The sequence below is a fragment of the Rhopalosiphum maidis genome, chromosome 1 (genome assembly GCF_003676215.2).
Source record: "Rhopalosiphum maidis isolate BTI-1 chromosome 1, ASM367621v3, whole genome shotgun sequence".
In the NCBI taxonomy this organism is placed as follows: Eukaryota; Metazoa; Arthropoda; class Insecta; order Hemiptera; family Aphididae; genus Rhopalosiphum; species Rhopalosiphum maidis.
Window position 1 is genome coordinate 15,606,503 of NC_040877.1, and position 72,089 is coordinate 15,678,591.

The 72,089-nt window shown below is 27.2% G+C and overlaps 3 protein-coding genes and 1 long non-coding RNA gene across 5 annotated transcripts; 3 read left to right on the forward strand and 1 right to left on the reverse strand.

The window, feature by feature from the left end:
- The first annotated feature begins 9,444 nt into the window (after positions 1-9,444).
- Positions 9,445-27,709, forward strand: LOC113550146 (sortilin-related receptor-like). Of its 2 annotated transcripts, XM_026951826.1 has the most exons (33): positions 9,445-10,125; positions 14,748-14,978; positions 15,040-15,201; positions 16,115-16,381; positions 16,462-16,727; positions 17,585-17,786; positions 17,854-18,319; positions 18,510-18,705; positions 18,838-19,041; positions 19,103-19,274; positions 19,338-19,576; positions 19,640-19,865; positions 19,932-20,084; positions 20,679-20,865; positions 21,235-21,341; positions 21,811-21,937; positions 22,159-22,311; positions 22,567-22,703; positions 22,783-22,935; positions 23,013-23,214; positions 23,302-23,529; positions 23,609-23,760; positions 23,982-24,264; positions 24,328-24,557; positions 25,351-25,612; positions 25,678-25,776; positions 25,841-26,005; positions 26,070-26,326; positions 26,404-26,678; positions 26,749-26,948; positions 27,022-27,231; positions 27,373-27,390; positions 27,493-27,709. In XM_026951826.1, exons 1-33 carry the CDS (start codon positions 9,907-9,909, stop codon positions 27,546-27,548), a joined length of 6,504 nt encoding a protein of 2,167 aa, XP_026807627.1. In that variant the 5' UTR covers positions 9,445-9,906; the 3' UTR covers positions 27,549-27,709. The 2 variants fall into 2 exon arrangements, with proteins under 2 accessions (XP_026807627.1, XP_026807637.1); XM_026951836.1 differs by lacking the exon at positions 27,373-27,390 and having other exon boundaries at positions 9,450-10,125.
- A 12,618-nt stretch (positions 27,710-40,327) lies between these two features.
- On the forward strand, positions 40,328-45,683 carry LOC113560941 (cell death-inducing p53-target protein 1 homolog). The gene is made up of 4 exons (XM_026967077.1): positions 40,328-40,457; positions 40,527-41,955; positions 42,610-42,730; positions 45,373-45,683. Exons 2-4 carry the CDS (start codon positions 41,802-41,804, stop codon positions 45,473-45,475), a joined length of 378 nt encoding a protein of 125 aa, XP_026822878.1. The 5' UTR covers positions 40,328-40,457; positions 40,527-41,801; the 3' UTR covers positions 45,476-45,683.
- Positions 45,684-46,116: 433 nt separating this feature from the next.
- LOC113559195 (cilia- and flagella-associated protein 58-like) lies at positions 46,117-54,811 on the reverse strand. Its single transcript, XM_026964854.1, has 16 exons — positions 54,758-54,811; positions 54,465-54,668; positions 54,240-54,385; positions 54,002-54,173; positions 53,748-53,924; positions 53,549-53,632; positions 53,189-53,450; positions 52,980-53,118; positions 52,719-52,914; positions 52,544-52,652; positions 52,297-52,475; positions 51,992-52,164; positions 48,666-48,828; positions 47,518-47,742; positions 47,337-47,447; positions 46,117-46,600 (listed from the first exon to the last, which is right to left on the reverse strand). The coding sequence occupies exons 1-16, from the start codon at positions 54,809-54,811 to the stop codon at positions 46,493-46,495; spliced, it is 2,502 nt and encodes an 833-aa protein (XP_026820655.1). The 3' UTR covers positions 46,117-46,492.
- A 2,591-nt stretch (positions 54,812-57,402) lies between these two features.
- Positions 57,403-57,997, forward strand: LOC113550131. Its single transcript, XR_003405000.1, has 3 exons — positions 57,403-57,512; positions 57,596-57,683; positions 57,762-57,997. It is a non-coding gene; the product is annotated as an uncharacterized LOC113550131 (long non-coding RNA).
- Positions 57,998-72,089: the final 14,092 nt, after the last annotated feature.

Sequence of the window (72,089 nt, forward strand, 5' to 3'; positions counted from 1 at the left end):
ATGAATAATTTATTATTGATAAAATAAAATAGGTCTAGCTATTTGAATATGTAATATGGATAAAAGCAGGCATCATTATCCAACAGAATTGCTTTTATTGTAAGAGTAATAACCAGTGCTTATTATTATATATATTTCTATATAAATAAATTATTGATGTATAACATTTAAATCGTAATTGAAACAATTAGAAAAAATCTGGTGATGTGTGACAAACAAAATCAATCAAAAAATTACATTAATTACAAAATTACAAAATTATATTACAAATAAATATATTAGCTACTTTAAAATATATAAATTTGCCATTTAATTTGGCCTTAAACTAAAACTAAGTTAAGAACCTGACATTATACTTTTTTAGTAGAAATAGTTAACTTGGTAAAATTTAAACGAACTATAAGCAGAAGAATTAGTCAAATCGGTTATTCAGTCAAATAGAAACTACCTATGCAAGTATTTTTAATGTTTAGTAAGAAAGATAAAATAAAAAAATGGTAAAATCACAATTCCTTGTTTAAGTTTTTTTTAAATAAAAATACATTAGTACAAGTTATATTGACCAAGTAAATTTTAATGGTTAGGTTAGCATAGACGTGCGCAGACCTTTATTGTATAGTAGCGTTGGTCAAGCCATTAGCCAATGATGATTAAGATACTTTATTAAACAAAAACAATTAAAGTGTTACATACTTTAATCTACTCAGTGGTCATCAGTGCATCATCAATTATTTAACGCGCAAATATAATCATTTGGTATTCATATAATAAAACCATTTTTTTTTTTCAAAATGTAATAAGAAATACTTACTAATTAACATAAGATAATAACCGTAAATCAACTTTCACAATTTGTTACGTTAATATATTTTTATATGACATTTATGTAGTTACATACATTTTTAAAATGTAATACAATTATATGACAGATCATAATCTCATTCTTCTTTCAATTGGAGTTAAAACTTTAAGCTGTTCTGTCATATCTTATTGACATTGATGTTGTAGGTTTGTAACTCAATAAATTTTTGATCGATGAACGTTATTATGAATCCATTTAACCATTTTCTTGCTTCATACTGCGTAGCTTTATTTGAATTATTTTGAGTGTTGGAAAAAATGTTTTTCAAGTACAGCTTGTAAAAGGAATATTAACATATGCTATTAAATATTAATTTAAATGCTTCAAAAAAATTAAAAACTATCTTTTTTATTACAAGATTTAGTAAACCATTTTATCCATTTTTCAATACTTGCTTTTCTATTAATTGGTAAATCAGCTGCATATTTCAGTAGGTAAATTTTTATTTTTAGTACCTACTTGGCGTATCAGATCAATTTAATCAAACGTGTTAATATGTCAATATCATCACTACTAATATGAAGATTTAATAACATATTTATACTTTTTATTACGTAAATGGTAAATTGTTTCAAAATAATCAAAAATAATTATACTGTTTAATATAGTATGATAAACATAAACTTATTAATTGTATTTTTTTCTTGTAATGTTGTGTGTGACTTGAGCTTTCTACTTTTGTAGAAATTCTGGAAACAAAAACATATACATTTTATGATAATTGTATAATCTTATACTATTTTAGTTTCTCATTGAATTGAGTGATGTTTTAAGCTTCAACGAGTTGTATTGCAGTTAACAAATTTGTAGTAGATGATTGTAAGCATAAGCATATATACAGGCTTTTAATATTAAATAAAGGATGGGATCAAACAGTTCCAAGGCAAATATTATTTCAATATTTTTCATATGAAATAAAACACCGAAACTCTTGGTTCTTACATTTGTTTGATAAGTAGATTTAGTAATTTAATTAATTGCAGTTAAAATAGATGAGTATTTAGTTTGTATAGCACTAAACCGCTTCAGAACATTATGCTCATTTGGTACCTAGTTGAAATGAATAACACATTTTTAAGCTTTACATTTATTTTATACAATAACTATCTTATCGCCGATGTGTCAATGCTATAGATAGTCATCTCTTCACTAAATCCTATACGTACCTATCAAATGAAATACGTGTCTTTCAGTAGCACAACTAGGGGGTGTAAAATGGTCTTAAACACCCCCTAGTTCAAATTGAGCACCCCTATAGTTTTCTATACCTAACTATTATTATTTTAGTGAAATATCATCAATTGGTAAACTGTTAACAGTTTTAGTACTCCACGTTTTAAAGGTCTATGGTGTCTTTTCGGCTTGATGTTATAACCGTTGAATTTTTTTAATAAAAATTAAAAAAATTATATTTTCAAAAACTGTAGTTTGACGCATACAATTATACCTTCAATAAAAGTGTATATTAATTGAATGTGTCCAAAATAATCAAATTTAAATATATTATCCTTGCTGATGGAGTTAACAAGAACTAATTTAAGAAATAATCATAGGACTGTACAGTTTACAAAATATAATTTTGAAATTTTTTCTTTATATTTATCCAGTACACCTTCAGTAGGTACTGCCTGATATATTATGTAATATATAATAGTAAGCTCATCATTGCGTCTTTTTTACAGGCTTACAGCTCATCAGTTTCTATCATAAATAATAATATATCAATTTTATTTTTCAAGACATTTAATTATTTCCATTGCAGTATCAGTGCTATTTTTAACATTCTAAAATTTCATGAAATAAAAATAAAAAATCGCAAACCTTGGTTCGTGTGATACTATTTCTATGATTGTAGGATCTAAAGTCACAACTCACAATGTATAACAATACAACTATAATACGGTAGGTACCACTTTCCTCTCACTGTGTATATGCCTTAACAGGTTAAGTATGGTTAATTATGATACAAAAAAGTCTAACATTGTACATTTTATACTTAATAAGTATATTTCAACAACTTGAAATTATAAAAGAATATGAATATTCATTGGAAGAGTTCAAACTTCCTAAAATTATATATACAATAAAGATCTTTTGTAATCTAATCTTGCATTTCAGCATAATTATACAATTTTTATGATCCGCGCATATTTTTCTATACTGACTATTGTAGCATTGATAAAGAATAGCTAGACTATATATTATACTATTGGTCTATTCTATACTTAATGTTATTAGCAACAACCTGCAATGTAAATAATGATAAATTATCTTAGTTTTAAATTACAAAGTACCTACTGTTTAGAATACGTCAACTTAGAATTTTAAAAGAGAGTTTATTTTTTCAATTTCTTCCTTAAACTATCAATCTTACGTTCAATCATTTTTATGATTATAGTATACTCACTTTAAGTGTTCTGCACGCACTTTATAACGATGCACGACATCAGCTTTTTAACATAACAGCTAATATAGGTGTAAAACATTTAAATATATTGTACAACAATAAATAGGATTTTTTTTTAAAAATCACACATAATTATTGATATAATAGATATGGTTAGTTAATATTTACAGTTTACATATTTATTAAAAGTCGAAATAGATATTTTAATATATTAGCCGACATCAAACATTTCAGACTATTTATTTATTTTATACGCTTAAATCCGATAATTTATTGTAGGTAATACAAATAATAATACAATCATGTAAGTATAATATATAATAACATAACCTAATTTATGTTTAAAAATCGCAGGAGAACTCGCTTAAAGGGGGGAGGGGTGTGAGTAATTGCGGCCCTACTATACATTAAGTATCGTGTAAATCTGTAATGTATATGTTAAATTTGAATTTAATATTAAACCATTGCATGCAATAATAATAAAATAAAATTGTATTTAACAATTTAACATACACAGTAAATTAAAAGTTTCAAGTCTCCGCGAATAATATTTTTAAATTAGGTACCTATAATAATATAACTAAAATAGTAAAATTGTTATTCTTTTTTTATTTTACTAAGTGTTTTCGAATTTGAATTTGAAATTTGAAATTTGAATCTCTATAAAATTATAAATAGTATTTAAATTAGATTACATTTTTCAATTATTTATAAATATTTATAAATTATGGAGAAGTTTTTCAATTTTCAAACTTTTCGGATCAAGTGAAAATTTTTCATAAAATCGTTTTAATTTATTCGATAAACAAAAACTTAAAAAAAAATTTTAATGCCAAATGTTTAGGCACAGAAAATATTATATAGGTACCGGAGCTATTGAATTGGCTCCCAAACTCAGGTAATCGTCAATTTTACGTATTTAATTGGCTCCCAAGATTTATGCATTGAGTTGGCTCCCTACACATTTATTTTATAAATACATTGGTTATCAAAATTGTTCAGAAATAAATGCATTACTATACATTAAAAATATAAAAGTTGAAAAAGTATGCGACTCTAATATTTTTAACGACACAGTTCCGGTTAGTCTTGAAATTATCTAATCGTTTATCCGATAACACATTAACGGTCACAATCTAAATACAATCTAAAGTGGTATAGTATAGTATTTCAGTGATATTAAATACAGCAATCGCTTTACTCACAGTTCGTTGCAATTTGTCGTAATTCGTACCTACATAGAATATAAAATTAATTCAGTAGAAAAAATGAGAAGTGAAAAGGGAGAATTAATTTTAATAGTCAATAAGTTTAAATTTAGTTACCATAAGCTTCTCCAAAATGCATTTAAAAGATTCAAATATACTAAAGAGGATGCAAAGCTTATTTGAGAATTTGTAACGGAGGAAATATTGTATGGGAATGGTCTAATCTTAACCATAACCACGATCCCGATGAAGAAAACAAACTTGAATGCCAAATTATTAGTAATGGACTGAAAAGAAAAGCTGTCGAAAGTATATGTGAACGCCCTTCCAAATTGTTTCATTCGTACTTAAGGGAATATTCAAAAAATTCAATTTCAACGCAAGATGTTAAATATATGTTATTTTATATGTTTAATATGCTCCAAGCTCGAAGTTTAGTACGTCCAACGTTACCCAAAAACAGACAAGAAGTGCACGATTTTTTACAAACCATGTATGTAAAAGCATATGATGAATAGAACAATTCAAAAATTGGCCCTTTCAACAGAGTATGAACAAAAAACAGTAATTGGTGAATATTTGACATATATATTTGGTCTACCATTTCTAGATCCGCAATCAGTCGGCGATTGCTTTTCATTCGAATTAGCTGAGATACAACCAAACATAGAAAAAGTTAGAAAATTTATGGACTACTTAGTTGAAAATTATATTGACAATAATTCTTTATTTCCACTTCTAATTTGGGCAGAAAAAAGCAGTAGTGTTAGTCGTATCTTTTCATAAAAAGTTTAATTCTCAATTTTATTCTACGCACCCAAATATTTTCAATTTCATTGATATATTGTATGGTATTCAAGCGGATACTGAAATTATTATGAGAAGCTTCAATATAGAAAAACCACACAAAAAAAAAATACAATTTATAGACAGTCAAATTTATAAATATGACAATGGTATAGTATCCAGATTTGAATATATAAAAATTTTTGCCTACTAAACAACAATGCAGTAAATATTTTTTTTTATGTATGTATTTTTATTTTTATTAACAATTTTGATGGACTATAAAGTGTAGTATTTGTATTTTAAATTATTTTAATGTATAGTTGAATTTATTTTAATTAAAGTCACGTATTTTTTGAATTTTTATATTTTGAGAACCACTTCTTGAAAATTATATTGGGAGCCAATTCAGTTTTCGATTAGGTACTTAACCTAATATTGGGAGCCAATTCAATGGTCCCCTATAGGACAGAATATAGGAGATTTCAAACAAATTTTAATTTATACTTACGAGCCAAGCATTAAAGACAAATAGTATTGAAAAAATTGTATTTTATTCAATACAAAGATGTATTTAATTAATATTAATAAAATATTAATTTTTAAAAACAACATTCTAAGTGGTCATCATCATTTTCAATGTCCAAATAAAATTGTTCATTGTGGCTAAGATATCTGTAGTTATGAAAATGTTGTCAAGAGTACATTGTACTGTGTTTTAAAAAAGGTTGAAAACCACTGTTCTATGCAGTCGGCTATCCGCTTATGAATCCTACTGTCAATATTTATGCCGTAAGCCCGTAAATTGTAATAATGGTAAAATTGTATTGATTCACAGGCCACGTGACCATAATTAGTGATTTCCTGAAAATGTAAAATGAACTTTAATCTAGCAACAAACTGGTTTATTTTATCTCTTCGGTGTATGAGCATAGAACATAATTCAACTTCTATAGCAATTTTTAATTCGTTAGAACCAGTGTCACGCTCTGTATAAACACTTGGTGAACCTATTAAGTATTTGCGGTTATTCGTTTTTAAACTACAACAAAAAAAAAAAAAAAATAAGAAAATTATTATTTTACGCGTGAGATGTAAACATTTTTAACTTCAGGTGCTCATCATATAAAATATTTGTGGAATTACGCTCAACTTTTCTTTTACGCATACAACGATTTTTCTTCCTAATTTTACAAGCTTAGGACTAATGACAAAAATACATATTACATTGTTGCCTCTTGAATTGTTTCATATTATGACATTAGTTCACTCAATACACTACTTACATTTTATTAATATATAAAAAACTATATACGCCTATTTACGTAGGTCCAGTTGCGCAACTTAATAATAAGGGGCCCATGTGAATATTTCCGGACCGTGGCCCTTACCTACTAATAAAAATTAAAAACATACCTTATTATAACTTTAAAAAATATTGTTTTTTTCACAAGTAATAGTTAATATAATTATTAGTTAAATTTATTTTTTTTATAAAATTAAACATAAAAATTAACTCTTCTTGCTTTTTAGTCATTAATGATTTTGTTTATATCCATTTCATTATTATCAGATAGTAATACAACAATTATTAAATTATATAGATAGATAGTTTTTTCTGTCTTATATCGTCAGACACATAATATTGTCACAAGTCATGACTTACACACTACACAGTACACACACCAACATAATTATTATTTATAATAATAAAAGAAGTTTCAAATTTTCAGTTATTTTCTATACGCTATACTCGCATTCTGGTACCTATATTGCTGTATTAGTGTATTGTATGTGTTACGATACACTTAAGAGGATGTCAGCGCATTGTTTGTTTTCTCTCTCTATCCTACGCGCAACATAGATAAAACGCATTTACACAGTCTAAGTAGAACTCGCTCAATTTTGGTTCTAGAGTAAATATGCCTATCATAAAATTAAATTTTGATAATATTTCTGAGTACAAGACGATGAGTTTTTTTCCATTATTCCCAATACAACGTTAATTATATCGTTAAAAAATAGCTATAAATTACAACATTTTTTATAACCTTTAAATTTTCAACATTTTAATTTTTAAACTCATCGTCTTGTACTCAGAAATATTATCAACATTTAATTTTATAATAGGTATATTTACTCTAAAACCAAAATTAAGTGAGTTCTACTCAGACTGTAAATGCGTTTTAACTATGTTGCGCGTGGGATAGAGAGAGAAAACAAACAATGCGCTGACATCCTCTTAACTGGTTTTCTACATAGGTAATCATAATTTAAAATATTCTCTAAATTCAAAAGAGTAAAGACATAATTATTTATTATATTAAAATAAATAATATAATATGTGTATATTACAGATTATGGTAGGAATATCGTACATGAAATTTTTAATCTAGGGGACCCTGTGAATTGCACACCCAACACTCCCGATAATTGCGCCACTGCGTAGGTCGTAGGTATATTTATTATAAAATACCCGGTTATTATATAATAGTTTATAGGATACCGGTTTTGAAAATGTCTTTATTTTATACATATTATTGGAAAAACTCAAATTTTTATTTAGTTATGTGTTAATATTTTTAAGTGTCTTAGAACATTGTTAAAAGGGCAACACCTATATGAATGGAGCGCAATCGCGTTGTATTTTCTAAAGGTAAAAGGGTCGCACTCATACTATTTTGTAGAGGGCAATTGTGTTGCGTTTTTTCACGTAAAAAAAATAAACAGGCGCAATCGTGTTACAGCTTCTGTTACTCGGTGGTAACTTACACTTAGTGTCAAATGAGTCACAACTCACAAATGTTTTTGAATTTTAACAATATAATTAACATTGAACATATTCTTTAGAAGTTTGAATGTCTATACAAAATAATTGGGTTTGCTCATTTTTTTAAGTTTTGGTTTTAGTATATAAACTAGTAATGAGAAACATATTATAATATGGTAATATATTTCCAATCCTTGGCTATAAAATTGAAGACTTTAAACATTTTTTACTACAAAATACTTGAAATTAGTAATTTGATTTTGACGAATTTTGTCAACATTTGTATTTTGTCTTTGAATGCATATTAAAAAAAAAAAATCTGTCTATGCATTTATGTGGGATCTTGTGTTAAATTTTAAAGCGACTTGACCGAGGAAAAGTATTTTTGTTGACATTAAAGAAAAAAAATAAAATATTCAATAATTTCAAATGTCTATAAATAGCTCATAAGAGCCGAAATATTTTGAAACTTTCTTATTCCATGTTCAAAAAACGGGTTTCTAAATAATTGACTCTTATGGCTCAATAACTTCAGCGTCCGTATTATTAAACCGCATATATTCATCTCTATATAACCTTATAGGAGTAGGTATTATGTATCTAGTCACTAATCCTAGAGTAATATTTCTATACGCAGCATACCGCACGTCTACAATTATGAATGATTATATAATAGTTTCCAGAAAGACTATCCGCCTGCTGTATAGAAAATCTATCAGTCGAAGGTTGCACAATAATATATTTTGTAACTTATGATCTGTATAAACACACGTTTAATATATACACATAAATCATAATATTATTATTGTTTATCATTATGGGCCAGGACGTAAGTGCGGTGAAGCCGTTTGACGGACGTCGGACAGTGACTGCGAGAGACGAGTAGACGACAGTGTTGCAGTCGTCATGGACGAAATCCTCGGCCGGGTCGGGGCAGCAGTCGTATCGCGCGTTGGTTCCATGACGACACGCGCGATCTTCCGCGTTCGGCGATAGCAGGGCGGCGGCGGCGGCGGCGGTAGCCGACGAATAGCCGCGGGCCCGCAAATCGCTCAGCAGCTGCAGACGAGACGTGCCGCGCACTACGCACCGGCGCAAACGCATCTACCACCGATCGCCCACCCGAGTGTTGCCGTTACTCGTTAGATACTCATACTGGTGATAGAGTGCGCGCGGGGTGCCCGTGCTGTGCGGGTATTGCGCACACTTGATTTTGGCGAAATGTTGTGCGTGCGTGTGTCGGATCGTCTTATCTGCTCTATAGTATAGAGCGACCTACGCGCATTGTAGTCTTATAATATTATATTGTATTACACTACAATTAATATTGTTGTTGTTAATGTATTGAAATAATAATATGTCAGCGTCTCCTCCGTGTTTATATTACTCGAACTAATATTATACCTATTATTATTATTATTATTATTACTAAACGCTGAGCGTTCATTATCACTTATCAGCGATAACAGTACGATCGAGTGCGAAACGCGACTGAATAATATTATGTATAGTAGTTGTTGTGGGACGGCGACCGTGACTGCGACCACTGCACGAAAACCGATTGTCCGTCAATAACTACAACTGTTGTATTCGTTTACCACCACTAAACCGTCCTCCGTATCAGAGACCGCTTCCGCCTGGTGGTGGTGGTAGTTCTAGTCATCCGCCGACGGACAGATAAACTCGCCGAGTGCAGCGGACTACGAGTTACGACAGTCCGTCGCCGACGTGCATCGCATCGTGTGTTCAAGTGTATTGTATACTCCGCCGTCCGTTCTGCGCCCTTGTCGCATTTGTCGTGTGATATTTGTGTTATTATTATGTGCCGTTTCAAAGTGTCCGCCGCCGTACAGACGACACAGTGAACAGCACCATGAAAACCATTTTGTTGTACGTTTGCGCGGCGCTGGCCGCAGCCGTGTCCGGCGTTTGGTCGCTGTCCGTGTACACCGACGACGACCGTACGCGCGTACCGCATCCGTTCGTCAATGATGTCTCCGACCGTGCCAGGGCTAAACGAGACATCTCGACTACGCCGTCGCTGCCGCCGTCAATACTACCCGGCGTTTCCGACGGAAACTTAACGTCCAAAGTGAGTGTTTGCTACTCTTCTGATATCGTTATTGGTACCTACTACCTGTTTATAGTAATAAACATACTTACGAACGGTGTAGTTGTAGTTGTGAACATTCATAGTACGGCCACACTTTCACAGAGAGATAAAGAAAATTGTATAAAATAATTTGCTCGTTTGAATTAGGATACCTAATGGGGTTCGCTAAGTAACTGGTATGGAACAGGTATAGGTAGAATATATACAGTAAACTTGTTTTGTGCTAAATGTTGTATCACTTATCAGTTAGCTTGAATTACTTAGCCTTAAATTCAAACTCTAATTTTCTTTACCTAAATGAAATTAAACAATTCCATGCGTTCAATAAAATAAATTTGTATTGTAGGTAAAACAATATGTATAATTTCAAATTATAATATTGGTTTTGATTTTTAATAATTTTTAGATTTATCATGTACCTAGGCTGTAAGGTTATAGATAAGATTCATATAATTATACAAGACACATCAATATTTTTTCTCCTTGATTACTATTTATTATATGTAATATGTTTTAAATTATAACAAACAATAGTTATGTTGTTATGTCTTTAATCTTGTTGTTATAGATTAATTTTCTTTTTCATAAGTGCCTATACTTTACTGAATATTTATTTAGACCTTAATATATGCATTTTGTAATTATCAGGTCAAGTAATTTATGCAAGCATAGATTAAAATTACTAAATCCGATTACCGACCTAATTGTCATAATGTATAACATTAATAGTATTAATGGTAGATACCTAATTATCCATATCTACCTAGCACCTAACCTATGTATAATTGATTATTAATGTTTTGTTTGATGAAATTATTTATGAATGTAACTTATACAAAAATCATTTGCTGTGGCTCCTTGTTTTTCAACCTTTTGGTGAGGAGATATACTAGAATTAGTTGGGATACATTTTTTGTATTCATGTTTGGGTGGTCATTTCAACTTATAAAATAAATAAATTAGGTACAAAAGAAAGTTACAAAGTACAGCTTATACATCCTTTAAATTATTGGGAAGTGTTTATTGTATGTTTGATTATAGCTAGATAGCTAGTAATAATATTGGTATTGGACTGTTATCACTTCGCTACGGAACTTAAAAATCTTATCATCCTGCTGAGCAAAAACAGTGTGATTAAGATCCTTGATCAATAAGCAAACACTTATTACATAAAATAATTATTTTTATTTAATTAAAAATATACTACAATGTACAATAAATAATATTATTAAATTGAAAACTTATATTCGGATATATCTGTTAAGAGGTTGTCAGTACAATATTTGTTTTTTTCTCTCTTAAAACCACTCTCAATAGATAATGAGATAAAACACATTCAGCGCATAAAGTTATTTTTTTTATAATTTTTGAGTACCTAATGTGTGAGTAATTACACTCATTATAAAAATGATGAAGAATAGCATTTTTGAGGGTTTGATATATTAGTTTTAGTTTGGATTATAATTTAAAATTTAAAATAAATTTTGTAAATTTAAAATGGATATTAATTAGTTTTAAAACAATATTTTAATAAATTAACATGTTATCTCTTTAAAAACGGGCTTAAAATTATTTTTTCTAAAAATTTTTTGAATAGTGAATTATATGTTACTCCTATTTATGTACTTAAACATAAAAGATGAAATAATTTGGCATGAATTTGTGTTGTCTTATGTTGCGGGTGGGCCAAAGAGAGTAATTAAATAATTCTCTTAAAATATAATTGTTACTAAAAGTACCTATAATATTATAATAAATAATATATATTTATAGTAAAATAAATAGAACTTCTAGTCGAGTTCCAAGTTATTTTGATTACCCAAATATTTCCAAGACTACCTTATATAATCATCCTTGTTATATTGACTACTTTGTGTAGAGAATCTGATAATAATAATAAAATCGTGAATCTATATAGTTGTATATTTACACCTCGTAATTTTTATCATCAATTTAATTTTGTTTTGTAACTTGTTATTAATTAACCATTTATTTTGTCAGTAAGTCGACAGTCGTTTATTAGGTATCTTTTTTCCATAGTAGTCGTCATCCATAACATTAAATAGCGCCTAGCCAGGAACAGATTGGCAGAATTTTTCGGCCCAGGAAAATTATTTAGACTGGCCCTCTATATTATAATATCTAATATTATACATATAAAGAAATATTACTATATTACTAGTGTTTTTTTAAGGAAATAGATGGTTCAAATCCCTCCCCCCATGTACAATTTTGTTTACTGACTTTTTTTTTATTAAAATCAAATTTGCACATAAATAATATAGCAAAACAATTTAATATGAGACTTCTTTATTAAGTAATGCACTTTTTTGTTTTAACTCAAAGAAAAACTATTTTTTTTTTCACTTAATTTTTCCTATAATTTTAACCTAAATATTTATATTTCAATAAATAAAATATTGAGATGAAAAAAACACAAGCAATTTTAGTATACAATGCATCAACGTCTCAACGAATGAATATGATAGAAAAATATTAATGTTATTATTATTTTTATTGTTGTTTTTTTTGTTAATTTATTATTCCTAAATAAAATATAGTTAACTTATAGTTCCTTTATCATAGCTTGATTTGTGGCTACAACATTGGTATTATATATAGGTATATTATACACGTATAATCATAGCCTTGATAAGAAGTCAGAAATTACGGACTAAGATATACTATTACTAATACTAGATATAGTATATCTTAGTCCGTGTCAGAAATTAAAATAATTATGTCAATTATGATAAAGATGTGATAAATTAGTAAATAATAAATATAAAAAAAAATTCATGATAATTAATGACAAAATTAAAAACCGTTTGCGGCCATAGCAGCCCTCAAGCTTACTGACCCACCGGGAAGTTTCCGGGTATCCCCCCCATGAGCCAATCCGGTCCTGTGTCTAGCTAAAAAATATGTTTTTCAAATTAAATATCAACAATATAATATGAATATCTTTATAGGTACTTTTTATTTAAGAATTTTGGTAGTCAAGATAACCCGGAAGTATCAAATATATTTGTTAAAATTTAATATATTGTATGATATTAAGAAATATGACCAGTGGCAGATAATAAACCAGTACTTACTGTAATATCTTAAGAGAATAAAAAAATGGGTATTGTTTTAGTTTTTAAATAATAGGTACAATACCTTCTTAATAATTGACAAGATAATTGATTATTTACCCAGTACCTATTATATATCTCTCATTTAACATAATACCTATCTTAACATTATTGGTACCTACATTTTTATTGTTAAATACTTTCTAAGTTTTTTCTTTTTTTACTTAATTTAAAATAGGTAAACCAAATTTTCTATTTAAAATTAAAAATATGTATCTACCAATAAACAATAAAATACCAAATATTTTTTATAATATACTCACATAAATTTATATACTATTATATGTTTAGTAATATCCACGCTTTCACTTGATAATAGTAACAAATTTAATAAAATATAAACAGTCAACAGTGTACTACTTATTTAGGTTAGGTACCTAATTGTATCTATTGTATAATACATTTTTTTATTATTAAGCAATAGGTCTTTTTAAATTATCAAAGATTCAAAGAATACCTACAGTCTTATTACAGTTTTGTGTAAATTATTCTGAAAGTATGTTTATTGTTCTTTAATATACTTTACATACCTAAGTAGTTTTTTTATAATAATTATCTATGCTAGAAGGTATTTAATATTTGAAATGCTTTGTTAGAAGGTTAAATGCATATTTATCCTTTTAAAAGTTTAATGAGCTTATTATTTTTTTACAATAGAAAATCTATAGTGAATTTATTTTAAATAAATAAAATAATTCATCTTAAGTAATTCCATTCATTTATGTCATATATTTCACGAATAGGAGCAAAATTTTATTTACAGTAGCTAAATATTGAAATATCATAACTTCTATGTAAATATACATTATTTGTGCATAGGATATATCAAACAAATTTAATAAATATATGTCAATATTAATCAAAAAGTTAATGTATTGCTTTTTAAATGTTTAAAAATCTAAAATTGAATCATAGATTTTTTTTTTAATTCGGGTTATCTATTTGATTAGTGTTTGAACAATAACACAAAATATTTAAATTAATCAAAAATAATTTAAATGTTTTAGGTCTTAAAGCAAATATGTTTTGCATTATGAATGACATATATTGACATAATTGTAAAAAGTTCCTCTTATAGTAACTAATGCCTAAAATTAATATAGGTATAATATATTTGTTCATTGTTTTTTTAGATACATAAGATAATTTAGATACCCATCATATAATTTTTACATGTATTACAATTATACTTCATTTATACAATTAAATGTAATCTCTGAAGTAACTATTTTAAAAACTTAATTAAAATTAAAAACAGTACATAATATATGTTAGTACTAGAATAAGTAGGTATTACTATTTTTAAATATTTGGAAGTGGTTTGTTTAAATTAAATTAATAATTAAGATTTTTTTTTTTGTTAATTCATGTGCACAGAAAAATTAATAGATACTAATATTTATTTACAATTATTTATTTTAAAATTAGATTCCTAATTAATAGTATGTAATATAATTTTTTCAGGTTTTTCATTTAAATGAAACTCGGCAACAATTGATGGTACACTGGGTTGGTGAAAACTCAAATGTTATCATATGTTTGGCTCGTGAAGGATATCCTTCTTCATCTGTATACATATCATATGATTATGGAGATACCTATCTTAATAAGACGGAAGAATTTAAAATTGATGCTACTAAAAATCTATATGCTTCTATTGACAAATTTTACATACATCCTGCCTTTAAAACACATGTAATTTATTATTATTTAATTAAGGCTTATATGTTTATTAACTATTTGTTTTCCCCTAAAGTGTGTATATACAGATGTAATAAACCGTAAAATATTCACAACAACTGATCATAGTAAAACTATCAAATCCATTCCACTGTCATTTGTGCCAAGCGAAGTGACTTATAAGCCTGATGAACCACTCGTGTTTATTGTCCATGACAAAGTTAACCCTACAAAACAAGTACGTACAATTTATACTTAAATACTATCATATTATTTATATTATTTTAAGGTCATATATTGTGATCGACACTCATATTTATTTTTATCATTGCCATGTTGTTAACTTTTTTTTAGTACTATTATAATTTTAAATAACGTTGGTCAGCATTTATGTAGGATGTTAGTGTAGGGTACCCATATCTATATTTTTCATTTCCTGTCCTTCAAATTGAATTGATTGTGGAGAAATTTATTAGAACATAACCGGATGTTTTAATATTTATATTATCAGGGACAGGAACATTTTAGTTTTTTCAATTCTGGTTTTGATTCTAGGACTTAATACTTATTTATATTTTTGTTTCATTTCAAATTTTGGGTTATAGAATTTAAAGGTTAGGGTTTTTTTTCTTATTCAGTTAACTGGTATAAGTGCATATAAATGCATTTGTCACCTCTTTTCATGGGAATCACAAATACACTCTCACTAACCTACTAGAATTAGATTAATGAGTGATAACCAACGAGGATGGAATTTATCTTACATAACTTTTAATGACTTACATTAAATAAAATTTAAAATCTATCTAAACACTTATAAGATGAAAAACGAGCCAATAAACCTAAAATAAATATTCATTTATTGGTATTAAATAAATTATTTGAACATAACTTTTAGGTAAAAGTTTAGGTAAATTAATTAGTTGTACAAATATAAGGTATTAAAAAAATTTCTAAGTACAATTTTGAAATTTTTAATATTTTATTTATAATTTTAAACTTAAGAGTATTAATTTAAAACAATGTGGATAATATTTAGTTTAATAATATGCAAAATATTATGTGCATATGTGTATACACAGAACTAATGCAGTAAAAAAAAAAAAAAAATGTTTGAATCACTTGACACTTTTGTTCCTTCATTTTTTTAGTTATGGATAACTCATGATTTTGGTGTCACTTGGACTTCACTTGAAGAGCGCGTTAAATCATACTTTTGGATTCCAACAAAATGGAATTTGTATACAAGTGGACATTCATTGGTTATACAACGTGAGGAATCAGCAACAACATCTACTGTAATTGCTGTTTCAGAAAATATCAACTCTGGCCAAAATAATTTAACTACTTTAGCTGTAAATGTATTACAATTAAAAGCAAGAGATGACTATATGTTTGTGACTGTACAACTTTCAAAGGTATTAATTTATAAATATTTATCTATATTAAATAATTTAAATTGTATTCAATACAATAATGCAAATTTTTTTTTTTTTAGAATAATTTAGATCTATTGGTTAGCTACAAAGGAGGAAATTTTGTTCGAACTCGATTTGACACTGAACTTGACAGACGTGATTATCATATTGCAGATATCACTGCTAATAGAATCATGGTTGCTGTTGCTCACACTCGTACTTTGTCAAACTTATATATATCTGATGTAATACAGTCTTCGAATGAAGATACAGTATCATTCAGTTTGTCACTTGAAAGAGTGGTTGCATATTTCCCTAATATTACATGGACAGAATCTTTAATTAGGTACTTATACTATTTTTGTACTTATTTAAAGTATTAAATAAGTGATTAGATAAAATTAAAATAAATCTAGTATCTCAAAGTTCTAACATAAACCTTAAAGAATTAACATTTTAAACTATAAGTTTATAAAATTCCTTTTTGTTTCGTATAAGTAGTTAACCTATCCTAACTTTTGCTTTGAATACTCCTCGTTTGCTACCATTTTCCTAACCACTTGCATTTATAGTTGATAATTTTTTCCTTAATGATACTTAATTTGAAAAACCTTATTTAGTAAATGTTATATTTTTTCCTATCTCTTAAAAACCTAATATTTTTGTTTGTTAATTGTATTAAAGAAATCATGGGATGCATATTAATATATAAAATTATTTTTAATAGTTATTTATTTTACACTTTTGTTATTTAGATTTTTTGTTATAGTTAATATTAGTAAGTATATGTTAAAATTAAAATATTTATTTTAATATTAAATAATATAAGATTAGACAAATACAAAAATTAAACATAAAGACATTAGGTCTTTTTATTATTGTTATTTATTAAATATTTTAATATTCAAGCAAGATATAAGTATGTAAAATATTACAATTTAAAAAACGATCAAATTGAAATATCAAAAAAAAAATTTAAAAAAATTAACACTTATAATAAATATGTTCATACATTTAAATTTGATATAATATTTGAATTCTCTCTAATTTTAAAACTAGCAAAACAATAATATGTTAGTAAAGCAAAAACAACACTTGTAGGTATTTTTAAAAAGTTATGTTTACTTAATAATTTATTTTAATATTTAGATAATCCTTAAGAAATAATGTCTCTTAGAATTAACTAATAATGTTATGTTTCAGTGATTTGTGGGCTGAACCATTTGCAGATATACACAAAGTAAAAGGCCTTCAAGGAATCTATATTGTTTCACAAATTTCTGCTTCAATGCCGACAGGAAGTGTGGACATAGGTCCAGAGCATATTGTAACTCTTATCAGTTTTGATTGGGGTTTTGATTGGCGGTTGCTAAATGTTACGCGATCATTTTCTCATTGTGAAAAGGTTTTATATATTTGATATATCATTTAATGTTTTATGATTTTGTATTAACTTCTTTCTTTCACTGCAGTCGGATAACTGTTCTTTACATCTTACTCAAATGTTTGCCCATGTGTACCCTGTCACTAGAACTCATACATTCATTTTATCATCAAAGTCTGCTCCTGGAATTATTATGGCTACTGGAGTAGTTGGTAAATCATTAAAGGGCAATCCTGGAGTATTTGTCAGTAGAGATGCTGGTCTCACATGGCGACAAGTATTAAAAGAAATGCATTTTTATAATATTGGTGATCATGGAGGCATTTTGATTGCTGTCCGGTACTACAAAGGTGAAAAAGAAGAAACCAGTCAAATTCTTTATTCAACTGATGAAGGAGAAACATGGCTTGAGAAAAATTTCACTAACAGTCAAATAAAAGTTTATGAGTTAATGACTGAACCCGGAGAAAACACTACTGTTTTTACTATGTTTGGCTCAGTTATGGAAAAACATGAGTGGTTAATAGTTAAAATTGATCTAAAGAACGCATTTTGTAAGTATTATTCTAGTATTAGTAATTAACAAATAGTAGTGAGATACATCTAGTTGTTATGATCTTATAATTAATATATATTTTAATTCTATTATTGTACAATTATAAAATAGTAAAATCAATATTTGACAGTTGTCGAATAACTGCTGCCCAATATTATAATTTATTAAATCCAAATTAATTTTTATAGCTTATAACTGCACCAAAAAGGATTACAAATTTTGGTCACCTACCACTTCCAAAGATCATTTAAAAACATCTTGTGTTCTTGGTCAGACACAAATATTTCAAAGAAGAGCGCCTAAAGCAAATTGTTACAATGGAATGAATTATGATCGACCAATTCAGACCATAACATGTGATTGTGATATTGAAGATTATACATGGTAAACATAATTTTTTTTTTTTTTTAAGTGTTAGTGTTAAGCAGTTTATAAATAATTTGTTGTAAATCATAGTAAATACTATTTAAAATCATCATTGTCATTGTCATTGAAATATTTATATTTATTTTTCAGTGATCATGGATTTTCATGGTTTTCAAATTCTAAACAATGCATTAGGAATAAAACAAGTAGCTTTGATCCTTATTTAATTCCATCGTTTTGCAAACCTGGTTTAATGTATAATCGTACAAAAGGCTATCGCTTAATACCTGGAGATATGTGTAAAAATGGACGTTCATTAGAATTCTTACCTCAAGAAGTTCCATGTCCATTTGAGTATGTGTGATTATATAAATATTTAAAATTATTTATTTGTTTATTATTTTTATTTTTTTAGGGAAAAGTCAGAATTTATTTTAGTTGCTCAAAAAGAGCGTATTCTTAGGTTGAGTGGTAATTTACCATATGAGGTATTACCTGTGCGTAAACTTGAAAATGTCATTGCTGTAGAGTTTGATGTGGAAAATAACTGTGTTTTTTGGGCTGATATTGTTACTGATACTATTGGGGTATAATAAATAATTAAATATATATTTTTTTATTCGTGTTACCCACTGTTAATTTTTTTTTAGCGACAATGTTTATCTGATGGTAAACAAGGTCCAGAAATTTTGGTGAATTCTGGTCTTAGTAGTGTTGAGGGAATGGCATATGATTGGATATCTAAACATCTTTATTTTGTCGATGGTGCGTTAGCTAAAATAGAAGTTATACGCACTAATACTAAAATTCCTGGACACATGCGCAAGACTGTACTAGGTCCTACTCATCTAAAGAAACCTCGTGGGTTGGCAGTTCACCCTAGACTAGGGTATGTATATTACTAACTTCATGTTAACATTGTTAACATATGCATTATAAAAAATGTTTTCAGTTATTTGTTTTGGACCGATTGGGCTGTTGGTGAGGCTAAAGTAGCAAGAGCTAATTTAGATGGATCTGATGTAAAAACATTAATTAGTAATGATTCTATTGAATGGCCAAATGGATTAGCTGTGGATTATATAGCTGAACGATTATATTGGGCAGATGCACGCCATGATTATATAGCTTCTTGTGATTTACATGGAAATAACATTAAAAAAGTTATAAAAAATGATGTAAGTATTGAAATTTATTTGTTAAATAAAAAATTCATTCAATACTTTTTATATTTTTAATTTTAGGAAAAAGTTTCTCATCCATTTGCTGTAGCTATTCTTAAAGATTGGATCTATTGGGATGATTGGAAACAAAATTCTATATTTATGTCAGATAAAGATCATGGTGCTAAAATACAAACAGTTGCTTCACATTTGCCAGGATTAATGGATTTAAAAGTATGTTTATATAAGATCCATTGGCGTGCGCAGACCAGAATTTCAGGGGTGCCTACAATATTTTTGGTCCCTTTTCTTAATTTGGACCCTTTTAACAAGACACGTACATATTTTAATAAATTATAATGCCTGAATAAACATTACTTAAATTATATCACATATTAATCAGTAGTATTATTAGTACCAACTTGTATTATATTTCATTAGATAGTTGGATCTAAAATCTATTATCAAGATAACTGCAATATATTTTATTTATTATTTTTACTTTTGTAGTCAATAACATCTAGCTGTTATAATCATAATAAGTTTTACCACGCAAATTTAAAATATTTTAAGTTGTATTATTTTTTTTTATCCCAAAACATAATTTTTTACAATATATTTTAGAAAAAATATCATTTTTATTTAAGCAACATTAGTTAAAATACGGACCCATATAGGACTTAAATTTTAGGGCCCCAATTACATATTGGGGGGTGTCCAGGCACACTTGGAACCCCCCGTGCGCACGCCTATGATAAGATCATGTAAATATGTATATATTACCTAATATATTTTATAATATTTTATTAATTTGATATTTAAATTTAGGTATTTTCTCATATGTCACAAATTGATAAGAATGCATGTTCAAATAATAACAAATGTTCACATTTTTGTTTTGGTTTACCGAATCAAATGTTTTCTTGTCAATGCCCAGATAATATGAGTAAATCTGATAATAGTTGTCTTTGTCCTGGTCTTAAAGAACCATTTTCCAATGGAACTTGTCCATCAGGTAAATACATTATTGTTTTAGTATTCTTTTCTAATTTATATATATATATATATATATATATGTATATATTAATATTATAAATTATTTTTAACTTTGATTTTATTGTTACTTATCTATTATAACTATTACTAATTGCCAGTATATGGTTTTTTTTCCATTAATAAAATAATGTTTTATTATATTATACCTATATTTTTATTATAATAGGTATTGAATAGATAGGTTAGTCTTAAAAATGTACTATAGTAAAATTAATATTTACAAATATATTATGATAAACACTTTCTATTATTGGCAATTAGTAAAATGAATAATAATTTATTTGGCAAGTGTTATAATATAATAAAAATTTATATATTTTTTTAATAGCTGGTCAAACTTGTTCAGCTGATTATTTCCAATGTGCTAATGGTAACTGCGTGCCTAGATATTGGCAATGTGATGGAGATAATGATTGTGGAGATAATTCAGATGAAGTAAGATTCTTCATTATAACTAATTACTTCTAGTTACTTCTCCTTAAATTATAATAACTACCCAAGTGTCAGGGGAGAGGCTGAGGGGGCTGCAGCTCCCTTTTCCCAAAATATTAAGAAAATTTAAAAATTATTTTAATTTTTAATGGTCTATGGAAATTGCAACAAAAATCTTAAATTGTATTTTACAAAAATTGATCAGCTCCCCCTCATTTTTTTTAAATAATAATAAATTTAGTAGGTATTTAAATTTATCTTACTAATACTAATATAATAATAATATTATGATAAATAATATATATATGTATATATTATATGATATAATAAATATATAAATTTCAAGTAAATATATAATTTTTTGATTAAAATATAGTAAATATGATTAATTCTGTTTATTATTTTTTTTCTGTAAAATATATTTACTCATCTATATTTATTATAGCTATTAATAAAAATTCAATATGTTTAGGTCAAGTGTACCAAAGTTTCATGTGGTCCAAATTCATTCCAATGTGATAATGGAAAGTGCATTCCATCATATTGGACCTGTGATTTTGATCCTGATTGTGAGGATAGTTCAGACGAAATAAATTGCAGTAAATATATTTTTATATTACTTTAAATTTGATTAATTTTCTTTTTTTTTTAAGTTAGTCAATTAAAAAAAAATATATATATATATGTATATATAATTAGTCTACTACTTTCAAGTCACAATTTGATCTTTCAAATACACAATTTTTATTATGAAAACTATTTTTATTAAATCTATAGAGTTTTTTCAGCTTTAATACTATGTTATATTGAACATTTTCAGAATATTCAAATTGTTCTGTTGGACAATTTCGTTGTAAGAATGGCCGATGCATTTCGATGCACTGGCGTTGTGATTTAGAAGACGATTGTCATGATGGATCAGATGAAGTTGATTGTTTAAATATTTCCAACAATTCTTCATCAACTTGTCCACGTAAGTATATACTATATTATACATTTAATTAATTTTGGATTTGTATGTACTAAAATAAGCTTAAAATAAGACACATTAATGGATTAAAAAACTTTGAAATATGGACCTAATAAACAATGTTTTGGTATTAACATCAAATTGAATACTTTCAAAAAATATGAAATGCATACAAATTCTGACTAATTATAATCAAGCCATTACCAAATGAAAAAAGGGCAAATGTAAAAATATTTAATGTATTTTCTTATCTTGTAGCAAGTAGTTTTCATTGTCCTGGTACTGCAAACACTTGCATTCCAGTCAAATGGCAATGTGACGGTGAAAAAGATTGCCCTGATGGTAAAGATGAACTTAATTGTGATATAGCAAACTGTGAATCTTGGCAATTTGAGGTTTGTACTAATTACAAGTATTCAATATAATAGGTTATGTTTATTTTAATTTTAATATTTCTACAATTTGTTTAATTAGTGTGCCAACAAGAAATGTATATTTGCATCTTGGAAATGTGACGGAGATGATGACTGTAATGATGGATTAAAGAGTGATGAGGTTAATTGTACGACTACAAATAGGACTTATCCTGTTGAACCAACTACTCCATCTTTACCATTTATCACCAATGTTAGTAAAAATATTTTAACTAAGTATTTTGTGTTTGTGTTACTAAGTTATTGCTATTTTATTTTCTAATTATTTAGGGCACCTGTAGTGAATGGTTATTCCGATGTAGTAATGGAAAATGCATTCCTTATTGGTGGAAATGTGATAATGTAATGGATTGTGAAGATGGTTCAGATGAAGAACAATGTGGAACTTTAATTCCTACAATTTCTAAAACAAACACCTCAATTGTAACTCCTAAAAATATGTGTCCTCAGCATTATTTCCAGTGCAACTCTGGTTTGTTTTTTTTTTTTTGTTTTTACTTATAAATAATATACTAATATAATATTCTGTTTAATATATAAATGATTTTTTTTGACATAGGTTTATGTATTGAAGACTCGTGGGTATGCGATGAAATTTTTGATTGTGATCAGGGTGAAGACGAAACTAACTGTAAAAACAACAATTTTGTGGGTCGTTGCAAAAATAATAGCAGGGAATTTAAATGCCGTATATCTGGGTCATGTATTAGTATTGAAAAAGTTTGTGACGGTACTCCACAATGTCCAGATGCTAGTGATGAAATGTTTTGTACCAACAATAACCAAAGTAATAGTGCTATCATTTATCAATAATAAAATTATTTAAGTATATCCATTTTCTAAAAAAAAAAACATAAATTATTTAGCTCCCGGAACACCAAGTTGTGGGGTTGGTCTATTCCCTTGTGATGGCAGCAGATGTATACCAGCATCCAAACGATGTAATCAACATAAGGATTGTTATGATGGTACTGATGAAGAGTATTGTGATACAATAAACAATACTTTAAGTATACAAGTGAGTATCAATATTTACTTAATTAAAGTTATTTTCTATTTAGTTACAATATTTAAAATAAGAAGCTGTTGATGTTCATCTTCCTTTATTTTTATTTCTGTATTTGCATTCAAGATAACTTTCTACTGTGATACTGTGTTTTGTTATCTTTTTTTTTTATTATTATTATTTTATATTAAGTCTGTATTAAGTTATTAAAAATTTTTACATTTTTCTTATAGGTGTCTTTAATGTTTATTGATGAACATGAAACGACTTCAAATTCTCTGTCTTTATATTGGGCAGCACCAAAAAATTTAAGTTTGGAATATTTACCTTCTATCAGTGAATCACGAATGCCAGAAACATCAGTTAATAAGACATGGGTGTCCGTGACTAATTATAAGTTTACATCACTCAAGCCATATACTGCATATAATATGACTGTATTTGTCCGTCAAAAAGATGTACCTAATGCTATCTACCCACCTGCTTTTTTCATACTGGCATCAACTGCAGAAGGCGGTATGTTTAAATTAATCATTTTAAATATAATTTGAAAATATAACTTTTGATTTAATTTTATAGTTCCAAGTGCTCCTCTGAATGTAATAGTTAAACAAGTAAATGCAGAAGAAGTATTAGTAACTTGGACTAGACCAGAAAATCCAGCTGGTCGCATTTCGTCTTACAATGTTTATGTTGAGCCACCTCATCCAGCTATGGTTTTGTCTGTTGAAGCTGATTATAATAACATTACACAATCATATCCTGTTCGATCATCATTATATCGTAGAAAAATTGAATATAGTTTTTGGGTATGCTTTGTTTTTAATAAAGGGGAATAGTAGCGACCACATTTTATATGAAAAAAGCCTCAAAACTAGGAATAATTTTCTAAAACCATTCTTAAAAGAATGCCACATTTGCATTGCATATTGTTTTTGTTTTATAAACATAAACCATTGCAAATGTTATACTCAGAATAATCCTCGGAATAATCTAGTTTAATCAGTAATTTTTAAAATTAGAACAAATTTACATATTATAATATTTGATTTTAAAGTAAGATTATTATCTAGGGTATCTCGTAGGCTTCTATTGATATTTTAATTTTAAGACAAGTTAATTATAATAATCATATAAAAATAACAGAGTAAAATAGTGATTATTGTGAATATATAATTTTCTATGTTGAAAATTTGTAAATTAGAGAAAACGCTTGTTGGTATGGTATCTTCTTAATGGATTTGACATATTATATTTTTTTCAGAAATAAATCATTCGGTAATGTAGCTATAAGTTTTTTCCATGTGAAATTAGTTTATTGTTATTCCTCATAATGTAGTTGTTACAAGAGCGCCATTCCCACATATGTTGTTTCCATCATAAAAACCTACTATACTGGGTGATTCTTGTATCAAACAATACTTATTATTTTTAAATCTATTAATATTTTTGGAAATATTATTTTACATAATTTCCAGTTAAAATAAATTTTTTTTTAATTTTTTTTTAATAAATTTGATATATTGTATATTTTCAAGACTGAAACAACATATTTAGGATTGGTTGCCTCTTAAATATTATTAACTTAAATATTTGGTCTAGGTTACTGCCAAGCTATCAGAATTTGAATCAGAACATTCTGCTGTAAAAAGGTTCCATTTCGAAGAGGATTCTTTAGTAGATGTTGATTTAAAACTAAATGTTACTGCGAGAACAGAAAATAGTATCACTATATCTTGGGAAAGTGTTGAACATGCAGATGGTTTTAATATTGTTTCTTCGGCACCAATTAAAGAAGGGCCATATCCCAATTCTATTCAATCATTTAATGTATCTAACAACAATAATGCATTAAAGTTTATAAGTTAGTATTATTCAATTTTTAAAAAAAATGTTATTTTTTGTTAATTTTATTATATTTATTTTCAGTTACTAAGCTGTCACCTGGTGTAACATACACAATAAATGTAATACCATACAATAAGCGTTATACTGGTATGAAATATACAATTGTAACAAAAACTGACGGTATGAATATTGAAACTGTTTAAACAATATTTAAACAAATGTTTTTAATCTATTATTTATTTAGGTCAACCATTACCATCTGTGACAAATATAACTGGTGCTTTGGTCAATATAAAAGATAAGAAAGAGTCAACAATTAGAGTACAATGGAATGCACCTAAACAGTTTGGAAAAACTAAATGGCTCTATGGGGTTTATTATGGTACAAATGTTAATGACCTTCTAAATGGTATGCTAATCCAGAAGCTTTATAATATCTATTTAAACATTAATATACATACAAATTTTTTTAGGTCCTAAGTATAATACTTCAGCAACCATAGCCATTCTCGTCAATATTGAATCTTGCACATCACTTATGATTGATGTTGGAGTCATTGGTCCCAATGGTATTGGACCATTATCTAAGAGACCATTTAACATTATAACTCCATTTGATCCAACTGTTCCACCTAAAGATATTAAAATTGAACAGCTTGAACACACAAATCAGCCAATGATTCTTATAAGTTGGAAAGCATCTTGTCACCCAGTTCAACAGTCTTATAAAGTAAGAACTTTTCAAATTATGTTTTAAAACCTTGTTTATTACAACTAAAATTAAAATATACAATTATTTTTTTCAAGGTAAGTATTTTGGAGTCCAACAAAAATAAAAATTTTGAAGCTACTGTTCCAAATGTATCTGACACCGAAGCTTCATTGCATTTTTCTGTTAACTATGGTGGAAATTACTTTATTCGTATCTCGACCATGACACCAAATGCTGTTCCATCATCATTGATTAATTATCGTGCTCCAGAATTGCCTTCTCCGCACCAGGTCAAGGTATTTAGCATGCCTGATGGTCATTATGAAATATATTGGCATAAACCTAATATAACTCTTCCACTTAAGCCATCGTGAGTATATAATGAGTATATAAATATACATTGATATAAACATTAATTAATATTAAACTTAATCTTCTAGGATGGTGCATTATTTGGTGCATATGTCTGAGGGCAGTGAATTAAATGTCACAACTGCCAAGACCTATCAAGCTGAAGATAGTCCATTTATTATCATTGATCCGCCAACAAGTAATAAATTGTCAGTGGCTGTTCAACTGGCAACAAATGAAGGTTATGTATCTAAAATGTCAGAAGTATTCTCATTTATACCTCAAAGTGGTTAGTAAAATATTCAAAACAAACTTTACATTTATAAATAATAAGATTAATATTATTATTATTAATATTTCAGTTGATAGTCAATCTTCAGAAGTGGTTGTTGTTGGTGTCAATACCGGGTGGATGTCTATGATTTTGGTATTATTAGTTATAGGATTATCTGCAGGCCTAACATATTTTGTTGTTCGACATCGAAATCTGCAAAATAGCTTTGTGCAATTTGCCAATAGTCGATATGATACACGGTCGGGATCAGCTACTTTTACTGGAGTTGATAGTCTTGGTTAGTAGTTTATTTTTATATTTTTTAATTTCTTATTAATTTATACTTATTTATGGCATAGTTATAAATTTATAATAATCTTATACAATTTTAATTTATAATTTTTTAATTGAATTGAATTATTTGTTCATGCTCTCATAGGTTTAGGAGTATTTAAAGGTATTCAATATAATAGAAAAATATTATATAGTATTGTACACACAATCATTTGATAGCTTGAATTTTTGTATTATTGAATATATTATTAATTAAATTTTTCAGATGATGAGCCAGCAGTTCAAGGCTTTTCAGATGACGAGCCACTAGTCATTACTTAACAATTATCAACTGATCGTTCCGTCATCTGTGATAAAGCGTAACCATTTATCTCAATCCAAGTGACATATTATTTATATTTATTAGAATTTAACATAGAAGTCAACTTCTTTATAATATTATATTTACCCTTAATTATAGTGTTGTAACTGTTTATTTTTTACTTGAAAATATGTTATTTTATCCCTTATTTTATACTTTTATTTTAATTTAATTTTTCTAAACTGTTTGCCTTTAGTTTAAATATATCATTTATGAGTGAACATATAAAGTTATATCCTATTGCCAAAATAGATGTGACCCATCTCAAGTGGCGTCAAAATGGAAAAAATAAATCCACCTATTATATTCTGTGCCATGAAAGATTGCAACTCCTTCACTCATCTTAAAAATGGAATTTTTCCCACTATGAAGTTGCTACTATATTCTATGAGACTGTTGATAGGCTATGAGCGGATTAAGTGTTTTGTTAATTATGGGGTGGTAGTCTCTCATGATGTGGAGTATTCATATAATACTAAAAAAAGTTCAAAATGTTTTTTTGAGAAATCTTATTTTGGTTTCACGAAAACTTAAAAATACAAATTGATAAAACAAATGTTCTTAATCTTCTAATGAATGGGTTTTGGCGTCACTGCCCTTCTTTCTGACTATCTGTAAAAATCGAAAATATTGAATTAAACGATAGATATTATGTTTAAAATACAATTGTTATAATTTCAATACAATATGTGGTATCAATAAATTATATCCTGAAAATAACTATATCAATAATCCATTTTGTTACCATACACATGTTGTAAATATAATATTAAAAACAATTGTTATTATTTGATTTGAAGTGACTTCTGAAATTCTTTAAAAATCTTTGCTAAATGACTGAATTTAATGTATTTATATTCAGTTGTTATAAGTAATATAATCAGTATATCATCGTTTTATTGTTTTATATTGAGTTTAAAAAATCAATTTTAAGATTTTAAATAGTAATTTACAAAAATTACAAACATTAGTATCCAACTTGAATAGACTTTCAATTAACACATAACATTTTATCATGAAAATTATAAAAATATAATCAAATCTCTTGTATATTATTTCCTAGTGAATGGATATTGTTATTTTAATTTAATTTTTTATAGTATTATAATAATCTCCCTTTTCATTTGAATAATTATTTGTGCTCAAATATATTTTAAATATATTTAATTAATGGCTAAGTAGATAATTAAAATAAGTTTAGTGGCATAGTATATCTAGATTTTATTCATAACTGCATAATATTAGTTAAAGCCATACAAGTATTGTAATGAGAAACTGCCCAATTTCTACTTATAATATTGTACGTACCAATTGTTTTTTTATTTATATATACATAATACAATAATATAAACACTTATACAATATCTAAAACAAGTATATAATTTGTTTATGACCTATGTCTTGTCAGCTGATATTACGAACAACTTTACATAATATATTTTAACATGATTTATTTATAAAGATATCTGTCTAATTTGTAATTAGTTTCACAGTTGTAAAAACCTGAAATATTCTGTTATTTATATAATATTTCATTAAAAGTTGTTTGCCTACCATAGATAATAAAGAATCTTTATTATTTATGATGTCTACTTAAATTAAATCAATTTTTTTTTTGATTTAGTCGTTTATTAAATACCAATCTACTTAATTTTTTATGATTTATGAGGTTTTTTTTACATTTGTTCTGTTTATATTATTGTTTGTGATAATTGATAATTCAAAAATAAATATAAACTTTTATTTTTGCTTAATGATTCAAAAATGATAGTTGTTGAACTCCATTCTAAAATAAAATGCATTGGGTAGAAATTCGGATAAATATTCTATGCATCGAACTTAAAATAGCAGTGTGCAAGCAAGAAGTAAAAATTCTAACCAAATGTGGCCATTACTCTTATTTTCTAATGAATCAAACAATTTTATTTTTGTTTTTAGAGAATCACTATAAATATCATAAAACATACTAACATGAATAAATATCATTCAATTTGTTATTAACCAATATCATATCAAATATATTATGTAAATCTATGTGTTCGATCCCTGCTTATAATTTTTAGAATAATAACTAATTAATATGCAGTTATGATCCATTGCTGTATCAACAAAATGTGCTGTTAATTTAAACTGCAGCTATTTATTATACTATGTGGTTTTAATTTTACTATTTAATTTATTATTGGGCAAATATTTGGTTGAGTATAATTGTAGTAGGTACCAAAGTTAGAAATACTGTAAATGTAATGTAATGTTTTTTTTTATTACTTATCATTTTAGTGAAGTTGTGAATAATTTTAAATACAATGTATTCATAATATAGGTTGTGAAAAATAAATTATCAAAATATATTTGTCTGATTAATGGAACTATAATATTATTATCGTGAATTTTTTTCTATAATTTTTTAAGTTATTGTTTAAAAGTTGAACGATATTGTACTACTTTTAGTGATTTTTTAAAATCACTTTAAAATACAAAAGTTATTGGCTCATTGACAGCCTTTTAGTTTTTGTTTTTATTATTGAAAAATATTATATTACTTATACACTTCTCCGGGAAAATGGACAAATGTCCAGTACATAAAACATATTTTTCATAGCCTATATCAAAACAAAATAAATGAATAAATATATAACTTTGTATACTAATCTATAAGTTTTCTACTACCTACCTTATATATTATTTTTTCTATCTATATATATATATTATTATTTTAAAACGCAACTAGCATATTTTACTGTTTAGACTCCATCATGTCTATTCAAACAAATTAATCATGCATATAATTATTGTTATTTTTATTATTATCATTATTATTATTTATTTTATTACATATATACATGCATTAATATAATATTATTGTCTTTCAGTTTGCATTATGACTGATTAAATTATAATTTAAGAAGTGTGTTTAGTTCAAACCTTTGAATATTATTATGCTTTCTGTTTACTATTATCGTATTTCTATTTAATATATAAGGTCAATGTATCCCGAATAATGTAATATTAGATTAAAGTGTTTGGTTGTTGTATGAAATTCAAAATACTATATATAATCCTATGTTTCTTTAGTAATTTATGTTTTTGTTTTTATTTTTTTACTTACCAAAATCTTAAAGTATAAAAATAAAAAACATAATTGTCCTAAAAAGATTGAATGGTTTTGGTTGAATTAAAATGCTATACAATTTAATGAGAAAAAAGAAAATTACTTTAAAAAAATTAGGCAACACAAGTAAATTATACATTTTGAAAAAACTTCTTTCTTCTATTTCAATGAAATCTGATACTTTTTTAGTTTTGAATGTAAAACTAAGTGTTATAGATCAAATTAGCTTTAAAAAAAAATGTAGTCAACTCAAATTGTGTGCTAATAGTGTTACCATTTAAAAAAATGCATATGTTTCCCATATGCGAGCTTCATAAATAATAGTGTAGGATTGCGGAGGAATATTGTACATTATCAAAGTATGTACTCCAAAATTAGAGTTACAAATATAAAACAAAAATCTATTCAACATTTGTTTCGGACGTCGTAATTAAATGCATAGGAATGTATGTCTGATGACGCCAATATAAAAACACGACCACCAGTGAATTCAATAAAATTATTAATTTCAATACGTTTATCACATTTAAAGACATAGGTACCTATTACAGTTGGTAAGATCAAGTTTAATAATCTAAACAGTTATTTGTTATCTTGCTGTTTTCAATTGAAATTACAAAAGTGTATTTAAATTAAGACCTTACATTAAATTTAAGATTGATAGCTAACTTTCGATCTAAAGTCACAGTAATTCAGATAGAACCTCACACTTGCATGCTCACGCGAACCGGGACACGATAAATGAATAGACGATATTATATGGACGATTTGAAAGTGCTGCAAATGTACGATCCCGCATTATTTGGAACAGCTAATCCAACTTTAGGAATTTTATTAATTTATTGCATAGATGATTCTCAATTCATTTTTTCTTCGTTTTATATTATAATGTACCCATACAGTATTGCAGCTTTAGTATTATATACCTACTTAAAACAAAATAATTTAATATCATATTATATAGTCGGAAGGTGCGTACCAATAAGCGTGTATGAGTGAGGCGGGGGGAAGTGAATGCTGTACATAATAAACTATCACGCGTTGTGTCAAAAACATTTTGTGTTCTTAAACAAGCGATCCGAGATAATGGAGTTCGATTCTGCTGCCAATGACATTTTGGCTTACTCGGCGCGGTGACCATTAATCCAAAATATTGAAAAGAACAATGCGATGAAATCAATGCATTTATACTACGTCGACGCTAACACAAAGCGTATATATATTATTATCGTCATCCAGTCATAATAAAAATAATAATGATTTATAAAACAGTGCGCACAGGTATCTGGTAAGTATAAACGTGTCACTGTAAATTTTTTTAATTGGTATTTTGCAAAATAGCTAGTGTTAAAAATAATACATTATCTGTGGGTACGAACATTTGTTTACGTGAATTACCCTGCATCGACTTAATTGCGTAAATATGGTTAAAAATATGAGTTAAAACTATAAATTAACACGTATTAATATAGTGACTATTATACTGATGAGGTTAATTTAGGAAATCTGTAGGGATAAGACCTTCCCTCATAATTTAGTCTACCTACCACTTATATGCTACCTTTCGGCTCGTTACATCGGCTATTTTCGATTACGGCCGGTGCAGATAACTGCAGATGCCTATTGCCTAGGTTAGATTTTATCCAACTTAGATGTAGGTATATATTAAATTGTATAATTTCAATTAGGTACTATATCATATTGCAATTGCGCCAAGATCAGTGATTACCATTATTCCCAACGTGGACGCGTGGTACCGCTTTTGTGTGGCCTTTTTTTAATTTTGATTATTTTGAAGCGGACATTGAGGTGCCAAGGAAGACAATTCTTATGTGACTTTAATTTTTATTTTTTATAATTTATTTTAATGAAATACATAGGTAATTGCGTGTCTGCGTACAATGAAAAATAATTTTAGTTAATATACCATAAATAATATATAAAACTATGTACAGGTATGCATAAAATGTACATAGGTATATACTATACGAATTTAGTATATAAAATAAAATTGTAGGGTTTTATTTTTATTTAATTAAGTTGCTGATTATAAAAATCAAGCTATAATCTTTTTAATTTATTGGTGGGTGGTGTGGTGTGAGATTTTTGATAACTTAAAAGAAGGGTGTTGAGTAAAAAAAAGTTATGAAACACTACACTACATTAACCGTAACAAAGGCAGACTTCAACTTAATAGATAAATATCAAGTTAATGTTTTACTTAAAATAATTTGTAGATTTTCTAATTAATTTAAGAACTTGATAGTTTAATTGAGTGTTAAAATAACCTAAGTTTTTCAATTGATTTAAAAACAATCCAACAAGTTAAAATTAAATTATTCTTTGTTTAAACGGTTTATATTTGTCTACATTAATCACCAAGGTTCCTACTGCATGTCTGTATATGTAGCTTAATACATACATTACAATGACATCTACTTGACATCAAGCTGTATGCACGTCTAGGTAGGTGGTACAGGTACACTCGAAATATATTGTACAACAATAACGGAATGATAGTTCTCCGGGTTTCGTGTTTTGTTGTTATGCGTTTTAACAATCTCAAGACTTGTGAACTTGAACAACAATTTATTATACTCGCAATACAAATGAAAATAATTGAATGGAAAACAAAGTTTTTGTGTAGACAAAGTATATTATATATAATAAGTACCTAGTTAATTAAACAACCAACCTATTAAAAAAATTTATATAATAGGTCTGAAAGATGTGAGGACAATTTGAATATTTTAGTACAATTTAAGTTAATTTATATAGATCTTTATATAATAATATTAGGTATCTACTATCATATCAATTTTTTTTTCTTTTTTAATGCGTTTTTAATGTTTAAATAAGTTTAATAAAATTAGTATATTGGTACGATGTACCTACCTATTATTAGTATTTACTGTACATGTTATAATATATACCTATAATTATTATAATGAATTAAACGTAAATATATTATATTTTATATTCTATAATTTTAATTATGAACACGAATGGTATTTCTTTAATAATATCTGTAGCACTAATCTAGTTAATAGTGTCTCTAATTGACAATTGCTACCTCAGTGCCGCCGTGGTGTCAGCAATATATTATAACAAATTAACAAATTATTATTTATTACAGTTCACTTATTTCAGTTATTTGTATCTATAGACTATAATTATTCATAGATAATAAAGGAATGGATCGCACATAAATGCTTATCACACAATAACTATTTAGTAGTAAACTTTTAAGAATAGTTACGAAGTCTATAATATTTTTATTAATTCAAAAACCCCACAATATTTGACTTTCTTAAATAAAAGGAAAAATCTGTGAATCTCTCCAAAAAAAAGACTACAGCCCCAAACGTACTTGATATACATAGGCTTGCCGCCTTGTCCTATCTATTGTTTCATTACTTATATAATATTATAATGGTTAATACTAAATAATAATATATGTTATACAATTTTATTTTATTTTACAGAAGAATTTTAAATAAAACTGTTAAAATACATTCCTAAATATATTAATATTGGATCAACGTTTTTGAATTTATCCTGAAAAAATTCAAATTTTTTTTTAAAAATCAGATATTTGATTATTCAATTATTTGGTTTGAGATTATGATAATATTATGTTACTGAACAATCGAAACGACATTATTTTATTCCGTCTAAAAGTTATAATGCTTTCAAGTTTTTAATTCAAATATAATTTAAAGTTCTGTAGTGTTGTATAGGTAATAGTTACCTATGTAAAATTTAAATACAAAACAACATTTTGCGTAAACTAACTAAAAACGTAACACACGTGTTAGTTGCAGTTATTTAGAGGTATAAATATTTTATTTACACCGAATCAACAAATATAAATGCCCTACATTGTCCAACAAGTCCGAGTTGAATTTGTTGGGAGGTTTTTGGAAAGTTGTGATAACTTTGCGCACTTCATAAAGTTTATTATGCTACAGAAAGTAAAAGTCAAAATATTATTATACATTTTCACTAGATTTATTTTGGTAAAATCATTGTCGTATTTCTGAATTTTCCAAAATTAAAAATTGATGAAAAATGAAATCATAAATAATGATTTTTGTAATTAAAAATAATAATAACGTAGATAATTATTACCATTCAATTTAGGTATGTAAATGCATTTAATCTAAATTTTTATTTTTTATCTAAATATCTTATTAGTAACTGTAAGCTTAAATCAATTTTTAACGATTACTAATTCTTTGAAAGAAACAATATTTATCATGTCGTTCCCTATTAATTAATGAAAGAATGATTATCCAATGTTATACTAATACTATTCTATATTATTATCTATCATTATTGTATGTACTATTATTTACTACTATTTATAAAATACATAATACCAATTATATAATATTGCTAATATTAACGCATTGATTTTTAATTATTATTAAGTTGAATAAAATATCAAATATTTTAATTTAAAATGCATAAAATATTAAAATTATACGTTTAAATAATATTATTATAATTTTTAGACTGATATATATTTAAATAAAAAGCTAAGTAGATATATGGAAACAGGCCACCGAATATTTCCTAATGGTCTAGAAGGTGGAGCAAGAAAATGTTATTTTAAAGCTAATGTTCAACATTTAATACATAGGTAATATTATTTGTCCACATACTACATTTAATAATACTCATCATAGAATTGGTAAGAGGATTTTTTTTAAATTATAAAATGATTAATAACTCATAAGATTAAATTGGATATTATTGAAAATAGAAACTAAAACATGATAATAATTAATAAAATGAATTTTAAGAATATGTTATTTGAAATTTGAATTACAATTTACAATATAGTATTTTTGAAGTATATAGGTAGTCGTATAGATACTAGTAAATTAGTAAGTATAGGTAATAACACTAATAAGTTATTATTATCCATTAATTGTTAAAAATCGTTGAATATGAGTTAGTATAACGAAAAAAAATATGCAAAAATCCTCAAAATATGCAAAAATATGCAAAATAAAATTTCATATTTGAATTCTCCGTACTATAAAACGTATTTGTATATCAGTCTGCTATGTTTTATATTAACTATGATGGATATGCAAATGCTATAAGTCCCGAACTCTGCTAATAACTAATAGTAGGTATACTATGTACATTTGATTAAATGAGAATAGCCTAGGTATTGTAAGAAAACGTAATTTTTACTACAAAATAATTTTGCAATTTTAAGTAGGATCATGGTTATTGGTTATTCATTTTTGAAATCAAAATCTAAAATTTAAGATTGCATAAATATTTATGTATTTCCCGATAATAAAGAAAAATACTTAGAAATTTTTATTTTTTGATCCCTCCCATCGGCCACCATAACCGGGAACACTTTTACCTCTATTACCGAAATTTACCAAAATTTATATAAATGAAATATTGTATTTTTACAGGGGTATTTTCGACGGGTAAGTTAACGATAATTACTTATAAGAAATGTCGAAACATATTTTTTTCTAAACTTACAAGAAATATTATTTCATTTATATATTTATTAGTCGATATATTTACTATTTATCGTTATAAGGAAGAACAACGATACCTATTATTAATAAACCAATTTTGAGAGAAATGAGCGAGTAACATTGAAATATACTTCAGTTTTAAGTGTTTGATAAGATCGACATATAGTAGCAAAAAGAAAATCGCTGCCATAATGAAAAAACTTCTTTGATACAATATGAAGAGAAGCCATTGACCTATTTAAATTGGTTTCGATACATATCATGCAATAATAATAATAATAATAATAACAATAACGATGATGATGATGATAAGACGTGTACACTATTACTGTGTTTTATACAATTGATTGTGATTTTTGGTCATACAACAAAATTGAATTGGAAAATTTGCAACACCACACGAAAACATAAAAACCATCACAGGAACTCTTTATTTTATTTTGTATTTAAATATGAATATATCTAGAGAATAGATAAATGTATAGCTATTATCAGTCTAGTAATAAACTAGGAAAAAAAACACGAATTTAAATTATGTAATTAAGTAGCACGAAGACGCTTAGCTATATAGGAATTAATGATACAAAATGAAAATTAAACCAAGAGAAACTGCGGAATCACTTATTTTCTTACGAGTTTGTGGCGAGAATTTCCACAAAAGCGAGGGGTATACAACAGTCATAAATGAACGAATGTAGTGATTTTTTATCACTGAAAAATTTAGAAAAACCCGTTTATAAAGTAGTACAACAGCTCTTCAGCCTTTTCTCAATTATTAATTTAATGCTAAGCAGGTCTTTGTAAAAGATCGAGTTATAGACATAATATAGATGGTAATTTTGTGGAGCTCGAGTATTCCGGTAAACTTGCATTTTTTACCTTACCGTCGCAATGTTGTAACCAGTATGTCCATATTCGATTTTGAAGCGTATTGCGGCGTATTTCAGTAAATTTTAATTAGAAAATTGTAAATTTATTTTTTTTCGATCGAAATGTTTTGGGTGCGCCGCAATGAGAGTGTTAATAGAGTTAATATTTTTGACGCTATACTATTATTCCCGGTAAATCTCTTGGCGATATCAAGACCTAAATATTTAACAGGATCGAGAGAAGGAATAGGTAAATTATTTGCGGTAATACTTGAATCTTTGCGGAGTGAATGTTGTATGGGTACGGTCGGATTTATGGTGGTTTAATATTTGATTCGGAATTTAGCGTATATGGTACATTTATTATAATCATAGACAGTAGATTTAAATGCGATTGTAAATTAGCAGTTGCAATTAATGGATCTCCACGACGTGCCTGTTAATAAGATGACTTTGTCATACACATAATCAGCTGTATTTTGTGCCGCGGTCTGTTTAGAGGCATAATATTATATGCATATTATTATGATGATCAGTATACGGTAAAGGATACACTCAAACACTCAATTCGCGTTTCCAATGCATTTTTTGTATTTTTTTTTTATTAGATACTAAGATATATTTTATGAAATTCAACGTTTCCTTATAATTACAACTAAACGATGTACATACATAATATATAACTACATTTTGATGGAACGTTAAAATATTTGTAATTCGATTTAAATTCGAGCTGTGCGTTTGTATAATATCTGCCCTTAAATTTGTAATTAATATAGTTTATTACCAGTATATTTACGTGAGCGGAGTTCAAAAAGTCCATCAAATAGGTAACCATTTTACCGTAGGTGTCGAGTGTGCCTCAACATTGAGTAGGTTACTGCAATGGGTATATTCGTATATTAAATTAGAATTTATCAGTTCAATGCAATCATAGTGTACGACGAAAATTAATTTTGAGCATAGACAATTTATCTTTTTAGTAACCTACCACAGTGATTTAAAATTACTTTATTCATAATTTTAAATTTAAAAATAATAACTTGATTTTTTTCCGATTGTTTTAAAATAGTATTGGTAAATTTCTACACTTGTTCACCAAGCAGAGTGCAATCAATTCGGTACGAGAAATCCCCATAGGCGGAGATCGGGGGAGGGGCTTACGGGGCTTATCCCCCCCCAAAAAATAATAAGTAATTTGAAGTTAAAGCCCCCTTAAAAATATTAAACAAACAATCCCATAATTTTTACAGTTTGTAGAATTTTTATCATTATTTTATATTCTTATATCCTACAATTATATAAATGTACCTAGTGTCCTAGTACATTACATACATACTATTTACCAATTTATTATTTACGGTAACATACCGAATAATTAAGACATTATCGGTGATATTGAAGATATTTAAAAAAATAGTTCACCTCAAGTATTTCCTAATCTTTATAAAGTGATACAAATTACTTGTTCTGCTACGTGCGAAAGAAGTTTTTCTGCTATGAGGAAAATAAAAACATGGCTAAGAACATTTATACATAAAAAAAAAAAATTTAATGAATTTTCAATATAATATATTGAAAGAGATAAGACTAAAGCTTTAAGTAATGAAGCTATTTTAAATACTCTTAACAAAAAATGTAATATAATAATAATAATAAATTAAGTTAAAAATGGTAATAGTATTTTATTAATTATTCTTTTTTTTGACGTTTGTAATTATTTAAGTTATCATGATAACGAGAACAATTTTTATGAGTGATTTAATGTAAAAATTAGATTGTTGGAGGTGTGGGGGCAACGCCCCAACGGGTCTGTTTGAGATCAAATATTTGAGCCCCCCTCAATATTTCACAGGATCTCCGCCTATGGAAATCCCCCTCAAAGAAGTTGACGATCGGAGAATTTTTGCTTGCTATAGAAAATTAAACTCCTTATCTCTTCAAGGGATATCAAAATATAATAATATAATAATTAATTAAATGCTTGAAAGTTACATATAAGTTACATTCCACATTGTCTGCGGTATCAGACTTTATCGCGACCCACTACAGTTGTTATTATCGTAGTGAGTGCCGATTCGCAGCCGCGCGTATGGTTAGGTAAGATAACCTATACGAGGCGTAGTAGTATTTCGACTTGCATTGATAAAGTTCGTATGTGACGTCGGCACGATGGGCTCGCGGTTTCGTCATTACGGCTCTTTAGTTTTAATTCGTGTTCGTGAATTCGTGACACACACGATTTCTAACTTGTAAACTCATAATGTGTATAATATGTATATGACTTACACAAAAGATTTATAAAATTCAATTACATAAACATCAACACCGACATATATATATATATATTATATTATAACGTATTATTTAACATATTAACAATATTTATAACAAACTACAAACGCGTGGAAATGTCAGAAAACAAAATGGTGCCAAAAACGAGGTGTAACCGTTGTGGTATAATATGTAAAAGCAACTGGTGGAGATCCAAGGTCCATCGTTTGAAAATACTGTAATATTAATAAATTGTATCGCTGAAATCAAACGTTTTTGAGGAGTAGAACGCGTATTGGTCTACGGGCGCCAATTAATAAGGTATATACCTATTAAATAGGTCGGTATATTCCATTTAATATGCTATTTTTCATCCATATTTCCTACCTACCTACGTCTACACCACGTTGGATTAACTACTATCGTATTCGCGTATTAATAGTTTTGTTTGCAAACTTTAAGCATTTAATTTAATAACCAATATTATTATGACCGGCGATTTGCATTTTACTATTTTTAAATTGTCTGGTTGTTTCCCGTCACAGATGACGGGAGCCTATATTACAACATCAATTGGATTTAGTGATTTATCTCATTTATTCAATAATGACGTTTAAATTCATCTAAGACACAGACAACGATTTCAATTCTGTACGAATTAAATTAATCGTTTACGCTCTAGAGATGTGTGATAAAATCATAGGTCATTGTAAGTTCATAATTATGAGTATTATCAGAATAATAATTTTTACATAAAAGTTCAATATTTTTTAAGACTTATTCTGCAATATTAAGCTAAAATTTCTTTGCTTTATTTATTTTTTTATAGGTAAGCAATTAATGTAATTTCTGTGAATATACATTATTTTGGAAATGTTATACTGTTTCTATTACGTTGAGTTATTATTTATTTTTCAGAAAAAAATTCTGAAAAAAATGTTTGATCAAATTTATCTTAAAGATTTATGAAATTTTGTTCAAAGTTTGAAAAAATTTAATAAAAATAAAACACAAACAATTTTTGGATCGTGTTCGCCGAGAAGCTTAACTATTTATATTATTTGTTGTGTGAACATAAATTATACATTTTTGGAAATGGTACAATTATTTAGTATTTACTTTAAATGTGTTTAATATACCTAGTTGTGTTTGACTATTTTTAAATAGGTACCTACCCATTATATCAAAAATACGTGAGATTCGCTGGCATAATATGTATATATCTAGCTACACCTATGTTAAAATCAATCTACGAAAACTTCGAAGAAAAACGAAATGAATTTTGAGTAGTTATTGAGTATAATTCTAAATCACATCGTTGGTCGTTGACAAATGTACGGAGTGTTACCCAAATCATATATCATATATTATATTTTATGAAAATACAAACAAATTTACCTTACTATTCAACGAACGGACACGAGACAATATAATTTTTTACTCATCTATCGACTATTACACAATAATATATAATGATGTACATTATTTTAAATTTAATTTCAGCACTAAATCAATATTTTTTACATTATATTATATACTGTATAGGTAATAATATACATATTTCTATATAGAACCCGTAAGGGAATGGATATCACTAACATTATTTAGTATTAAATAACCCGTCTACAGTGCAATCTATATCTAAATCGCTACAGACGGCCGGCAGTGAGCACGAGACGATCGGATTGTTTATTTTATCCGAAAAAATGTTCGCAGACAAAAACAGACATCATTAATTAAAAACTAGTGCGTATCGCTCGCTCGGATCAGGATTCAAAAGTACCAATATACTTACCTAATAAATTGTAAAAAAAAACTTCAACGACCGTGCCGAGTTTATCATGATGTTTACATTATATATCAGGTACCTTTATGTAGTACATTATATTATAGTTATCCTATCCAAGTATATTATTATTTATTATAACGTTTTTAATACTTTATGCTATTCTCTGTTCGATTTAAATATATAGGCAGCCGTAGATAATTATTAATCATTTTATAGTCTCGATGCTTAGTAAGGATTGAAATTTATGCTTGTTTAATACTCATACATATATGAGTACATGCGCCATTTTTTATTATTTGCTTACATATTATATGTTCAACGTAATTGTAATTTTTACCAACATATATATATATACAGTTAATTAGTTGTTTATCTTATCAGCTTATCTGTACGATTTGCGATTTGCACTAGTGTAAATTTGTGTTGTTTTTCGTAGTAAAATAACGATTTAAGACTCGAGTGTTTAGTGGCTCTTAAAAAATTAATCATGTTCACTTTAAAAGTTAAAGAATACATTATAGCAGGCGACTAATGAATTCGATCAGTCGTGTACAGAAAATTGTCTTATAATCATGATTGTTAAACGTTTAAGTATTTTACAGCATTTTGTATAATTTTAATTTTTTTGCCATAAAACACACGTAATACCGATCATGGATCCTAATAATTCAAAAACCGCACCAAGAACAAGCACTCCACCACCACCGTACGATGAAGGCCCAGGAATTTATCCAGCAAGTTGTGTATGCTCGAATGATTACACAGCGCAACATCAAAGTCTTACACCTGAATGCATAATAGAATCGAGTATGTATTTGATGGTTTTTAAAATTTAAATAACAACGAAAATCGATTAGAACATATTATATTGCTAATTATGTATAAGCAAATAATTTCAAATTTTGAAAAGAAATTAGGTTATCGTTGATAAATGAATAGCGAAGATTTAATTTTTTTTTTTTTTTAAATTGGTATGTAAATCTCAAAAACAGCTATATAGTAGCTGAAAGAATTGTTTAAAAAAAAGATTTTTATCATAGCATGTTTTTTATTTTAATAAAATTTATAACTTACAATAAATAACAACCTACAAAAACGTACAAGTTTGGAGTTTTTGACGGAAAAAGTAGACACCTCCTTTCTTTAAGTTTACATGTCGCAAATTTATGACCAGATCACTTCTACTTTATTGTATTTACTATTCACAGAATGTAAATATATAAACATATTTATGATTTTAATAGTAATAATAAATAAACAATGAATGATGATTTGGGTGCATTATAATATCTTGTAATTATAGTATAATAATTAAGCGACATAATAAAAACAGTTTCTATTTAGTCACGTTTGTACAATAATTATAATGCAACGAGGATTTCCAAAATAAATTTTTTTCGGTCGAATAAAAAAGTGATGGCTATAATAATAACAACAATATTGTGTGTGTATCATTTCTAGCTTTGGGTCCAATGCCAGTCCACATGTTTTGTCCGACGTGCCATAATTATATAATTACCGAAACCAATGAATTGCCGTCAAACGAAGCGTATTTATGTTGCATGCTAATATTTGTTGTAGGGTATGTATATATATATAATGATATACTAAAATACAATATATATTAATTCGTTTGTTTTAATGCCAGTCATTTTATAGTGATATTATACAATTCGTGTACCACCGTTCGGTATATCCTATATAATTATATTATTATATAAAAATAAATACTTTATATAATATACTCATTCAATAATTCTGTTCATAACAAAATTATTTTTATTTTTATTTATTGCTCAAAATTAGCATTGTGTTGCCATTTATGGAACACGTGGGTGGGCACCTACGATATGTTTCTGTAATAAAAATCTGCTAGTTGACCGACATTTTGAGTGTTCTTTAGAGATTTTATTCAGTGTTGTAGCTTTAATAATATTATGAATAATGATGCGTTGTGTACTTGTATGGTATAAGATTATTGCTATTGATGACTTTTGACTTTGTATAAGTACGGTTGTTGGTTGTTGAAGTTGTTTATTATTAAATATGATTGTAGTGCTTGTATTCAATTTGGTCAATCTGATTATATTATATGCATTACCTACTTGTCTGTGTGAAGATTGAACTTTTGTGAAATACGTGGAGGGTATTATCTACAAGTCATTATTTTGAGTTTGTTATTTTAATATTTTCGATCTATCCAGCATAGTTAGGTATTTAATTTCACTTTTAAAAACACGTTAAATTCTAAATTATACAATATTTTACTTAATTTTAAATAAATAGGTTTATAGAAAAATGCTACAAAATAAATTATTTTTAATTATAGTTTTATAATAGTGTTATGGTATATTATTTTTTATGTTTAAATTACCAGGTTAGGTTACACCAGAAATCCATTTTTTGTTTTATTACGTGTTTGGATATACAATATTCTAAGTCATGTTAAATCTAATTAACAATATTTTAATATAATATATTAAGAATTATATAATAAAAAAATCTTATGAATATATCTGATTAAAAGTGGACTTAAGTATCTTTAATCTTCTGTAGTTGTGTATACATATTAAACTTAATGTATTCTTTGTTTAGAATTAAGATTTTAATACTTTATGATAAGAGGGATCAGAAAAAAAGAATTAAACATAATAGGACTTAAAAGTTTTATTTGATCTGAGTATAATCTCACGTAAGTATAAAATAATAGACAAAAAAAAAAATTAAACTAAAGAACTAAAATGCAAATAAAGTTTTACTGAATATGTTTAGTGGTATTCAATTGTTGTCAAAATAGAATAATATGTAATATATTTATTGGTTCTTTGAAGTAGTTTTGGTTTTTGAAAAGACCGATAGAGCTATTTGTTTTACGATATTGTGTTTTTGTTTGTGTCTGTAAATATTGTAAATATATACTGTTAGTGTTTACAATATAAGTTTTATTATATAGTCTTAGAGCAACATATTTAAATTTCTCTGTTTATCTTTGCAAATTTTAAACTTTAATAGATCGATAGATTTTATACGCGGACTCGCGGTTGTCATACACTATCCATTATATATCAATTAAAATGTTGTGCAGTAGGTATATGATAATAATTAATAAGATATCTTGTAATTTTAAAAACATAAAATTGTTTTATAAAGGTTGGATTTGGTTTTATGATTAGAGTCATATTGCACACATCGAGATCAGAACCCAACAAATATAAAAATAAATAATATTGTTTTAACCTTTGGTATTTATATATGTTATGTGTAGCGGCTTGATTTGTTATTTATAGAACGAAAGGTTGTGAAAAATCTTACTAACCGATTGATGATTACTGTTTTCAAATTTGTATGTATTTTGATTGTACATTGTGAACATATTTATAAATTAATTTATCTTTTACATACTATTTGAGAGGATAATTCTAAAAAAGATAAAATATGTGCCCTCACTAAACCCGGAGTCAGGAAGCTAAGAAAAAAAAAATTAGAAATTGAAACCATTTCGAATAGAGCAATCATATAAACATGTCTGAAAGCTAAAAAGGTTAGAGTGGACTGGCCGTGCAATATAGTTGGCAAAGGATAAGCTAATACACAAGGTAAGCCCATCGAAGTAGACCAAAGGCAGTCTTCGTCAATGATGGCTTGATAGAGTGAACATACGTTTATATAGAACGGTTGGGAACGACGAGAATTGAAGATGTAAAAGATCGGAAATTTCGGAGAGATTTGATGATAATGGTTAGGTTAAAAGAAAAAAAAATGTCTTTTATACAGTAAGGTATAAGGTTAAGCTCGAAACTTACTCTATTTATTATCTATTATTAACTATAATACTGGACGTAAAAAAGTTACAATACATTAATATCATTGTACCTAATCTGGCACCGAACTATTGGTATATAGATCTGTGTGGTTCCATCAATTTAAAACATGTAAACCACAAATAAAATTGTTGTGTATCACCACCTTGTATACTTTTACACGAGAAAGTTAATTTTTGTTGAGGCGGTGGTCCCTTAGCGCCCTCGGCTATTTCTTATTTTACTTACATATAGTTTTAGAAACGTATCATTCGATTTAATTTCGACAAAATAGCGTAGACTTGATAAAGCAATACTTTTGTCACTACGATCGCCATTATAAATATAAATATATTTATTAATTATGTATTATAAACGAAATCAAATTTTTGAAATCTTACAACTTTAAAACTGTATATTTCAGGTGTACATTATGTTCGTGTCTACCGTTCTTCATGAAATCTTTTCAAAAAGTTGACCACAAGTGTCCGCAGTGTACGTCTTACATAGGAACGTATAAACCATGAAAATTACGATACATATAACACTCTTATATGAATTATGTTTAGCAAACAATTATTTAAAACGCATTGATAGTTTTCTAATTTTATTTCAAATTTCAAGTGTACATAATTATTTAGACGTAAAATAACAAGCAGCTTATGCTATTTGAATTAAATATGCTTAAAATTGAAAAAAAAATACTAATAATAAATAATTATAATAATTATTATGTGTAATAACATCCAATAGTATTAATTATACAAATAATTATATTAGTAAATAATCAAATTTGTATACATGTAATATTTATAATTTATATAAAATGTTTAATAAAAGAGTAAGTACACCATTGTTGTAACTATATATTTTGGAAATCAATTAAATACGTTAATAACAGATTGCATTTTTTAAAGGTAATATAGATACCTACACAATGTTACAGGCTTATAATAATATAATTGTATTAATCAACTTTTTAATTGCTTAAAGATTAAAACTCATAGTCTTACAAAACGTATAGTTCACAGAGTTTTTTAGTCACATATAGTTATCGAATTATCAATGCCGTTCAATAATATTTTATGTGACCCGCAAAGGCGTCCAAATCACAACTGATGCTATGAATGTTAATTGAATAAAAATTCAACTTCCTAATGCCCGAAGTTCCGTTGATGGATGGCCTCTTCAACAAGTCACCAATCATATCTCTCCATTGTACTTAACTTAAACTTGTGAATCTAATTTAGACTGTGTAATATAATAAGAAATGTTTAAGAAAAAATATTTCCTGGTATTATAATTCTAGAGTTTTAGTAAAATTAAGACTTTTCTTCCTTTTAATTCGTCATTTTGTTTTTGAATTTAATCAAAATATTCTAGTTAATTTCTTGTATTATTTTGGCAGAAGCGAAGTGTTGAGGAAAATACTACAAGTTTACAAAGTCTATAACATACTCAAATTTACTAATTTTTTAATTAAAAAAAAAACTTATAATATTATTGAAAAAAAAAAACTGAAATATATAAATAAAAAGTACTAATCATATTGTCATATCTAAGAGTTGGCTACAACTTATAGGAATTGAATCTGGTTTGGTTAATACTGTAGAGGTTCGGTTTTTAAGTTTGATTTTCGTCACAATTCGTTTCTGAAACATTAGCGAAAACAGTATGTATATAATATTACTTGTATAGAAAAACGTTTATATCATACACTGTAGTGTCTATATAAAAGTATAAATTTGACGTTATTTTTTAAAGAAAACTTCATAAATATAAACGTGATGTATAATTCAAGAGATATTTTATTATTCATCAAATAATAATATCTGTTATTTTATATTTTGAAATCTATCAACATGAAAATTGATGAAATTTGCTCGTGATAGGTAAACTTATTTTATACTTCATATTATTTATTTATTTATACGAGAAAAGCCAAGTGGATTGCTATCTTATTAAATACTTTACGATATAAAATAGTTTATAATGACTGAATTTTGACCGGTAGATCAACATTAAATTACAATTTATTAATAAATACTTTTTTTAACTATAATTTTATCAATAAAACACCCACATAGGCTTTTGTTTGAAAATCAAAAATATTAACTTTTTTCCATTGGTTAAATAAAAAAATATTTATTTATGAAAATAATTGATTTCCTGTGATAAAAAAATTAATAGTAAAAAGAGATCTACTATTTTACTAACTTCACTGATATTTGCTTGATTTACGTTTAAATTTACATATTATAACTGTCATGTTTTCATGAATGAAATTTTTTCTACAAAGGTGCCAAAAAAAAAAAAAAAAAACACAGATTGAAATTTAAGCCACAATACATATTGTTTTTAAATAAATAATGAATTAAAAATTATTACCAGTTCGTAATATTTATTTTTAAATTCGTTTAAGTCTTTTTTTGTTCTCTCCAATTCAAACATGCATTCTTTTGTTGTCTGTTGACTGATAATTAATTCGCCGGATAAGCTCTAAATACATTTGTTTAATGTAAAAATTAATTAAACCATAATTGAACCACATCACTTCAACCGATTTTACCCTCATTTTGTCGTCTTTTTTTAATAGAGTTCTTTTGATATCGTTCATTTCTTTGAAGACATCTCTGCCTGGTAGCTTAATGAATTCATCTTTTAGTTTTTCATACCTAGTCTGCAGCTCTTGGACTTGCAAATCCTTGTCGAATACCCTGGTGCATTGTTCGAGTAACCGTTTTTGAAGGATTTTCACTTTGGCAATCATCTCGTAAGCCGGCGGATCAGTGTTCTGGGCGATAATAACAGTGCACAATATTAATGTGTATTGTCAAAACTGAAATTATTTAACATTATTATACGGCGCGGCGTGGTGCCACGGGGATCTCAGCACACTATTTATGACAGATGACAATTATTTTGAACAGCTGCAAATATTATACGTTTTCCGAGAGTGGACTGCCGGCACGGGCGTTTTGTCACTCCGGTCACAACGGCATTATGACGAGTGCAATATCGTAATGTCGGGGTAGGTATATAATATTGTATAGCCGTTTATGGTTTTTTTTTTTTTTTATTTTTATTATTGATAACGTAACGGGGTATTGTCACAAACGGATTTACAATAAATCGATAACGTTAAATAAACACTTATTATATTACCTATACGAATTCACATATCGCTTTATCCCGCCGTCCTCTGTCGAGGGAACACGCGTGCGAGCTTGCTGCGCACAAATCGCAACACGTCTATTCTCGTTATCGAATTGTTATGAAAATAATTAACTTATAAATTAATAACAATTAACTGCAGTAGTCCAATATCATTCCGCCATAAGGTTTCCAAAGTGTAAAAAAGTATCGCACCATAAGGGTTACGTTATCCGCGGGTAAATGTAGTAGGTACCTAGTGGTGGCGGTAGTGGTGGTGGTTCATTTTTTTTTTTTTTTTAATTCGCCGTATCAAGACACGAATGGCTCACCCTCCACGCCCCGCGCGTTAATTAACCTCCCGTATAGTATAATGTAATTTTTTTTATTTTTTTTTTTACTACTAAAACCTTTTCTGTACATTTTTATATCATTGGCACAATAATATTATAAGAAGAAAATTCAAAAAAAAAAATCCCGACTATCGAAATGGCGGGTTGAGGAGACGGTCCACACGTCAATCATTTAAAAAAACACCACTGCAGGCGCGTTATAATATATTACTTTTAATATTCTCCATCGGTGTACGTTTGTAGGTTTGATTAACATGTCTTCTAAAGCTCGACATTTCAAACGTTCTCTGTTCAGTTTTTGCTCATATTTAAGTACTTCGCCTCTTATGTCATTTATTTCCGATAGGTTTTTCATCAACAAGTTTTTTTGAACACTAAAAAGCAATAGACACAACAACAATTTTAGGTACGTACGTATGTAGAGTATAGACGTTCATTTCTGTGTACCCGCGAATAATAATAATATACTATATAGTGTATATATTATAGTATTTACTATTCGTTTATGCGTACAGGAATTAATCAATATTTAATAAAATAATTTAACATATAGTATCATGTTTGGTGTTGTTCTGTATATATTATATTATATTATTATTATTACTACTAAGCGCATTATAGTGTAATACTGTAATAATATATTAAATTACTTGGGTTTAAATGTGTTATATTAATGTGTCTTATTAGCGTAATTAATTTTGTTGTACGCCCTACAATGAAAACACTGTACCTGTGGAAAATAATATTATGTAGTAGGTACTTATTATATAGGTAACTATAAGAATTTTATATATGAAGTTTCAACGACATTCATTTTTATGAAGTAATAAATCCAGTTTTATTACTTTAATAACTAATCAGTTAAGAATGTAAAAAAAAAAGTGGGCAAGTGGATATCGCTCTGCTGTATAGTAGAGACGGAGGGTAGGTCAATGGTCACTATAATGGATGTGTTAAATTTGAATGCAATGACAGGTATCAATGTATACAAAAAAACTTTGTATTAAATTTTAAAAATTTTTTTGATAGCCAAATTTTTTTTATCGGCATTTTAAGAAAAATAAAATTAAAAAGTCGAAAATTTTAATTATCTATATGTAGCTTAAAGAAGGTCAAAATATTTTTAAAATTTAATCGTAAATAGATAATCATAATATAAACATTTAGTGAAAATTTTAAGTATTTACAACGATTTGTTTTTGAGTTACAGTAAAATCAAAAAACCAATTTTGTCGAAAAGTGGTTATGCGTGAAAATTCCCGTTTTTCCGTTATTTTTTCAGGGTTTTTCCCGACGCTTTTGAAAACTACTGGAAAATTTTTACTTTTAACCCCCCAAAATACCAACTAGATGAATTTTACTTTTCAAAGAGGGGCTGAAGTCAAAAATCGAAGCATTATTACTACTCCAAAACGTGATGACAGACACAAAAATAATAAAAAAAAAAAACCCACATCATTGTAAAATCAATACATTCATCATTCCGTTCAGAATCTAAAAAACAATCGTTTTAAATTTTTTTGAATAAAATCTTTGGCGTGCTAAAAATTGATATATTATTCGGAGCATAATATACAATAAACATATTTAATTCGTTAAAAACGAGTTATTATGTTTCTAAAATTGTTTTTTCACTGATTTTTGTGATTATTTTTAATGTACTTTTTAAAACTGTTGAAAATCTCTGTTAAATTTTCAATTGATTGATGAGACTACATAGATTGATGTCAAAATCACGAACTATATTATATATATAAATAATAATAATAATAATGTATCAACTGCTCCACCACATCATAATATTATAATCTAGAAGTGTGAGAAGAAAACATACCGCAGTGATTGCTCACCACGTTCGACACTTAAGTAAGATTTTAATCGCAAATTAAGCCCACGAATTTATTGACAAATTATAATATTATGTACTTATTCTCATACTTAGTATAAAATCCCATAATCAGTGAAAGTCTGAAATTGGTAGTTTGAATATTTTTTTTTATTTACTTATAATACTAAAATAAATTGTTTTTATAACGAGTTCATATTTTTGTAAGGTTTCTGATCGAATTTATTCAAAAGTTTATTTTCTAAAAAGAAATATGCAATCAAAAACAGAAATATATTAATCGATTGGTCCATTACCGATTAGAACACAAGACAGCAGTTTAATTTAAGTAATAATTTAACTAATCTATGTTAGTATATATTTTTTTTAAAATTCAGTTCTTGTCAGCTGCGATAATAATTATGGAAGTTGCAATGTTTTTATACGTTTAACTGAGAAAAAATATTTTTTATCCTGTAGTTTTTTGTTTTAATAATTCGTTTATCAATTAATACTTCGTTAATAAATTGCAAATAACGGGCTATATAAATTATAAAAATAAATCCAAGTAAATAATGAAAATAGAAACTGAAAGTTTAAAAACAACTAAACAGTTATTGAATTTTAGGGTTAGGTAGATAATCCGTTTTATTAAAACTTTAAAGAAAAGTAATATTATTATAACTATATATTTTTATATATTTTTTATTTATATTTATCGGTAGCTGCGTGGGCCATTAGTTTGAAAGTATTATTATAGTATAGTACACAATGTATAATGTAGGCAGTACTTATTAATAAAATTAATTAATTTTATATTTAATAATTTATTGATGTGGTGCGATCAATTTTTTTTATAACCATTTTTACATTTGTATAATTATATTGCCTTATTTGTAAACTATATTATATAATATGTACAAAAATTAATCTAATTTTTTATCCATTTTTATTCTTTTTTTTCATATTATATCTCTAATAGACAACTATTGTGTCACGTATTTAATATTTAAATATCATAAATACGATTGAACTTAAAATAATGTACAATAAAATCAATCAATAAATTAAATACCGCACACACACAAAATTAGGAAAATCACTATAACCAGATATATTATAGTAAATAAACGTCATCAACTTCAAAAGAAACAAAATCAAACAGTTTAATTTAAGTTAAGCATACATAATAAATATATAACTGTATAAATAAGACTTTTAACATAATGGCCATAGTTTTCGATGCAATTTAGATAAATAATAAATAATTCTATAAAAAAATGATAATATTAGATTTTTCAATATACCTAATTATATGTGGTAGGTACTATAAGTAGATATGTATTTGATTATTTACATTTGATTTTAAGTAATAATCAAAATTATATAAGTTTAACGTTATGATAATTTGATAAAAATTATATATTCTAAAAAAAATCTTCATTTATAATATATTCACGGGGACGCGGTTCATGGTGTGTGTTAATATTATAATACCTTAAATATTTTACTTGTCTTGTTAACATTTATAATGTCACACTTTTATCATATATACTTTTATTGAAACTTTTATATGTACCTATTACATTTAAAAACCGTATAATTTATTTTGACATTTTGAACAGTTATGAAGCTTAACGTTAATTCACGGCATTGCAGCATTGATGTGTTCTAATTAAATATATATTCAATCGAATAATAAATACAATTACCTCAAACTCTTTACTTCCGATTTGAGCAATTTAATATCGTCAATCCTTTTATTATATTCCACTTCTCCCTTGCCTAATGTCGTTCTTAATATGTCATTAGCATCTTTTTGTTTTAATAGCTCCTCGTTGCGTTTATTCATTTGATTTATGAGTTTGTTTTTATCTTTGTTTCCCTGTGTAAAATTTAAGCTTTAACAACGAGAAAATGTATTATCAAAGTTAATGCATCAAAAACAATGTGCTTATTTATAATTTCAGTGAGTTTCTATCATCTGAGCCAAAAAAGAAAAAAAAATTTTACCCACTTCATCATTTTGTTTCTGAAGTTTTTCTATTTTTTTCTGCAATAATTTCAATGTCATTATCATTGACTTTTCGTCTTCATTTTTTTTCTTTAATAAATTTGACATTTCTTCCACTCGGGTCTCGTACTCATCGATTTCTTGTTGACATTTTTGAAGTTCCTTTTCAGTTTGTTTTAATACTGTGTGACAAGTTATCAAGGATTTAGTGAATACAGTTTAGTGTACTTGTGAGCCACCGTAGATTTACCTGTATCGTTTTTCGTCAATTGCATTTCTTTGTACGCGACGTATTCTTTTTGTTGTTCGAGTTGTTGTGAAATCATTTTTATTTTATCTTTTATCTCGTCTGTTTCATCCTGAAGATGAAACAAATTAACAATAAATTAATGCGTCATTTAAGAAAGTATTATGATGAAACAAACCTTAGCTTCAGCAAGATTTTTAGAAAACAGATTTCTTTCAGTTTTTATAGTGTGTAGGTCATGATCTTGTTCTTTAAATTTATCACTCCAATTACTTATTTCTTTTTTTAATTCTTGCACTTCCACTTCTTTGTGATTCATTGTCACTGAGTCTTCGTACATTTTTTGTTTTAATGTTATTATTTCTTGGTGTAACCTGTTTCGCAGGAGTATTTTATAAAATTAACATAATATTTATATTAAAAATATATAAATTATTACTTTTCCTTATTATTTTTCATTGTAATTATATCTTGGTTTAATTTATCAATATATTTTTGTGCGCTTCTAAACTCTTGTTCCAAAACCCGAAATGCTGATTCCTTTATATTCATTTTTTCGATATATGCAGTTATTTGTTCTATATATTTATATAAAAAAAAATCGTTACAGTAAAATAATACATCTGTATCGAATACTTTGTTATTTACCATTAACTTTAGTCATATTTTTTTCTAGTAACTTTTTTTCTCTTTCCGTTAATTCCAACATTTTTTTCAGTTTAAGATTATCTTCTTGTGATGTAATTAAACTTCGTTCCAAAGTAGCTACGTTATTTTCAGAATTTTTTTTTTCCTTAGAAATTTTGTCAACCTCCTCCATGACCTCTTGACGCTTTCTGACTGATGTTTCATGAGTAGCAATTAAACGTGTTAGTTCGGATTGAACTCTTAATAATTCATTTTCTTGGTACTAATGTTAATTGAAAACGTTAAAATGTATAAATTAGGTATACAGTTATAGGAAATTATTAAACGTGGATTATTAGATTAATGACAATATTAACATACGTTTATTTTATCTTGAAGTATATTTATTTCTTTGACGCTATCTGCCCTAAGTTCAGTTTTAATTTTTAATTCTCTAGTTAATTTCTTTATTTGTTTATCGAACGACGTATTTTTTGTGTTTAAATTGTTATTTGCAATCTAAAAACGAAATTAATACCTAATGTATAATTAATGAAAATCACTTTTTATTTTAGATTACTTTTAAGTCTTTTAATGTCTCGTTAAGTTTTTCTATATTGGATTCTGCCTTTCTGAAATTGTTCTTAGTGATACTAAGTTCGGTTTTTATTTTTTCCAATTGATCGTGGTTGGTTTTTATGAGGTCCTCTAATTTTTCCTTTGTTTTTATTTCTTTCACTAGATTGTTACTTTGAGCCTTAAAAATAATATAGAAAATAATTAATGGCGAACCACAATTAACGCGGATATATTATACTGTTTACGGCCACTTACAGCTAAATCGGCTTCGAGATCTCTGACATTATATTCGGCACTGTCTAGTTCTTTTTTCAATGATTCACAAAGATTATTTAGACGTTTGTTCTCTATATCTATTCTAGCCAGTTCTCGTTTTGTTCTTGTCAACTCTAATTGACTCGTATCACCTTGACCCATAGAAGAAAATCTGTACGAATTCATAATATAAATATGCGTTATTATTACGTGAAAAACACGCGCAAATCAAACTTACAAGCTTTCTTCTTCCATTTGTTTAGTTTTCGACTCTAGTTCAGTTTTTAAGGTCTTTATTTGTGCTAATAAATTATCGTTGGACTCTTGAATTATTTGTTCCCGGAGGTTGGAAGCGTCTAACATACGATGCGCAGAGTTCAATTCCTACAAAAATATAAAGTGTCTAATGATTATAAACTAATTACACAAGAATTTGTGTATTGCAAAAAAATGTAATTTTAACTTCTTTTAGTTTTTCCACTGTGTTTTGTTCCGATAAAATAGACTGTTTGATTTCTGGCATTAGTTGCCTGTAATTGTCCATCACGCGCGTTAACGATTTTTTCTCCTCTATACATTTTACAGATTCCTCGCCGAGTTTCCGAATAACCGCCCACAGATGAGTGAGCGCTTCTGTGAGAGGCGGATCCTTAGCAAATTCAATAGCCTAAAATATACATTAAATTATAGTTATTTTTTTAAGGTTGAATTTAAAAAAAAAAAAAAATAATTAATTAAAATATAAATTATACTTACATGTTTATATTCTAATTCGGGTTTCTTAGAATCGTCGATTTTCATTGCACACATATCTTACGAATGAGCTACAATATCGGCGGAAAAAGCTTATTCCAAGACTTTTCGAAGTAGTCAAGGTTACGTGCTATGTTGGCTTGATCGAATATTTTAAAAAGTTTTGAGTCTACTTCTTTACCTCAGTTTTAAATAGTATTAAGCTGAAATGGAAAATATTGTGTTATAATTTTTAAACATCGAAACTTTTGTAATGAATATTTTTTTTAAATTTGGTACTCGGTAGTAGAAGATAAAATTATATATAAGATAACTTATTGAATTAATATTTGCAATAAAGCTGAGTACGACTGGAGGAGCTCAATGACAATAAAAAATCTATTAATTTTTCAAGAAAAAGATTTTTTTATTAAAGAAATTTTAAAATAGGACAAATAAACACTCTTCATAACACCATACAAATACGTTGTTTACTTATAAAATGTGTTATCTCGAGTTAAAATGCGAGTATTAGATATATACGCCAAAAGCACTAAAGAAAAATATACAAGTTCAAATTACCAATTATAAAACTACGTCTGACTTGATTGGGCAATTGATATAATTCAGTATTGATAAAAATTGAATGTTTAAACTTTATAACAGAACTATATTATTACTTAAAAATATAAAATCAATATATACATAAATATATTTAAAAGCGATCTAGTTATGTACTTTTGAAATTTTATTGGTTATAAGTAATTAATATTAATTATATTTAAGGGGTAAATTACATAAAATATTTAATATATCGTGTACAGCTTTTGAAACTTTAGTGTAATTCTAGATTTTGTAATTGCGTTTCTACTTCCGCCAATAGAAACTTTTCTGTATTTCCTAATATGCTTTTCCGCCAAGACTGATAAAACTTAATTTATCTTTCCTCGATTGTTAAATATTCAAATTTTAAAATAAAAATCAACATAATATTATGTTTTAAATAATTAATTATGCACGCGTGTTTAAATTGAATATTTCGAAAATTATAATATGACTATAATCAGGAAAAATAATATTAATTAAGAATTAAGATTGACTTAGATAAGAATAATATTTTTACTGGTATTATCGTTATAAGTCGAAAAAAAAATATTTAAATTAGGCTAAATATTTAAAACATAATATTATGTATATAATATATTATATTATTATCACGGATTAAGTGGTCGCCGCGTCACGCGATTGATCTGCCGGCATTGTAGGTGGTGTTGGTCGCCTCGAAAAGATAAATGATTCTAATTGCATAAATCAATCAATTCAAAATTGAATTTAATATAAAATATAAAAATATAGTACAATTCATATCTTATTAATTATAGTCATACATAAATAAGGATAATGGTTATTTTTAATATATACAAGATATGAATTCGATTATTTTAATTATTATTAAACGTATTCAGATGAGTTAAAAATGCAATAAAACATACTCAAAGGATTAGAAAAAATAACCATGGACCATGAAATTTAAAAACCACAAATCAAGTAGGATTTGTGTTAGATAGAAAAACATTGATAATAAATAATAACGAATAAATAGTACTCACCCATAATTTTCGAAGAAAATCAAATATTTTTCCTTTATATATATAAATATTATATATAGTTGTCATATGTATACATAAATAAAAGCAACTTTATATAATCTATATAATATAAAATATAAATGAATGTGTTTGTAGCTTATATACTCAAAATGTCTCGACGGGTTTTAACGAAAATTTCAAATTTTGTTTAGAGATATCAGAAAAGTTTGGTGAGTACAGTGAATCACGTTCTGAAATGTAGCAAGTTCTATTTAGAATTTTACAATCCACCACAAGCGGATAGCCTATTTTAGTAGAATTAGTTTATAAAGTAAGGTATACCAACGTCGATTTTCTCGTGAACTAAGATAAACTAAAACAGAGATACACCAATATAGTACTGTATGTATATTATTAATTTATTTTTTGTATTTTAATAAACATATTGTTTATTTTATATAATTGTTTAAATTATAATTTTTATAATTTATAATAGATCATAATAATTGATTAACAAATTATTACTTCAATATCTATTAAACTCCTATTTTTTTTTGTTTTGTTTTAAGAATAATAAATAAATCACATTGTTTGATTTTATTGTCATTATAAATAAACATATTTTATATCATTTTTCGTTTAACAGTTAGCGAGTCAATGTGATAAATACTAAGTATCAAAAATGTGTATCGTTCTTGAATTTGTTCCCGTGTCATAATAATATACATGATAGTCAATAGATGTATCTTACAGTATCATTTATATTTTACGAAAGTATATTTCAGATAAATTGGTGGCAAGATATCAAAATATATTCGTTCAAGACTTTTTACCAATAATTTTGGTAATTTTATGGTACATTTTAATGAAATCAAGATAAATAACACAATTTTGAACAAATATTTAAAACACTAATAGCTAATTGTTTTATAATATAATGAACAGATGATAATTATTTTATTAATCACGTTTGAATTTCCAATATTATCATAATTATTCAATAATATGTAATTATATTATATAAATAAATAAACTTGACAGATTGCCAAATTTTCAGGCAGTGACCGTTATTAGCATTTACATAATGAAAATCATGAAAATCAAATTCAAAATTGAAACGATCAATAATTTATATAATGTGCAGGATACAGACATCGATCACGCAGAAAATAAATTGATTTTAATAGAAAGTAACTCTAAATTTGTATACATTAATCAACTTATAAAAATGCATATACGAAACATGCGCCTCACGAGTTCCTAATTTGTCTAGGACACGGAAAATCCATAACACAAATACGGTGCCCTTAAAACATGCGTTAACATTTTAGAAAGTAATGTACACAGAATACGCGTCTTAAGTGTGTAGTGGTAGTATACTTAAAATCGAAATAAATATTATTTTTATTAAACATATTTTTGTGTGTTTGTGTTTGCAGGAAATGCGATTAAAAACACGCTGTACATATTGTCGCGAAGTTCTCTACAGACGTCGAGGATAATCAGTTATGCTTCTGGTCCACCGCGAAAGTAAGCAGAAAATTCTGCTGATCACCTAATGGTCCCGAACGCTCCATCTGTGCAAAACTGCTACTAATTGCGTTGAAAAAAGAAAACTGTCATGCCAGGCATGCCGCCGTATACACATTAGTTAGTAGATACTGGAGCTTGTGGCCTCAAGCCCTCTGGTAAGATGAAAACGAAAACCAGAAAAATATTTAACATGTTAATGTCTATAGTAAAAGTTACGTATTACCTATATAAATAATTATTAAACTTTTTCAAAACATTGACATTGAGATAATTGCATAAATACGAACGAACATAATAATTATGTTCATTCGAGTTTAAAAAAAAGACAACTCTTTACAAAACATGCCATTGTTGCGTAAGACACTCGTGGTACCGTTAATGATATTAGAAGCCTATTATCGATTCGAAACTTAAGCCACATGTATGTTTTGTATACGCAATAAACTCGGTGTTATATTTGAATACAACTTGACCTAACTATAAGAGGAGGCGTGATAATAATATGCGAATCTTACCGTACGCCGAATTTCGAAAGCTCCGTTTATAATAACGTATTATTAGGGCCAATTGACGTAGTGGAGAACTGAAATCATATATGTGTGATACGTAAAATCGCTGTAGTAGTAATTAAATAATAAAGCGATAACGGTAGATCTGTCAGTCATTAAAAAAAAAAAATTGTCTTAAAAAATCGACTAACGGTAAAAAAAAAAAAATAACGTTTCAAACGTAAAATTTGAAATAAAAATATAAAATATTTGCAATATGAAATTTGTCGATTTCTTCCATAAAAATCATTGCATATATTATATCATGACTTGTATACAATTTGAGGTACACTATATAGCAGGGGCGGCCAAACTTTTTTTGGCCGCGATCTACTAAAAATATACTTCACCTTTGAGGATCGACTGCCATAAAATAGTTTATTTTTATTATTAAGTATGTATGATTATTAAGAAACAAACTTTGTGCGTAGTCTGAGAATAAATTCTAACACGATCGACCGTTTGCTGTACAGGTACATGATTTGTGTAAAATAATAAATAGCGAGGGGTACCAGCATAGATGCGCGGAACTGCGTCAGTGCACCAGCCAGGGCACCCGCTTATTGGCGCAACCATTGAAATCGTACATTTTTAAAAACTACAAGCAATTTTCCTCGTGCCCGCACAGTCAAAATAAATATATTTAAAATATTTAATTATAAGAAACAGCCGGCGGGAAAAATTCGGAATTCGCGGGATTTACCCTCTTCTGCTGTTATACGTAATACGACGTGCATTATATTTTGCGCTACACATAAACGTCATCGGGCGAAGGAAAAACGCACAATTAATAAACACGACGCTCAAAAGGGTCCGATCAGATCGTCCGTTCTTGGCCGCGGCGGAAACAAAACGAAACGGACGTTTCAGATGTATCGATCGCTTCATGTCTGTGTGTGTGTACATGATAGTAAGTTGTTCGGTATATTTGTACGATAAAAAAACGACACGCGGGGTCGGTTATCTTCGATACACTTGAAATATAAACAAACGAAAACTGTGCGCATCACTATGCCTACCGTACTCGACGACGGTAATGACGGCGAGACGGACATGTAGGCATAAATATAACGTATATACGTATATATATATGTGTGTGTGTGTGTGTGTGATAATAATGATATGCACAATGTGCGGATTGATAATGATATTTGTAAATTTATACATTCATCATACGCATCGCTCATGGTTTACTCAAGAGTCAAGACACATAATATACACACGTCCGAGGTTATAATATATTATTATTATTATTATATATTTACTTATGTTAATGCGTGTTTATCTGTGTGTGTGTGTGTTTTTGTTTATCGTGCAACGTGAAATGCGTACGATTCTCTCCCCCCCCCCCCGAAATGTACGTTTTCATTTCACGCGTGACATGATAAAAATCTCCAAGTTAGGTATGAGATGATTATTCAGTTTAAACGTGCATCGTGCGAGCGGTTATTATTATTATTATTCATTCGCGAGAACGCAGCGAAAACACTAATAATAATAATGATCAATAATATTTTTGATTAGCCGGTATAGTCGGCGGCGGCGGTAGTGCGTGTCATGTCTTGAACACGTGCGCGCGGAAAAACTCGGGAAAACTTATACTTTCCAGATCGATATTTCGCGTATACGATTTAATATACGTATAGGTACATCGGCGATTTCCATTACCGCGCACGAGACGTGCAGCTCGTAAGATTCCATCGAATTCTCGCAGCGTCGCGTCACCGCGCCTTTTATATTTTTTAACAAAACACTCGTAAATAAGAATACAGGTGGATATTTCTGTTCGATATTTATAATAAATACTCGTAAATCGAGATTTTTTTTTTTGTTCGACTCGTATTTTAATAATTTCTTTTTTCGTTTAAACTATAGTTGACAATAATATATTATGTTATAATCAATTAACGCAATCATCCCATTTAAGGGCACTGGTTTTTTTTTTATTTATGTTAAAACCGAATCTCGTTCTGCATACCTAACATATTCTAACAAATGTTTGCGTTATAATTTTTTTTTTTAATTACTATTCTGGCGGCAATCATAACGATGTTCTATCGATACTTAATATTAAAAACTGCGTATTTCAATGAGATTTGTATGATACGAACACGTGCGGCGGTATACAATATGAATATTGTTGCACCCATACCGGTCGTTTCAATTCGTTTGGTTTATAATTCGTCTTGTTTTGTGTTGTACTCGGAAATCTAATACCAAAACGTTAGTTCAAGTTCGTTTAACATTGCACTGTCGTTCGATTTTCGTGATTTTCGATTTTCACCAGCAACTACACTAACTGTAGAGAAACTGTAAAAACAGAAAAGTGGCATTATAAATTTACGCGGAAGAGCGTGAAATCAAAATATAATATCGTTTGTTTGTTTTTTTTTTACTTAAAGGCTATTTTTTACTACCTACTTCCAATCTCTTCAAGTGTGATGGTTTTATATCTAATCATCATTCGAGTGAAAATAAATGCTGGTGAGAATCAATGGCTACACGTTTTACCCAAATAATCTTTGTTTTATTTTGACAATACGTTTTTTTTTTTTTTTTTGAAACACTTACTGAAATCAATTTTCCAGACAGGCTAGTAAAATATTTTATATAACTATTCTCACGTTAATTTCTTAGCTCTTAAACAATTTGATTTTTTCTTATTTGAATTTAATGTTTAAAATATATATATATATATATATATTTGCATGTACTTACACCTCATGAAGTTATTTTGTAGTACAAATTCGTTAAATGTATGATTGCAATTGATTTGTCAATTTCACGATTGAAGTCTGTTATAATCATTCGTATGAAATATTTAAAAACAACTTGTGTTGAAGTTTTTTTGACATTGTAAAAAACGAAAAGAGACTGTGTTACGTGTCTGTCACATAAATACATAATAACGCCACAGTACTTAACTCGTATAAGCTTTTATGAACCTATACATATAGTAATCTAATGTTGAACATAATTTAAAGCCATTACTTTTTTTTTCCTTTGGGTGTTTCTAAAATTCAGTCACGTTAGAAACAAATTGGATACAAACACAAATACACTGGCCAACTTAATGAGATAGTTTTTTTCTCAAAGCTTTGTGTTTATTTCATAATAAATTATATATTTGTAATACGTTTTACCATGATTTTATTTTGATGTTGGCTAGTTCGATGAAAACACGATCGAGGCGTTGATTGTTTTATTTGAGTTTGTTTTAAAATTGATGTACAACTAATTGAATACAACTGAGCCACATAATAGGTAAAATGCGATTAAGGAAAATCAATATTGTTGAAATGTGTCCGGTCGTATCTTTACGTGGTATTTTGGACACCACTCGAAAATTTAATACAATAATATGGTATTTGAAGTTAAAAACAATTTATTCTATCGTTGTGCCGTTTATTATAAATTGTAATAATATGCATACAAAATAATACTCATTTGTTATTCACTGATTAAATTTATCGTTTTCCTATTTTAGCAGGGAATTCACAACAAGTTCCGTGATTACGTACTACATAGTAAAAATCCAATTACATTAACTGGAATATTGTAATATACAGCATATAATAATATTATATGTCAACGGGTGGAAATAATATGGTTTTGACGTTAAGCCTACTCAAGATTTACACTAATGTCATTTTATATTCTAATTACCGATCTGGTGGTAAAAATTATGAATACACGTGTAAAATGTACGTACATAATACGCAATAAGTGTACTACGATTGTTTGGTGACAAGCAGCTAATTAATTTACTAATTTACTGTACGGGAAAAAAAATATACCACTTGACTAAGCACCTATTCGGTTGGGTGATTTTTTTATCAGTAAACATTCATTATTTCAAAGAATATTTACGTTTATCAAAGTATTTATTTTAAATTATTTGAAATCACATTCAAATTCTATTTTTTTTTTTATCGATATTGTTGTAACTCAGAAATAATTAACTTGACATAATCGAAATCTCCACCAATTATTTATATCGATCAAATTTAATTTTCTAAATATTTTAACTCTTATTGAGCTATTTATTGACATTTTGACTTTCAATTATTTCTACTATAAATGTATAATGCAAGATTTTTCAGATAAGTTCAAGTAAATTTTTCAAGTACTCTATATCTATATGTATATACCTTGAATATCAACCTTATAGTCACGTTGTTATGGTGGTTCTATCAACCTGGATGTATGTATGTAGTTTCGATTCTCCAGTCAATAACAATTCACTGTTGCTACGTTCTTCTGTTATATCATCGAAGTTCATTATTGTACATCTATAGCATACTATATGGTTTGGTTGGTGAATATTCTTAAAAATAAACTTAGATGTATTTATATTTTACTTTTTTTTAACCAGTGATGGGCAATGGGCATATTGTACAGAATCAATAACAACCACCGGAACACAATCGTTCCGAAATACGACTTTATGAGATAAATGTCTGCTGTTTTTACACATGCATTTGTTATCGTCAGACTCAAATAATGTGACACGTGACATCGTTTATTTCAAACAACAGACGAATTTGTCACTGTTAAGTCTTCAATTTCAGATATCGGTTTTGTGTCTCTTATTTGAAGAAAATTGTAGATATTCCGATGTATTTATTATATTATTATCTAGTGTATACAAATACCTAATATATAATTTATTCCTTTTAATACAGTTGCAGCGGTATATTACTAAAGCAACGGTAGGTATATAAATTGTTGAGATAAATTTAGATTTGCGTGTGGTGGTTAACCTAACTCAGTAACCTAACCTAAGATGGAGAGATTGTTTTGATATTTTTTGATTTTCAAAAAATTTTGATCGTAAGAAAATCGAGTGTAGAAATAATTTCAATTAATATTATCGCATATTTGGGTTATTACATATTGTGCAATGTAGTGTAATAGGTATGAAAACAGATAAATAAGTTTTCAATAAAGACACAATAAATAAATAACTGACATTTTAGGCAGCACAATAATATTTTGTAAAATTTAATAGTCTTGGAAATGTTGACAACCAAGTAATATTTTTTATTTTACAAATAAAATAAATAAATAATACTGAATGATTTTAATTAAAAGCTAATAAAAAAGTAAATTAAGTATCGAAAAATACAAAGTGAAGAGGGTAATGGATATTTATCATAATAATAATATAAGTTTAAGAACACAATAGAAGGTAAAATTCCAAAATACTTGTTCAAATAGTTTTCTCGGAAGATTGAAAAAGGTACTTACCTGCTTACTGTGTGCATCGATGTCTAGGGTCAATAAAAGTAAATTTTCTAAATAGATTCCCGAGTTAATAAATAGTTAATGACGTTTATTTTGAGTATTCAGAGGTTTGTTTGATTTAGGGTATGATAATGACGTCAGTTTAGTGTACTTAGCTCAGATGTATGCTATAAATTTACTTTACTTCTTCAAACTAACAATACTGCTATGGAATGATCCTTGTATAAAATAAGATAAAAAAAGTACAAAAATATAGGTAATTTAAATACTATTTAATTAAATACTTTTGTATTCTTTAACAACTATAAATAATATTGATTTGTACTTGATATAACATTTTAGATTTTAAGAATATTGACTTTACAATGATATGCATTATTTTAATTTATTGTTATCATTTTTTTACTTGTGTTTGTAAAAAAATTTTTGAGAAGTAATAATGCTTTGATTTTTAAAACGGAAGTGGTTTCTGGTACAAAATTAGAACAAGTTGATACATAGGGGGGGGGAAGATTAAGAGTAAAAATTCATAAGAGTAGATTTTATAGTTGAAAAATACAAAAACAAAATAAAGGAAAACTGGGATATTTACGACAAAATGGATTTTTTTTTTTTTTTTTGGTACAACTCAGAAACGAATAATCGAAGATACTTGAAATTTTCACCAAATGTCTAAATTGATATTTTAATTATACGATGAAATTTAAAAAATATTTTAACTGTTTTTAAATTATTTATAGGCATTACAACTTTTCGATTTATTATTTTTTTTCTTAAGATTGTTGATAAAAAATAATTTGCTCAGTTAACATTTTAGAAAATATAATACAATATATCACATAAGTTATTCTTATATATGTATACAAATATTAAAAATACATAGCCACATTTTTTTTTTTGTACGCATTTGAATTTAAAATATTGATAAAACTCGTAAAGATTATAGTTAATTGCACTATTTTTTAGTTAACATTTCATGAAAATTTATGTTTTTTTATTAAAGTTTTTGAAAATTTAATACAAAATTCTTCATAAGTAGTTGATACTGAAACCATACAATCTAATAAATATATAAAAGCAATTCTATTTTATAGGCATTTAAGTTCAAATTTTGACGAAATGACTTATTTAAATGATAAGTAACGATGTTAATTATTTTGTTATAATTTAAAAACATTGTATGTGAGAATTTTAAATTTTTAAATTTCTTAGATTTGTAAATCAGAATCTCGATAATTTAAAAAATTACATATTATAATTATTTAGGTTTATATTATAGCATGAACGCCATGAACCTACTCAATAATAATATTATATAATATATTGAGGAAATAATGTTATCCTTCTTTCGTTAAAGTTTTAAAGTTTAATCTACTTTGATGAAACTTATTATGTCTAACATTTAATGATAAACGATAATTAATTAACGTAATTTGTTTAAACGATATATTGTAATACCATATCTGCAATAGCATATGAAAGCTTAGTAAATATTTTTCATTAAAACCAATAAACTAAACATTAATACTTTTGTGTTTGTCTTCTCGAGCAGTTAATCCCAAATGATAATTTTCTTATAGTAAATTAATGTTGATAATATTATATATTGTATTATAATATCATGTATCTAGATTACATTTATTTCACTATTCACTAATAATTAATCAAGTTTATCGAGCTAATATGACACGTCAACTGGTGTGTATTAAGTATTTTTTTTATCATGAAAATTGAGTTCATCAAGGGCCAAGGGGACTGTTGTACGTTTGAGTATATTTCTACAAAATGATAAAATGTTTATATTTATTAAAAATGTGATTCGAATATTGTTTATAAAAGCAGCATAAAAAGAGACGTACCGACATTTTTAATATTTGGTTTTTGCAAATATTGATATTGGTTTTTTTAAATTTTATTTTATAATATCCATATAATTATCATACAACCGAATTGACGTTATTTTTCTCGACAAATATTAATTGTATATACCTTTTAATTTTTTGTAACTTTTGAGAATAAATTATAAAATTCAGCACACGTTGACGGAAACTAAACTAAGGTCTTTTCGCTATGAGTTATGTGTATACGGTGAATATAATACGTTGATACATTTGTAGAGGTTAGAGGATATGCCAGATTTATATTATATTATAATAGTAAAATCATACTTCAACGGCGAAGAAAAGGAGAAATCGACTAATACACACTGACGTCATTGGACCATAAAGGATCTTCATTAACCCAACTACAAATCACGTTTCGTGAACATTGGATCGTGCTAATGTTCTATTGTGGAATTTCATTTTCGGTTGACTCTGCTAAACACGTGCAAACTTCAAGGCGTCTTATTATAATTTATCAGATTTCCAAAATAGCAAAATATTGAATTGCGTGTACACGAGAGGCACGTGTCTGAATATGCATCGAAGGTCTTGTTATTATTTTCCCTAGGTGGCTTTTAACGTTGTAAATAAATAACGTTTGAAAAAAAAAAGGTGCGACAATAAAAATATATTACATTATAAATATACTAAGAGAGAGTGAGAGAGTAGACATAAAATAAATTGAACAATGTGCGTTTAATTTCATAGTTTCACTTAAGTATTACTAGTAGGTGGTGTATTCTAGGTATAAAAATTGACGTAATTCCACCATTATATTATACCACAAAACACAAATGCAATTTCCGACTAAATATTTACACTTTATTTTTGTTTTAAATAAAAATCATATTGATATATAGTTATAACTTATAAGCACACGTGTGTATACAAAACTTCATAAATAATTAATTTAAAATATATAAATAAGTATAATATAACCTTGAAAGATAGGTCTAGTCATTTAGAAGTACATAATATTAAGTATGTATATATTATATCATCAAGTAATTTTGAATTAGGTATCTGAATATCATAATACGTATATCATTTGTTAAATAATGTTATTATACATAATATTAAGTAGTAAAATATGTCGTATTGGTTTTAATAAAATACGAATTCGAAATAATTTAGGTGATTTTACCATGATGATACCATCATTTAACAGTTTCAAAGATCTAATATCAATAAATAATAATAATAAAAAAAAAATGCTGTTTTATTTTTTCAATTCTAAGGTTGCTAACGACGGCTGATATAAATCATCAAAACACAAACAAAATACACGCTGTCTTTGAATTCTACACAAACACAATCTTGGTCAACTCATCCTTCTCTCGATTTGACAAATCGTGAATAACAAGATATGTTAAAAAGTTACTGTTATGAAATTAAAGTTTTTTTTTTTTTTTATCAAGTTTTATTTAAAAGTCAAAATACTGTTCAAATTCGATACGTTTACCACCGAAGCGTAGATCGCATAATATGGTTTCCGATGATTTTACATTGTGTTATATTGCGATACACTAGACTGAGGAATATAATATTAGATTATTATACGTATAATCATCAAGATTGAACACATTGTTACCTCCGTATGATTACGGACGCCCAGACTACGCGTATTAAAACAAGTTAAATCAGGTTCGGTACTCTGATACGATGTGAAATGAACGGCGAACACGCGTTTTATCTTTAATTTCGATTGCAGGATGTTGTACATAGTACGTTAAGAATTTATATAGTTTCGGACGTTTCGGTATAACATGTTTAAATTTAAAGCGCAGTCTTTTCTTTCAGAGTAAAATAATAGCCGTTTTTATGCGTTTTATAGTAAAAATAAATACTGTTGCAGGATAATATTATGCATTGTTTGAATATTAATATTAAATACTTGTGCAAGTATTCGATATATTATATTATTATTATTATCATTTTTTTAGAATTAAAGAAATATTTAACCTAACCTAACGACGTGATTCAAATTAACAAAATATAAATGGATATTGCGTCGTATTCATTGTTTAATATGCCGTATAAAAAAATTAAATTTCACACAAATACAGTACTTACACATAGATAATTTTAAATATTCTAATGTTCATTTTATCCAAAATATTCAAGTATGAATATTGAATAACAGTTTTAAAATATTTACAGAAAATGGTTGTGTTACAGTATACCGTATTATAACACCAATGCTTTAGCTATACATCGTAATAAGCAATATTATTATTAATTATCGTTTATCGATAATGAGGGGGATGAATACAAACAAGACGGTTTGCAAATTATTTGATCAAATATTTTAAATATATAATTAGTGTATCTACGCATTAGCATTTGTACAGCAACAACACCCTATCTTCTTTTATTTCAACCTAAGCCTAGCTGATATGAATGTATGGTTTACAACACTATTTGAATGCCTATACTTAATAAAAATGAGAATGATAAACTTTTAAAATGTTCACAACTATTATTTTTCTATATAGATTGGACGTTTAAATTTTTTTAGCTACACAGTAACAATAATTGTAATTTATACATTCGTTTTTTACCGATACCAGAGTTGTGCATGGAATACTGAAATAATGGTTGACCTTTTTAAATTTATTTTCACGAACTTCTTTTGTTGACGATATTATTCATTTCCTTAAACAGAGGTAAAAATAAATGGTTTTAGATACTTCCGATTCAATTTCTTACGTTTCACATCCTACATATATTATACATATAAATATTATTATATATTTATTGGTATATTGAATGAATAATAAAATTTCTCTTTGACTTATTTTCTATATATAAACGACTTAATATTTTATTTTTATTTTAGATGTGTAGGTACAAATCATTAAGTTTGGTTCGAGAGAATAGTGTTAAAATATTCAACAAAACAAATTAATAGTATCTTCTTTTCAGTATTATATATAAGAAAAATTCTTCCATATTATCGGGAAATATATTTTTCTACACAATAGTGATATGGGTGTGAAACTGTGAAGAAAATACATTTTTCTAACGTGACGATTTTGACTGAAGTACTTTCGTCTCCGTAAAAACATGTTCTATTTTAGTGCTCACTTTGTTAGACCGTCAAAGTATGATATTTTTGCACTTTTGACAAAAGTGACCACATCTGCAGTAAACTATTGTTTATAATTTTATGATCAACTTTTTTCTTTACTATTTGTTAAGTTCGACGTAAATACTTATAATTAAATGTTTATAGTCAATAAGTATATACGTATGTGACGTGTTTTTATTAAAATATATATATATATATATTCGTATTGCATGAGTTTAATATATTACACGCAGCTTTACAACGTCGATGTGAGAAAATTCAACGTGTGAAAATGAAAAAGTAGCTTTGGCAAAAGCTGGTTGTATATTGTAATATTTATAACAGGCTATACGTTCAGAACTATATTATGTATTCGACAGAAAAACAAATTTCACTTATCTGAACTTATGATTAAAACTTTTTTCATGCAAACTTTTTCGCACGGGGAATGTTTGGCGTTAAAACACAATATCATTGCAAGTACAACTTTAATATCGAGGTTTTTCACGGCTGTCTATAGTTGTATAATCGGCGTAAATCGTTTTCTAATACGGTTGTATACCTGCATAATAATATAACGTACATTGCATAATATTATCATATCCGATATCAATGTTATAATATAATCCTATTCCATTAATCCGTGACAATTTCACATTTGCTAATGACGTGCACATCGATAATAATAATATTATTACGAATAAACAAATTCGATTCGAATGCGCGACGAAAGTGGTCGCGGAGGACACGGACGGGAATTCTGTTCGATCTATCACGTCATCACGACGGTATTCAGTATCGATTTAATCAACCCCGACAAACATATTATACGAGTAGCTTCTGTAGGTTAGATCGAAGAAGTTTATCGCGAAAACACGCGCAGACGGAACCTGCAAAAAACGACCAGTCGACAGCACCGCCGAACGAATCCGTCGGTGACTATGTACTCGGGAAGACGGCGGCGGTTTATCGGCGGAAATGAAATTTGTCGAAAACCACTAGACGTGCAGGTCGTCGTCTGCTGGTTTCGTAGCTCGAGTATATCGCGTGACATTGGAATCGGTATTTTTATATATTACTCGGAGGTGATACGCGTTGGCGGATACAGCTGACAGTCTCGCAACAGTGTGAATTGTGTAGGTACACAATTGAACGACATCGTGATGGATGATACATTATAGTCACATTCGATAAAGATCACCGAGCGAAGCCGTTTTCTTATAATGTCAATGTTTGTGTTCGCTAGGGTTCTTGAAAATACTTTAAACCTTTAAAAAAATAAAAATAAAGTCATTTTTTAAATTTGATAAAAGTAGTTGGTTAATATATTATATACTTGATTATGAATTAAAGCTTATAATAATTTCAGAACACAAAAAATGATTCTGAAATCTCATAAAATATTGGAAACTGTGAAATTTCCTTAGTACAGAAATGTCTGAGTCTATTATGTTAAACATTTTATACGTTAACGATAATTTAATTATACAATACAAAAGGTTTATACTTTGAGTCACAATAAGACTATTGAAATATCATAAAATAGTGCGAAAATGTTACTATCATTTAAAAAATAATATATACATGTTATAAGTCCCTACGAATTTCATATTTTGGCAGTTTAACACTATTTAAAAAAAAAAAAACTATTGAGCATTTTTTTGAAAATAATACACTCGCAGTGTATATTATTTTTCAATCTAGAAAAGTATTGCCTATGTAATTTTATAGAACTTTTATAGTCATCTTTAAACCTGTAAAATATTTTACATTTTTATAGTTATAAAATAAAAAAAAAGACGATTGTTTTGTCAATTATTGAGGTTAACAATAAAAATAATATTTTAATTACAAAGGTCCCCTGTGCTTTTGCGAAAAAAAGTTATCTATAAATTCGTTATTGGTAATTTTTTGTTTCAGGACGAGCTTCTGGTATAAATTCAAAAAAATCGAAAAGTTTTTAATGTTTTTAGTTACAGTTTTTTCACATGCCATGTATTGTTAAATCGTATTTGTGTATCATTATTGATAAAAAAAAAAATAGAATCCAATTACGTAATTAAAATAATTAAATATTAAAATATGAATAAATATACCTTTTTTTTGTATACAACATAACATATATATATTTTAAATATCGTCCACAACACAGAGATTACACCGTTTTAATAAAGTTATCTGTTAATTTTTTTTTAATATGCCAAATAGTATAATATATAATTTATTAACTTTTGTATTTCCATTGGCTTCCTTAGAAAATCCAACTACCTAATTTTATCATGCCAAACAATACAGGTGTAATGAATTTAAATGTATTTAATAAATAATAATTACGTATACGTAACTTATAGCCAAAATGTTACGAAACCATTTACCAATAATTAGGTCTCCGACCTAATTCCGTACACCGACTGCCGAATAGAAGCTATAATTCCTCTGAACTCTAATATATTAAATTGATTATTCACTGTGACTAATCGTTTAATTTCAGATCGAGCGAATGAGTTGTAAATGTTATACTGTGGAGCATTATTATCAGCGTTCTCAAAACTTTATGGTATAGGTGTTTGAGGAGCTCGCGTGTATAGATAGTAATATAATATCATATAATATCAATAATGCAATAATTAATATCTAAATAATTATTGTAGTATAAATAATCGAATATTATTTTACTGTATTGATTGAAATTTCCATTAATACAACGTCATGGTAGTATAATATGGTACGATTGTAGTAAGATATTTACCATCGTCTGCGCCGTCTGCGCGCCGTTTGATCTGTATCGCTTCGTGACGACTGAAACAAAATATAAACAAATATAAGTCTTATGATATTTTTACTTAATAGTTTCAGCTATATAATATTATACAGCAGCACCTAATAAGTTGACGACGACGAAACAGTATTATGAAACATACTATTTTGTCAGTATATTGTCTTGTACAAATAATACAAACGTCGCTGTTGTTGTAATAATATTGACAATTATTGTACATTTGAATTTTGAGTGTCTCGATGATATGTGGATCATTTAGCGCCGGTAGTACAAATATATTATTACGGTGGAGATAGGATTAGTTGGTATAAGAGCCAGCAAGAGGCTTGCATCCCACAGAACGTAAGATTTTTGTGATAATACATTTCACCAATTAAGGCTTGAAAACTTACATGTAAATTGCACATATTATATTAGTATATCAAGGCTTAACGCTCCCCTAAATACAAATCATAAATACGATCAATACTGCATGTTATATCGTAGGCATATGGCTTTTAGTTTGAGGAACTAAATTCTAAAAACCATTAACGACGAAACATTAGTGCCCACTGTTAAATTTTGTTTATTATAGTGATACATAAAAATTACATAGCAAACGTTATTTCATAAAATTATGTTTATAGTTATTAACGGAAGTAATCTGACCTCACGTACAAATGTTTTTGTACTAAAAATGTATTTCAAATAATGTGATTTACTCTACA

Excerpts from the sequence above, each read along its gene's own strand:
- LOC113550146 (XM_026951826.1), top strand. The coding sequence starts at position 9,907 with ATGAAAACCATTTTGTTGTACGTTTGCGCGGCGCTGGCCGCAGCCGTG. Across the intron at positions 21,938-22,158 it reads TTCAGACGAAATAAATTGCA|AATATTCAAATTGTTCTGTT; the intron begins GTAAATATATTT and ends GAACATTTTCAG. Across the intron at positions 24,558-25,350 it reads AAATTGAATATAGTTTTTGG|GTTACTGCCAAGCTATCAGA; the intron begins GTATGCTTTGTT and ends TATTTGGTCTAG.
- LOC113560941 (XM_026967077.1), top strand. The coding sequence starts at position 41,802 with ATGGATCCTAATAATTCAAAAACCGCACCAAGAACAAGCACTCCACCA. Across the intron at positions 41,956-42,609 it reads TGAATGCATAATAGAATCGA|CTTTGGGTCCAATGCCAGTC; the intron begins GTATGTATTTGA and ends TATCATTTCTAG. Across the intron at positions 42,731-45,372 it reads ATGCTAATATTTGTTGTAGG|GTGTACATTATGTTCGTGTC; the intron begins GTATGTATATAT and ends TGTATATTTCAG.
- LOC113559195 (XM_026964854.1), bottom strand. The coding sequence starts at position 54,811 with ATGTGTGCAATGAAAATCGACGATTCTAAGAAACCCGAATTAGAATAT. Across the intron at positions 52,476-52,543 it reads ATTGACGAAAAACGATACAG|TATTAAAACAAACTGAAAAG; the intron begins GTAAATCTACGG and ends CTTGTCACACAG. Across the intron at positions 47,743-48,665 it reads ACCGATGGAGAATATTAAAA|AACACTGATCCGCCGGCTTA; the intron begins GTAATATATTAT and ends ATTATCGCCCAG.